At 37.9% G+C, this 72,089-nt stretch overlaps 2 pseudogenes; both read right to left on the bottom strand.

Moving 5' to 3' along the window:
- Nucleotides 1-20,725: 20,725 nt before the first annotated feature.
- LOC103289693 (neurofilament light polypeptide-like) lies at nucleotides 20,726-21,814 on the bottom strand (annotated as a pseudogene).
- Nucleotides 21,815-46,637: 24,823 nt separating this feature from the next.
- LOC129150098 (40S ribosomal protein S8-like) lies at nucleotides 46,638-61,082 on the bottom strand (annotated as a pseudogene).
- Between the last annotated feature and the right edge of the window lie 11,007 nt (nucleotides 61,083-72,089).

Genomic DNA, 72,089 nt, shown 5'->3' with positions numbered 1-72,089 from the left:
ACAATCCTATATAATAGAAGCCTAATATGCTAAGTGTCCAGTCGTCTGTTCAACTAATCAAAGCATAATATGCTAATGATATGCTAAGGCCGTGAAACCACTCACTATGACGTGCACTGACCACCAGGGGGTAGATGCTCTGACTGGTAGGTTAGCTTGCTGCTGGGGTCCGGCCAATCAGGACTGAGCAAAATGGGCCAGACACACCCTGGAGCCCTTCTGCAGTCCCTCCCTGGCTGGCCAACCTCCCACATCCCTCCCTGGCCCCGATCATGCCCTGGTGGGGTCCCTCAGCCTGGCCTGTGCCCTCTCACAATCCCAGAACCCTCAGGATATGTCTGAGAGTGGGTTTTGGCCCGATCTCATAGGCCAGACCGAGAGACTTCACTGGTGCATGAATTTGTGCACCAGGCCTCTAGTCATTAAATATTATACTGACAAGCATGTATTTTTTAAAAAAAAATAATATACTTTTGAGAGAGAGAGAAACATTAATGTAAGAGAAGCCTCTCACACATAGCTGAACCAGGGATCAAACCCACAACCTTTTATTTTGTTGTTGTTGTTTTGCCAATCCTCATCCCAGGATATTTTTTTCATTAATTATTATTATTGTCATTAAAGAGAGTGGAAGGGAGGGAGCAGGGAGAGAAAGAGAGAGAGAAACATGTATGTGAGAGAGACACATAGATTGGTTGCTCCCACATGTGTCCCTGGGGTGGGGGATCGGACCTGCAACCCAGGAAACAAACCCAGGACCCTTTAGTGTGCAGGCCAATGCTCCAACCAAATCAGCCACTCTTCCAGGGCTACTTTTTATTTTTTATTGGTTCCCTCATTCATGTCCTTTAGCAAAGGTCAAGATAAAAAAATTATTAATTATAGAAATAAAGTAACAAAACAAGCACAAATTGTCAATTAGCTGATTATTTTTAATCATTAGCAATAATTTTTACATGGAACAATTTCAAATTGGTTTTATTTATTCTTTTATGGTTCTGAATGAATCAATAATTAAAATATTAGAAAATATGTATTTTGATATTTTTAATAAATTTCCCTCATGATGACTAAGGTAGAGACTGGACCAAAGATATGTAAACCAAGTATTCCTGGCCACCACCAGAAGGTAAGAGAGAAGGTAGGTATCTTCTTCCTTGTAGAGTGAGTTTCAAAGAAATATTATTCTGCTGACACCTTGGTTTCATTTCTAATCTCTAGGACTGTGAAACATAAATTTCTGTTGTGTTTAAGCCATCCAGGTGTGGTACTCTATTATGCAGCCCTAGCAAACTAATACAGATGATGTTTCTTTTTTTCTTTTCTTTTTTTTTTTCTTAGTTCTGGGAACTACATTCTTTTTTTAAATATATTTTATTGATTTTTTACAGAGAGGAAGAGAGAGGGATAGAGAGTTAGAAACATCGATCAGCTGCCTCTTGCACACCCCCTACTGGGGATGTGCCTGCAACCAAGGTACATGCCCTTGACCAGAATCGAACCTGGGACCCTTGAGTCCGCAGGTCGACGCTCTATCCACTGAGCCAAACCGGTTTCGGCCACATTTTTTTTTTAATATTTATTATTGAAAATATTACATAGGTCCTTCTTTTTCCCTCATTAACCTCTTCCAGCCCACACCCATTCCCCACCCAGGCCCTCACCGCTCCATTGTCTGTGTCCATGGGTTATGCACACATGCATACAAGTGCATTGGTTGATCTCTCCCCTCCCACAATTCACTGTCTTCCCTCTGAGGTTCAACAGTCTGTTCGGTGCTTCTCTTCTCTTCTCACTGGATCTATTTTGTTCATCAGTTTAAGTAGTTCATTAAATTTGAAAAATGAGTGAGATCATGTGATATTTATCTTTCTCTGACTGGCTTATTTTGCTTAGAATATTGCTCTCCAGGTCCATCCATGCTATTGCAGATGGTAAGAGTTCTTTTTTTTCACAGCAGTGTAGTATTCCATTGTGTAGATACACCACAGCTTTTTATCCACTCAACTGCTGTTGAGCACTTAGGCTGTTTCCAAATCTTAGCTATTATAAACCGCACTGCTATGAATATAGGGGTACATATATTCTTTCTGATTAGTGTTTTTGTTTTTTTAGGATATATTCCTAGAAGTGGGATCACTGGGTTAAATGGGAGTTCCTATTTTAAATTTTTGAGGAGACTCCATACTGTTTTCCACCATGGCTGCACCAGTCTGCATGTCCCACCAGCAGTGTAATAGGGTTCCCTTTTCTTCACATCCTTTGCTGCACTTGCCATTTGTTGATTTGTTGAGAGCCATTCTGGCAGGTGTGAGGTGATAGATCATTGGCATTTTGATTTGCATCTCTGGGATGAGTGTCTTCCAGTGTTTTTTTGTAAGTCTCTTGGTGAGGGGAGGAGAAAATAGTGGCTGAATAGACAGATGAGGTTTCTTTGGCATCTGTCCTTGTCTTTCTTCTGTTCTGAATCTTTATATTTTTATGTGTCAGCACTTACTGTGGCTACAATTACAATCAACAATAGGAAAAGTCTTTACATGACATTTAAGGCTATTGATGTTATAAGCTTGGTTTTTAAGATTCATTGCTTTACATACACTTCATATATTCCACAGGTACTAAGAGTTTGATATCTTAGATCAGAAACTAGCTCTGAGAGCTAATCTCCTTAAGAAAGCCTCTAAATTTTGTAATTCTCCATTTCCAGACCTGTAAAATGAAGTATTAAAAGTATCCAACATAGCTATTCTGTAACTATTCTATCAGTTTTCTTGTTTATTTATTTCTTTTCTAAAGTATAAGTATGGTTTTTCAAGTCTAGGAATTAGATTATTGAAAAAATGAAGGCAGGTAAAATTTATTATGTGCACTGCCATGCATTTTTCTATTTCTTAAATGCTCCCTCATTTTGTCCATGTAAAGGTCAAGGTAAAAAATTACTGATTTAAGAAATAAAGGACCAAAAATAAAGACAAATTGCCAATTAGCTGATTATTGTTAATAATCAGCAACCATTTTTACATGAAACCATTTAAAATAGGTTCTATGTATGACTTAATGGTTCCCAGTGACTATCAATGAGTGAAAAATTAGTATATAGCTATTGTGATATATTTAAAACATTTCTATCTAGACACTAGTCAATATCTGTGATTAGCTATGATAGTAGTTCCTGATTAAGATTTATCTTTCCTCCTGATTGTTTAAAATCTTCATATTCTCCCTTGATACATTTAAACAGATTTCCTGCTGTCAATGATGACATTCTGTTGTTTTGCCCTAGTGTTTGCCCACAATATTTATTTTTAGATTGGTAATTCTTCAATTTTAGATGCCCATCCACAGAGTTAAGAAATTTATGTGCTGAATTATTTCTAGGATTTTTGGTTGAAGAGTGTTTAAGTATATATAGAGAAAAATGCATTAATAGAAATTACAAAGTTTACTGGTTCCACCTAGTGGCAATGCAAAGCTAGTTTAAAATAAAATTATCACTGAAATGATATTAAAAGGCTTCATAGGAAGATTTTCAAAAATTTACTTATATGCCTTTTGTATATAGGTAGATATTCAATGCTGAAAATCCACTATTTTAAAAACTGATTTAAATGAATTCTGGATATCTATAACAATTCTTTTTTGTGAACATGTTTTTCTTTTTCTTATTTTAGAAGAGATATCTGAACAATAAAGAGCAAATGGAAATGGAATCCCCTACTAACTGTAACGTTTTTTGTTGTTTGTTTGTTTTTTCTACTGATTAAACATATATTTTCCTCCACATATCAATTAAATGTCATTCATTTAGCTGCTGGACCTGAATAAATAACCATAGGATGTTTATAAATGATCAAAAACAAAACATCTAAGTCTATAAGATGATATGATAGTTATTATATAAAAAAATATTCTTTTATGAGCTAATAAAGTATAGGAAGTACTTTTAAAAACTAATCATTTTATTAGCAAAAGCCCTGTATTTTCTACAAAACAACATTCAAGCAGAAGAAATGTTTATAAAAATCATAAAATATAAACTAAATTGTTTCTTTTAATTGCCTACTTAGTTATGATATCCCACCCTAATCATGCTTATCAACATAAAGTGTGTTAAATAATGATATATCAATAAATTCCTATTTCCAGTAAAAATATCATTAGAGCATGTCGTAGAAAATTATTTTTCTTCGTCTGCTTCAATAGCACCTTCAATGTTCTTATAAAAGCTATTTCTGTCTTACAACTAAATTCATTTATATTGTCTCTCTAATGTCTGCAAAAATTCAAACTGCATATAGCGTGTTTTTATCAGAGAAAAATCTTTCCGGTTTAGTTATGACAGACTGAGTTTTATATGATGTGCAAAAATACCTGATCTGTGTACAAAACACATTGCTAGGCTAGAGAACGCTTCCACATAGTGCTGAATATCATTAACTAAACTTTAGATATTTTAAGAGAAGAAAAATTACAACTGAGTATTCTTTTTTCAGATAGAAATAATATGCTACATTAGGCAAAATGAATAAAATCTTCAGTGTGTCAACTTTCAATCTTGCTTGTTTAATTAATTTTACATATAAAAGCAAATGACTGAAAAACCATTTTGTGGTAGCAAATTACTTTACCATCTTTACCTGTGCAGCTTGCTCTAGATAAGCCAACCACATCCTTTTATAGCTGTCACAATGGTGAGGACTTAATTTTACTATTATTGAACCCCAGAAGACAAATAATGAATAAAAATAGCATTATCCTTATATTCTTATCATAATTATACATTAAATTACATTGAAATCATAAAGGATGCAAGCACAGATAGATAATATGCTATTTAGATCAATAAAATACAAATCCAATACACTTAATTAACACATCATGGATTGCTTACATCTCAATATAAACGTACAAATGATGTTCATTTTTAAATCATATTGTACAGTCTTATTACTTGATGATATGGAAAATTACAAATCTAAATAACATGACTGTAAAGTAGGCATACGGTGTAAGGTTTATGCCATAAAGTACTTCTCATTTTTTCTCTCAGAAGAGAGACAGAGAGAGAGAAACTGTGAGAGAACCTATGAAAAAGACCTAGGCTTTCAATAATCATAACCTCTTAGAGAATATGAATATGTGAAAATTAAACATCCCTGAATCATGTAAAATTTTATGAAGTAATTTTCATACTTCTTCATGAAATTGTGTCCACTATAAAAGGTATTTCTGATGAAATATGTGCACCAAACCACAGATTAACCTATATCTACACTAATAAAAGAGAAAGATACAAATTGACCGTACCTTTGCGACACCCACCAGCCAATCAGGAGTGAGTATGCAAATTAACCCAACAAAGATGGTGGGTTAATCTGCATACACAGGCACCCATTGGGCAGGGCAGGATGCTTGCATCACCATCCCAGCTACTCCGGGCCTCTGGGCAGCGTGGGAAGGTGGAAAGGTGGCTCTGGACCAGAGCAAAGGCTGTGCCAGCAGCCAGGGTAAGAAAGGCCTGTTCTGCACGAATCTTCATGCATCAGGCATCTAGTCTATATAATGAAAACCCAGTGGTTGTAACACTGTAACGAACAAAGACCAGTCACCAGGAAGGACTTGACACTGCATCCCTTGGTGCACTGGGTCTGGTTCTCGTGCGATTTTGTGCACTGGGCCTCTAGTATGAATATAATGTATAAGTGGTATTTGGAAGAATGTTTTTCAGATTAATATTAGTTTGTAAAAGGTAGAATCTGTTTTTTAATTCCAAGTTCTTAATATATATTATAGGCATGCTCTGGCCTCAAAGCTTTTATACAACTTTTCCTATGCCTTACTATATATCCTTCCCTCAAAAGCTCACATGTTTCCACCCTCATGATTTATAGGTATTTATTTAAATACTAGGGGCCCAGTGCACGAAACTTGTGCACTGGGGGTCGGGGGTCCCTCAGCCCAACCTGCCCCCTCTCCCATACTGGGAGCCCTCAGGGGATGTCCTACTGACCGCTTAGGCCTGCTCCCCACAGGGAGCGTACCTAAGCTGTAGTCTGGCCTCCCTTTGTGGGAGGCAACCGGGCTGGTCAGGGGAAGGCACCAGCCCCATCACCCCACTGCTGCAGTCACTGTCAGTCACCGCAGCCACCAAGGTGTTTTCATCAACACAGACTCTAGTCCCTTCACCAAGAAAAAATGACAACTTTCTTTAGTCATTTTCAAGATGTGTCTTTCATAGGATATGAATTTCTTTCTTTATTTTTTATCCTCACCTGAGGGTATGTTTCCATTGACTTTTAGAGAATGTGGAAGAGAAAGGGAAAGACAGAGAGAAACACTTTGATTGGTTGCCTCCTGCATGAGCCCTGATCTGTGCCCCAGCCAGGGAGGAGCCTGCAACCTAGGTAATTGCCTTTGATCGGAATCAAACCCAGACCCTGCTGTCTGCAGGCTGAGGCATTATCCACTGAGTCAAACTGGCTAGGGCAGGATATGACATTTCTTAGCCCTTCCAGCAGCAGACCTTCATTTTTTTCTCCAGAAGTGTGGTGAAAAAACCCTAGATCACCTTTTTGGATTCTTATTAGCCAAGTTACTAAGAATATTACCAGTGGCATACAGGAAGCTTAGCCAATGTGCAGTCAGAAAAGGTGTTTCCTCTATAGTTCACACCAATGGAGGGCTGGGCCCTGCCCACACCTAAAGCCTCTGGCCGAAGCTTTAGGCCTGGGCAGGCCTCTCCAGCTCCCTCTGATCACCGGCTCAGCCCCTGCCCAGGCCTGCCCAGACCGAAAGCCTCTTGGGCAGGAGCAGACCCCCAGCTCCCTATAATCAATCGCAGGGGGTCCGCTCCTGCCAAGGCTGATAGCAGACCCCCAGCTCCCTGGCCAGGTGATCAATCGCAGCAGGTCCGCTGGTGTACCAGTCTGAAGAAACCCCCAGCTCCCTGCAATCGCTGGCAGGGGGTCCCCTGGTGCACCAGGCCAAAAGCGGACACCCAGCTCCCTGCAATCGATGGCAGGGGAGCTGGGTGTCCTCTCATGCACCCGGCCAAAAGCCCCCGGCACCTCTCAATGGCCTGATAGGCCCGTCCCCCGCTCCTCTCAACCATCAGATAGGCCACCCCGAGTCCCTCCATCCAGCCTCCCACTGGCCCAATCGTGGACATAGCAGAGTGATGGTTATTTGCATATTACCCTTTTATTAGGTAGGATGTCATTCTTGTTAGGTCTCTCCTAACATCTGTATTTAAAATTATACTTATTTAAAACTACACTTGAAAGAAAATGAAAACCCTACTCTACTTCATGATGCCCCCAATACCCTTCACCATTTCCCTTCTTTTTTCTTTATAGTATTAATTATCATCTTAAACACTGTAGACATTTTTTGTACACAATAAGCCATCAATGTCATAAATAGGTTCTTGAAAGCTTTGACTTTAAGCAATACAATATATTTTAAAAAACAATTTTACCATAAACTAATTGATATAAACCAAAGTTAAGTTCCTATGGTATATTTCTGGTTACAAATCATCACCAAACTTCTAAGTAAAGACCCAAATACTTTTAATATTACAGATTGAAATAAATGTGGGCTATACATGCATTTAAGAAAGACTAACAAAAACAAGTAAGAAAAGTCTTTTCTAACTTGCTTATTCCAGTTCGAGGTCACAGGTAGCCAGAGCCTCTCCCAGCAGCTCAGAGAGCATAGTGGGAAGCACCCTGTCCAGGGCACCTCTCCCACAGCAGTGTGCATTCACACCCCCCCACACTGGGACAAAGCAGACACAATAATTTACCTAACTTGCACATCTTTGGGATCTGGGAGGAAACCAGAGTACCCGAGAAAACCCGCATAGATATCGGAAGAATGTGAAAACACTACACGAACAGTGGCCCCACCTGTCAATTTTTTTTCATCAACATCAAATGAAAGGATGTTATTTGAGGACCAGCTGTATGTTTAATATAAGGCTGTCTACCTCCACTGAAATGCAAGTGCCATGAAGGCCAGATATTATTTTCTTTAAAACTAGAACATAGAACACTGCTTGGGAGAGAAAAGATCTACTATAAATATGTATTAAATTAATGGAATCTTAAATGAATAAATAATTCACCAAATTATGTGTTGTAAACAAGCTCATGATCTAGGAGGAAGACAGAGGTGTACATTTGAATTAGAATATGGACACCTCCCATATTGATTATAGTTCACTGTGATTCATACATGTAGGTGGCTATCATGACACATCCTCTAGGGATTCTCAGTAGCAGTTTCCTTGCTTCCTTTCCTTTATTGTCCTATGAGGTATAGACATTTCTCAAAGCCCATGCCTTCAATCTCTAAAATTTTCTTTATATTTCTCTTTGAAATCTCATTAATTTCCACAGCTTCCACAACACCTCCAAGTAAACTAATTCCATGTGTCAATCAGCAGATTTCAGGTTTTAGTAATACACACAAACACATACACACATGCACATGTACATACAGAAACAAACACATACTGCACTGCAATGTATTTTCCAACATTTTAAAATTGAGATATGAATCGCAAACTATAAAATTCACTTTTTTAAAAGTACATGAGTTAGTGGGCTTCAGTAGTTTTAGAACTTTTAATATATTCACAATATTCGTATGATCAATACCATAATCTGATTCAGAACATTTTAATCACATCAGAAGGACACACTTTACCAATTAACATTCACTTCCAATTATACCTTCTCCCCAACCTTGGCAACCATTAATCTACTTTCTGTCTCTTTGGATTTACCTATTCTGGACATTTCATATGAATGGGATGATACATTGTGTGGGTATTTCTGTCTGGCTTTTTTTCTGTTAGTATATTTTCAAGATTCACCCATGGCATTGAATGTGTCAGCACTTCATTCCTTGTTGTAGCTGAATGTCATTCTATGGATACAACATATTTGGTTTATATATTCATCTGTTGATGGACATTCAGGTTGTCTCCAGTTTCAGTTATAGGACTAATGCTGTTATAAATATCCATATAAAATTGGTGAGAACGTATGTTTTAAATTATCTTGACTATGTACCTACGAGTGGAATTTCAGGGTTATATGTACCCATGTATAATATTTTGAGAAACTGACACACTGCTTTTTCAAAGGAGCTGTACCATTCTACATTGATATTATAGCCATTTAAGAGTAGTAGGCACCCTGTTTAAGTGAGTATGAAGTGATATTTTTATTGCAGTTTGATTTATATTTCCCTAATGAATAATGATTTTGGGTAACGTTTCTGTGTTTGTTAGCCATTTGTATAGCTATCATAACAATGTCTAGTCAAAATCTGCCCAATTTTAAAATTCTATAATTTGTCTTTTTAATGTTGAGTCAAAAGATCATTTCATATATTCTGAATACTTAGACCCTTATCATATGTGATAATTTCAAATATCATCTCTCATTACATGGATTCTCTTTTTACTTTCTTGCCAGTGTCTTTTGACACAGAAAATGTTTTAATTTTAAAGTATAACTTATTTTGTATTTTGTTTCTTGTGCTTCGGGGTCATTCTGATAAAACATTTCTTAATCTAAGGACATATAGATTTATAACTAATTTTCTTCTAAGAGATTTATAGGATTAATCATTTAAACATTTAATCTTGATTGAGTTAATCATGAGATATATGAGTCTAATTTAATTCTTTTTTATTTGTCAGTTTATTTTGTTCATTAGATTCAACATATAAGTGAGATCATATGGTATTTGTCTTTCTCTGACTGGCTTATTTCACTTGGTATAATAATCTCCTGGTCCATCCACACTGTCTCAAAGGGTGAGATTTTCTTCTTTTTTATTGCTGCATGGTGTTCCATTGTGTAAATATGCCACAGCTTTTTTACCAACTCTTCTATTGATGCGCAGTTGGGATTCTTCCAGATCTTGGCTATTGTAAATAATGCTGCTATGAGCATAAGGGTGTATATATTCTTTTGAATTGGTGTTTCATGATTCTTAGGATATATTCCCAGAAGTAGGATCACTGGGTCAAAAGGCAGTTCCATTTTTAAAATTTTCAGGAAACTCCATACTGTTTCCCAGAATGGCTACAAGAGTATGCATTCCCACCAACAGTGCACTGGGATTCCCTTTTCTCCACGTCTTCACCAGCACTTATTTGTTGATTTATTTATGGTAGACTTTCTGGCTGGTGTGAAGTTATATCTCATGTGGTTTTAATTCACATCTTATAGTGAATTAATGAGGTTGAGCATTTTTTCATGTCCATTGGCCATCTATGTTCTCTTTGAAGAAGTGCCTATTCAGGTCCTTTGCCCATTTTTAAATTAGATTATTTGTCTTCCTGTTGTTGAATTATATAAGCTTTTTCTATATTTTGCAAATTAACCATTTATCAGATGTGTCATTGGAAAATATGTTCTCTCATACACTGTGTTCCCTTTTCATTTTGTTGAGGGTTTTTTATGGTGGTCAGAAATTTTAAGTTTAATATAATCCCATTTCTTTATGTTTTCTTTATTTCCTTTGCCCAAGGAGACATATCAGCAAAAATATTGCTATAAGATGCCCTGTCTGGTGTTGCTAAGTGTTTAGAACATTGGCTCTCACACTGAAGGGTCTCAGGTTTGATCCTGGTGAAGGGAATGTACTTGGGTTGTGGAGGGGTGCAGGTGGGAGGCAACCAGTCCATGTGTCTCTCTCTCATTGATATCTCTCTCTCTCTCTCTCTCTCTCTCTCTCTCTCTCTCTCTCTCTCTCTCTCTTTCTCTCCCCCCACCCAACCTCTCTTCTACTCTCTGAAAAGCAATTGAAAAAATATCCTCAGGTGAGGATTAACCAAAAAATATTTATAGATAGCTACAAGAGATATCTAATGCTTTACTACCTATGTTTTCTTCTAGGATTTTTATGGTTTTGCAACTTACATTTAAGTCTTTTCATTTTGAGATTATTCTTGTGTGTTGTGTAAATTGGTGGTCTATAATTTCAAAGATTACTTCACAAATCAGTTAAGGGTTTTCTTTAAACTAAACTACTAAAGTTACAAGGTTTGTGTTTTGTGACCATCTATTATTGACTCTGTTTGGGTTCTCTGAGAAGCTGACTTAAGATGGAGATTGGCATGGAAGATGTTTATGAAGGAGGGGACTTGGGATTCCCCTCCCTATCAAGGCAGTAAGGAAAAGAATCAAGATTGGGCAGAACATAGAGTCTGATAAGGTCTCAAAATTGACTCTATGTTCTCAGCTTAGATGACATCTTAAAACTGTCTTGAGTGGGACAGGGAAGCCAGGCTCTTACACCCTGTATAAAAGTCACTTGTTATAGGTATTTATAGGAAGGGGTTGTCAACAAAACAAAAATTTATCTTCAATTTTGTAACAGCTGAGTGATCTCAAGGTCAATATCTTTCTGTGGGTACATGAGAAATGACAAATTTGAGAAAAGGGGCAATAGCATGAGGGTTTTCTAAAACGACATACAATTCATTAAAATACTTTCTTATCTAATAAAATAGTAATATGCAAATTGACTGTCACTCCAAGACACAAGATGGCTGCCCCCATGTGGACACAAGATGGCCACCACAAGATGGCCTGAAAGGGAGGGCAATTGGGGGGAGACCAGGCCTTCAGGGAAGAGAAGTTGCGGGGGGGGAGAACCAGGCCTGCAGGGGAGGGCAGTTGGGGGAGGACCAGGCCTGCAGGGGAGTTCAGTTGGTGGGGGGACCACACCAGCAGAGGAGGGCAGTTGGGGGAAACCAGGCCAACAGGGGAGGGCATTTGGGGGACCCGGACCTGCAGGGGAGGGCAGTTGTGGGGGGACCAGGCTTGCAGGGGAGGGCAGTTGTGGGGGACCAGACCTGCAGGGGAGGACAGTTGCGGGGAGCCCAGGCCTGCAGGGTAGGGCAGTTGGGGGTGACCAGGCTGGCAGGGGAGGGCAGTTATGGGCAATTGGAATGGCAAGGGAGTGGTTAGGGGCAATTAGGCAGAGGAAGGCGAGCAGTTGGGAGCCAGAAGTCTCAGATTGTGAGAGGGAAGTCTCAGATTGGAGAGGATGCAGACTGGGCTGAGGGACCGCACCCCCCCCCGGTGCACGAATTTCATGCACCAGGCCTCTAGTTTAAAATAATAGCATACCAAGGTATATGGTATAATTTATCATTTTACATGTGTAATAATTTCAGTATCACTTTTAGCTAAAGAAAAAGTATTTAGAAAAATTAATAGATACCAAATGTCACCTCATTCCACCTGGTGTAATCATAAGGACATGGTGAGAAATTTTACTTTTCCTCTTGACTAACTATAAAAAGGTGATTGTTTAAAATTTGAGGAAAGTGCAATTATTTTAGACTGTCATGAATTCAATGTTCAGCACTCTTCAATGAAAGTGAAATTTAACGTCACTGCTTCATTTCAAGTCTCGTGAGAAGACCAAATGGAGACTTTAGATATGGGAATATAATAATTTATAAATATAAGAATAAATGCCATGTTAGGAGGACTGTAGTAGAAAGTTTATGTTTGCTCCATAATCCTGTGCTAGAGCAGATAATTGCATAGACAGTGAATGATACCAAGTAAAGGTAAGACAATATTTCACATTTCCTAGGTATCAGGAGTGAATTCTAATGTAAGGAGTCAACTTATATAGATATATAATATGGATATAGCTATATAGAAAACAAATTCCATTAAAGAGAAGAAGGGAACCAAAAACTATTTTGTGTGGGGAAGATTACTAAAACCAGAGGCTAAGGGGAGAGTTGATCATGTCTCCTCACTTTGAACATCTGTAATTTACTTTCAAATAACATGAACAATTTTAAAAAATATTTTTGTACCTGTATGTCATTAACATAGTTGACCTGCATGAAAACAATTCAATGTTCCTAATGATAATCTTAAGAACACTGCTATTTTTTTCTGAATATAATAAATTAATTTATATTAATACTTACAAATATTCAGCTGTTAAGAGTAGATAGATAGATAAAGTGACCAAATACCCAGCTTATCAAAGGGAACTAAATAATGAAGTATTTCATTAAACAAACATCAGAAAATTTTTCAAAGTTTTAAAAGTGGAATTATCCGACCTTCTAGCCAATAATTTTTAAACAGTAGAGGAATGAGATCCAGGTTTAAGAAAATCATCATCTGGTAAATGTTAGATTTAGCCTGTGGAATAGCTGCTTTGTTTTCTGCTTTCAAGTTCTAGGGGAGGCAGCATTTAAATGGCTCCTAGATATAAATATACTGTAAGTGGTACCAAGATCCTGCCTAAATGTCAAACATTCACTACACCTTCCAAACCAAAAATCAACACACTTTCATTCTCTCTCTCTCTCTGACACACACACACACACACACATACACTTTCTCACTCTCAATCTGAGGAAATTTAGAAAATTTTGGTTTTTCTCCTAGTCACAAACATGCTTTAAATATATAACAAAAATGTTTAAAAATGTATTTTAACTAGAGGCCCGGTGCATGAAAATTCATGCACTGGAGGGGGTAGTCCCTCAGCCTGGCCTGCCCCCTCTCACAGTCCAAGAGCCCTCAGGGGTGGGAGGCGACCCGGCAATCAGGGGAAGATGATGCTCCCATCACACCTCTGCTGCTGCCACTGCTGGCAGTACAAGCCTTGGCCGGCCCTAGTTACCTGAGCCTTGGGCGGCCCTGGGCAGCTGGGCAGCCGCCAATCCAAGGATTGCCTGCACCTGGGGCTGGCCCTGGGCAGCTGGGGGGCTGAGGGGACTGAGTGCTGCCATCTTGTGATTGTGGGCACTGCCATCTTTGAGGGTGTGGCAGTCAATTAGCATATTCCCTCCTTATTGGCTGTGGATGCCACCATCTTTGAAGGTGGGGGCAGTCAATTAGCATATTCCTCCTTATTGGCTGTGGACGCCGCCATCTTTGTGACAGTGTGAAGGATCAATTAGCATATTCCCTCTTTATTAGATAGGATAATAAGTCAACAAAAAGAGGAAAAATGAAAACTGATGACAGGAAGAACTGGTAAGAATTTAAGGGTTTCCACATATCAAACTATGTTTGTTGATAGTTTATCTTATATATCATGTTGATTGTGACAGCATTTCTTTTTCACCAAACATTTTTATTTTAGTATATCATCATATCCATAACTCCTAGAGGACACTTCTCAAAATGTATTACTTGTTCAATTACATTTTTTTATCCATCTCAGCTCAGAACGTTAAAGTGACTCAGCTTGCCCATGAAAACAATGAGCTAAGAGCAAATAAATATCCAAACTAAGTTACTGACTGTTAATAATTCACTCTGATTTTCTTGGCTCTAAAATTCCTTTCTGACAAGCCACATTTATACTGCATAACTTTTGTCAACTGCAAATAACTTTAAAATTGTTTTATCTCTAACTCAATTAGAAATTAATTGTTTTATCTTCAAATAAGTCCCTTTCCCCCTTACCCTCCTTCCCTCTCTTTCCCCCTGTCCTTTCCCCCTCCCTCTTTCCCACTTCCTCTGTTTTAGTAATTTATTAACATTTGCAAAATAATTATATATAGATTCTCTAATCCTCAGTCATCTCTTTATTTCATGGAAATTACAATTAGAGTTCTTCAGGGCTATCAATGAACTATATGGTATTCACCAATTCCAAGACTGCTATGATAACTTTTATTAATTTGTCATTTTTATGGATGAAAAAAATTGAAGCCTGTTTAATTAAATAGCAGGAACCTAAACGTGATTATAAAACTACTTTATTCCTCATATTCTTTCCATTATACCAAATGATAGTATAAGAGATAGCATAAATTTGGGGAAGCACAATAAAGTTGAAAGAGGTAATAAAATGACTTGAAAAATAAGTATAAAAAGTAGGTTACCAAGTGCCCATCAGTAGATAATGTTGTGCTAAAAAAAAAAAAAAAAAAAAGGAGGTTAATAAGTAGTGAATACTTATTTCAGCTGGGTCCTGGGACAACTTGTTTTATTTTGGAAAGAACACACAACTTAGATACATACATAGGTTTATATTTTTATTGTTGAGAGTATTACAGATGTCCCCTGCATCTTTTTACTCCTTATTGCCCTTTAGGATCTCAACCAGCCCCAGGCCTTCATCACCCTATTGTCTGTGTCCACAGGTAGTTCATATATGCATATAAGTTATTGGTTAATCTCTTTCCTCTGGATTCATCAATCTGTTCCATGTTCCATGCCTCTGGTTCTATTTTATTCATCAGTTTATTTTGTTCATTAGATTCCTTGTTTGTTTATTTTTACTATCAATTGTTGACAGATATGTATTTATTGCCATTTTATTGTTCATGTTTTTTATCTTTATCTTGTTCTTCTTTTTAAAGAAGACCCTTCCACATTTCATGTAATACTTACTGGTTTGGTGGTGATGAACTCCTTTAGCTTTTTCTTGTCTGTGAAGCTCTTTATCTGATCTTCTATTCTAAATGATAGCTTTGCTGGGTAGAATAATCTTGGTTATAAGTATTTGCTATTCATCACTCTGAATATTTCTTGCCACTCTCTTCTGGCCTGCAAAGTTTTTGTTGAGAAATCAGCTGACAGTTACATGGTGCTCCCTTATAGGTAACTAAATAATTTTCTCTTGCTGCTTTTAAGATTCTCTCTTTGTCTTTAACCCTTGGCATTTTTATTATGATGTGTCTTGGTGTGGGCCTCTTTGGGTTCATCTTGTTTGGGACTCTCTGCGCTTCCTGGAAGTGCATGCCTATCTCTTTAGGGAGGGGAAGTTTCCTGTCATTATTTCTTCAAATGAGTTTTCAATTTCTTGCTCCCTGTCTTCCCCTTCTGGCACCCCCATGATGCAAATGTTGGTTTGCTTGAAGTTCTCCCAGAGGATCTTACACTCTCTTCAGATTTTTTATTCATTTTTACTCATTAATCAGTGTTTTTTGCTTTCTCATATTCAAATTGTTGATTTGATTCTCAGCATCTTCTACTCTACTGTTGAGTCCCTGAAAATTATACTTCATTTCAGTTATTGAATCCTTCATTTCTGACTTGTCCTTTTTCATGTCTTTGATGTTCACACTAATTTCCTTGAAATTCTCACTAAGTTCCTTAAAGCTTTTATTAAGTTCCTTGATTATCTTTATACCCATTGTTTTAAACTCTGTGTCTGGTAGTTTTCTTGCTTCTATTTCATTTAGTTTTTTTGTTTGTTTGTTTTTTTCTGGACATTTCTCCTATTCTTTCATTTGTGAAATGTTCGATTTTTTTGGTTTTGTCTCCACATTTTGGCTGCTTCCCTATGTTTGTTTCCACTAGTATGTATTAGGTAGAGCTTCTATGTCTCCTGGAATTGGTAGAGTAGCATTATTTAGTATGTGTCCTGTAGGGCACAATGGTTCAGCCTCCTTAGTAACCTAAGCTGGTCACTCTAGGTGTGCCCTGATGTGGGCTGTGATCACTGTGCTGTTGAGCCTTGATTGCTGTTGGTGTGTCTGAGAGGAATTGACCCCCAGTCCAATTGGTCTTGAGGACTAGGTGCAACTACAGTGGAAGAGCTGCTGTGCAGGAGCCACTCCTATTGAGCAGGACTTGCCTATTGGAGTTTTGGTGCTCACTGAGTTTGCCCCTTGAGTGGTATTGGTTTTAAATGTTTGTTCTTTCATTCCATATATCTTGAGCCTTTAAATGTTTACTTATTTGCCTAAATTAGCTGGTATATACATTGCAGCCTTAATTCACATATTGCAAGGTCATGAGGTGCTAATGAAATAATATGTAAAATACTATAGTTCATAAGTCATAGTAGAAGCCCCCTATTATTAGTAATTGTGTGTATATTAATACAAAATATATTAAAATTGTAATTATTAAACTTTAGCATGCAATGTAGAATTCTACTGATTCTATTTAATAGAAAAAATAAAACATTATTAAAATACTACAAATGATTTGAATTACTTTTTGTTTTATAGAAATAAAATATTTTTATGAAACAAAAGAAACACCTTTAAACAGAAAGCATTGTGGATAAATATACATTCTATTTAACTATGATAAATAAAAAAAGTAATAAAATAAATATAACAAAAAGTCATAAAATTGTCATAAATATAAGGCACTAAAATCCAAAGGATTTACATGCCACATTTATATGATACCACTATTTATATGATACCGCAATTGCAATACTTCTTGATTTATAGTCTAATATTGATGAAAATTGTTTTATTGCTTTATAGTCATATTCCATTTTGATTATACCTATATAATCCAGCTGTTTACTAAATGTTTAGACATTGTCAGGAAATAGGTTTGGTTTTTGGTGATAGCCGGACCATCCTCAATGAAAAGAAGCTACAATATTTATACTAATCTAAGCAATGTGGCTATGTCTATATAGAGTTACATCAGCCCTAACTGGTTTGGCTCAGTGGATAGAGTGTTGGCCTGTGGACTGAAAGGTCCCAGGTTCGATTCCAGTCAAGGGCATGTACCTTGGTTGCGGACACATCCCCAATGGGAGGTGTGCAGGAGGCAGCTGATCGATGATTCTCTCACATTGATGTTTCTAACTCTCTTCCTTCCTCTCTGTAAAAACAATCAATAACATGTATTTTAAAAAAAGAGTTTCATCATTCTTATATGTGACAGAAAGTTTTTAATTTCAACCATCATAAAATTAGAAAAAAAATAGCATTATTAGGAATACTCTAAATACAAACAAATAAGCAATCTAAGAAAATTCATTTACTAGTAAAATGTAAATATTATAAGAGAAAAACATGCAGATAAATTTTGAAATTTAAAAAGAAATTATTTGGTTTTAGGTTAGAGAACATAAAACTAAAGTTCAAGCAATACTTTCCCCCAAGTGATTTGAGTATAAAAAGGCATTTATATATAGTTGTTGTTGTTCAAAGATTTTTTTCTATGACATTTGTAAAAAAAAAAAAAAATGGTGTTGATACTTGGATTTAAAGTGAAAAGCTCAATTTTCAAAAGTGAAATGGTATGCCCCTGAACTAATGGCATCAAGCTACATAATTAGTTATATATACCAAGTTTCTTTACATCAAAATACCTTATTAGAACCAAACACATACAGTCTAAATGTTCCCTCTATTACTTTCTGAATTATAAAACAATCAAGAAATCGAAATGAAGTAACCTTAATTTTAATCACCTAGACATGCAGGTATCTTAGATATTTTCTTACAAGGAAATCACAGCTGAAAGTCGTATTTGGGAGATTATATTGCTAAAAAATAGGTAAAAATTGATGAAGTCATTAAATTTTCAAAAGTTATAAATTATCCTGCAAAGCATCACCGGCTGCAAATTAGCCTGTGCTGTAGCCCTCTGCTAACAATCTATAGATCATTTTATTATTCATGAATTTTAGTAATTTCAGGACACCACAGGTCATCTTATGCTCATTTATTTGCTAAACACCTTGTGCTAGTATGCCTATGCTGAAAAATTGCTACTATTTACTCCCTGTGAGACAAGCAAGCAACAAAGTGCCGATTTTGGCCCCAGACATCCTGTATGCCAGGCTGTACATATATCTTGCTGTCAGTGAAATAAATGAGCCCTTAAATTGGCTGCAAAGCTTTAAGAACTGAAATTTATATGTCTAGTTATCAAACAGAAAGTTCAGAACACCTGCCAATATGAAACATAATTGTGACAAACTGTTACATTTTACCTTTAACTTCTCAGTTTTAATATGGCAAGTTCTACAAAACCTCCCAAGTCAGCAAAGATAAAACAATTGTGACGTTTGTGTATGTGTGTGTATACATGTGTGTGTGCATGCACGTGTGTATGTGTGTGTGTGAAAGCATGAAGGCATTACCATTTAACAGTGGTCATCCATCAGCAGATGTACAACATGATACAAATAGCCAGAGCGTCAGAATTTATTTTGAACAGAAAGTCCAGTCCAAATGGATTTGCCAGCTTCAGTGAACATTTAGATGTCTTCCCAGATTTACGGCTTCTTTACAAATTCCTCTCAAAATATCAACAATGATGAGGATAAAGAGTCTCCCTTTCATTTTAGTTTTTAACCATTAGAGAGCTTGACAGTTTGAAGGATACTAAAGTTATCAATCCCTTACTGATGAAGACACATTCTTTAAGGATTATGTGACTTGCCTATGTAAACTAAACCAGTGAGTGATAGAGGGTGGGATAGTATGTAAAATGGTGTGAGGGTCTCCATAATCTTTGATATCTAAGTAGGATAGTATACTATTTACATCAATAATAGCAATAATAAGATCAACCATGGTTTTAAATTAAATATTTAAAAACACTCATATGTATTTTATATTATATCTTGACTGTGACTCCAATTTTAGTGATGGAAAAGCTGAGGTTCAGCCAAGTTGAGTGACTGGCTCCAGGTGGTCATGCATAGGCTGCATGTAGTCTAGCCATGACTCAAATCCCACAATCTGGCTTGAGGATCCATGTATTTAAACCACCATACTAAAGCACTGAAGCACCAGCAATAAACAAAACCCTTGATTATATCAAGCTACCTCTTCACTTTCACTATTCCACACTACATAATACTAATTTATGCTATATCATCTAATCAGTATTTCCCTTTAATGACATTGTAACATTTCACAAATCACTACATGTAAATTCCAAATAAAATTATTTACAGTACTAGTGGCCCGGTGCACAAAATTTGTGCACGGGTGGGGGGGGTTGTCCCTCGGCCTGGCCTACATCTTCTCCAATCTGGGAGCCCTGTGGGATCAGGCCTAAACCGGCAGTCAGACAACCCCTTCGCAATCTAGGACTGCTGGCTCCTAACCGTTCACCTGCCTGCCTGCTTGATCTCCCCTAACCACTCTGCCTACTGGCCTGCTTGCCTCCCACTGCACCCCCCCGCCAGCCTGATCACCCCCAACTGCCCACCCCCTTTTGGCCTGATCACCCCTAACCGCCTCTGCCTCGGCCCCGCCACCATGGCTTTGTACGGAAGGACGTACGGAAGGTCTCATGGTTTAATTAGCATATTACCCTTTTATTAATATAGATAGGATATGACATACTGCCATAACTATAACATATATACCAGTATTACTCTATGAGAATACATACTTCATGCGATAGGAAGGCATCTAATACATTACATTGTATATGTTGTAATTAGTAGGAAATACTGTATTCGTAGCAATAATATACACCTTGTGACTTCCCTTCCTGATTTCGGTATGGTTCCCCAGTTCTTTGAACGTTTCCTGGCCCCTAATGTATTTTTTTTTTTTTGTCATTCAGTGTAATTTTATTTACTGTTTATTGCACATGATTTGAGGTCTTTAATTTCTAACCACCAAAGATTCAAAGGAGTATTTTTTCCATGAAATTTAACATTAACATTAGTGAATTCGTGTATTCATGTGTTTTTATTGTAAACATCTGAATTATTCACATTGTCATAGATCCTGAACTCATAAGCGTGGACCATGCACAGGCTGGGAGCAAGCCAGGAAGCCACTCTGCAAGCAAACAGATACTTTGCATAAGGAGAAAAGTCATAGCACAACATTTAATGTCCAACCTGAGTCACCTCAGAATGTTACATATATTGACTTCTTAATTCATATAGTATTGGGAACTCAGCTGCTTGGTTGGTGATGGGGATGACCTGGTTTCGGGAGGATTATTCCTGAAATAATTAAGGAAAGGGGGGCTCAATCTTTCCTTTTGGTTGCTTGCTCCTCCCCAGCATCTTCATCTTTCTCTCGTCCTCAGTTTCTTGGGCATCTTCTCCTTCACCTTCACCTCCTTCTTCCTCCTTTGTGTCCTCAAATTCTTCCTTGGCACCTTCTTCCTCTTCCTCAGCCTCTTCCTTCTCCTTTTCCTCCTCTTCAGCTTCTCCTTCAGAAGGGGGTTTATCCTTAGCTTCCTCGGCTTTTGCAGCCTCAATGATCTCCTCCACCTCAATCTGCTCTTCCTGGATGTGGCTGGTGTATTAAGAAGGGAAGGAGCGAGCGGACATCAAGTAGGAGCTAGTTTGTAAACCACCTTAGGCAGATCGACCAAAGACCTGGGAACTCTGGTAGTAGCTGCTGGCTATGCTTTCCATGCTGGCGAAACTGAGCCAGGTCTCCTCACCTTCCAAGAGTTTCCTTTAAGCTGCAATGTCAATGTCCAAAGCCATCTTCACATTGAGGAGGTCCTGGTATTCTTTTAAATATTTTGCCATTTCACTCTTTGTAGTTCTCAACTCATTTTCTAATTTGTTGATTGTGTCCTGCATAGCATTAACGTCAGAGTTCTGCTTATCCTCCAGCTCTTGCAGTTGCTTTCCCAGTGCTTCATTCATGCCCCGGCTTGCTTCCATCTCCAGGGTCTTGGCCTTGAGCAGGCGGCGGCTCTCAGACACCTCGTCCTTGGCAGTGCACATCGTGCAGGTGTTCTTGGCAGTGCTCTCGGTCAGCACAGTGAAGCAGCTCTTGTACCATTCTTTGGCATTCTGCATGTTCTTGGCAGCCAGCTTCTCCTACTGGGCACAAATGTCCTTGAGTGTAGTGGAGAGGTCAGACTTGGAGAACACGTCCATCTCCATGGAGATCTGAGCATACTGGTTCTGCTCCTGCAGCTCGGCAATCTCCTCTTCGAGCACCTTCTTCAGAAAGGTGATTTAGTCCATCAGGCTGTTGATGCACTTTTCCAGCTCAGCTCCAGCGAGAGCCACCTCATCTGCACCTTTGCACACCTCCATCAGCCAGCCCTCTGCATCCTCCATGGTTCAGCACCTCTTCCTGGTAGCATGCCTGCAGGTTGCTCCCAGCCCCTTCCAAGCCCCGGTGCCTCCTAACTGCCCACTGCCCTCTCCTCGCCAGGGATGGGGTGCAGTGGGGCGGGGCACAGGCATCGCATTTTCATTAAAATGTTCAACCCGGGCCTGCTCCACTGGTGTCCTCAGGCTGCCCAGGGGCAGACAGTGATCCCAGAGACCTTGGCCACCCCCGCCTACCCAGGTCCCCAATTGCCGCCTGGACCCCACGGGCGACATCAGGTGCTTCCGGTGCCACCTGCCCTGTCCCGATCGCCACCTGGACCCTGGAGGCGACATCAGGCACTGTCAATGTTGCCTGCCCGGGCCCCCAATCACCGCCTGGGCCCCGCGGGGTCAGGTGCTGCCCACCATGCCTGCCTGGTCCCAATCACTTCCTGGACTCCACGGGGGGCATCAGGTGCTGCCCGCCCCAGCCTGCATATGCAAATTTACCCACCATATTTGTTGGTTTTATTTGCATATCACTCCTGATTGGCTGTGGACATAGCAGAGGTAAGGTCAATTAGCATCTTTTTCTTTCATTAGTGTAGATATCTCTTTTATAAATCCTATATTACATAAATGTGTAAAATGTTCAAATGAGAGATTTGTAAAACAATGCAATATCAATATAACTGTATCTTCCCCATCATTCCTACTCACAAAAGAAACCAAGGATTATATCTTACTTTTCATAAGAATTCATTTTGTGTGAAAATCTCAAGGCGATAGAACAGCTTTAAAAATTCACAAGGAAAAACTACACTTCAAAAATATATGACACTATCGCTTTGATTAATTTTTTTCTGTGCTTTCTTTCAGATGTTGGCTCTCAGATTGGGGATAGCCAATGATTTGCCCTCTTGTTAGAGAGGAATGTGACTTGATTGTCGTATATTTTGCTAACTGATTTTTCCAAGCCACTCCTTTCCCATTATATTCATCATATAAGCTTCTTCTGCAGCTCTCTTAGAAAAATAGGAAATTGATTCTTTTACATTCCAGTTTAACTGCCTTTGTTCAAAATTTGATTCTGCCGTACACCATCTGGAACTTTAATTTAAGGTGCACCCACTGCCACAGACCATGTGCAATGTCTAGGAAAGTCTCCAACATGTGTTAACTCCTCAATGCTGAACAAACTAATGTATTTATAAATATTTAGCACTTCTTTTTAAATCTTTGCCCTACCACGCCAATTTTACTTTTCTTCTGAATTAATTCCACATAACCAGCAAGCATGTGATCATAACACTAATGAAAACTGTGATCAATACTTATTAAAGGCCAAACGTAGTGTTAATGATTTGCAGATATTTAAATCTAACTCACAATAAACTGATAAAGAACTAAGGCCTTTCCCTAATCGGTTTGGCTCAGTGGATAGAGTGTTGGCCTGCAGACTGAAGGTTCCCAGGTTCAATTCCGGTCAAGGGCATGTACCTTGATTGTGGGCACATCCCCAGTAGGAAGTGTGCAGGAGGCAGCTGAATCGATGTTTCTCTCTCATCGATGTTTCTAACTCTCTATCCCTCTCCCTTCCTCTCTGTAAAAAATCAATAAAATATATTTTTTTAATAAAGAAGAACTAAGGCCTCAAAGAGGTTAAGTAAATTGCCCAGATCACATCCTATGAAGCGTTGAAGTTAGCAAGCATCTGCAGGCAGTCAGAGAGGTGAGGAGTGAAGTGGGGCTGCATATCTGTCTGGGTCTCCATCTACTGTGACTATGGACTCAATGGCATATTCCTGATTTCTATCAGGTAGTCCTCTAGTCATCTCCACCCAAGATCTCTTAGTTTCCAAATTGCTGTGTCATCTAGTCTCTTTAGGCCTAACTGTAAGAATAAGAATTCTCTATTTCCTCACCCCCCTTTATTACTTGTCATGGGATACTTTGGGTATCCATCTACTCTACTGACAACTTGACAACTATTCAAAGAATTAAACTCTTTTGAATTACCAAATTTGAGTGTGTTCTGTGGTTCTTGCTATAACTTCATTGATTCAATAATAACTTACCGGTACTTCCATGTTAAAAAACGTAATAGCAGAAACCTGAAGAAAGTAAGTGATTTATTTAAGTGCTGTAATTTGGGGAAAGTCAGTTTTGAGCATATAATTTGAATGTCATTTCTTCTGCCTGAATATACAAATAGCAGTTTAGAAAGCACATTTCTTTTTTTCTGCTTTTATGAAATCTGAAAAGGAAGAGAGAAAGAAGTTATCAAATGAGAGTCAGAATGCCAATAGCATGCAAATATAAGAATGTTATAAAGGAAAATGTAATTGAATAAATGTGATAATTTTGAAATTAATAAAAAGAGGGTAATCTGAAATAAATCTATTGGGTCATCTCTGTTCTTATAGTAATAGTTACTCCTAAACCATCATGAAAAGGTAATTACATGAATATAGTTATAAACATTAAATATTTATAAATATTCAAAGGATATACTGTAATATAATTTGAACTGTTTTCAGTCTATCATAATACCTTGAGTGAAAAGTATTTCCCTTATGTGTTTTATGTTCCTCCAGAGATTCAAATTCTCTATTTCTCTTCAATTTATAATATTCTTTTAGTGCTCTTATCTTGCTGCTTTTAGCTTTCAGTTAGCTCTTTTATATTATGTCCATGACTAGAGGCCTGGTACACGAATTCGTGCATGGGTGGGGTCCCTCTGGGTGGCCTGCAGGGATCGGCCGAAACCCACAGTCCAACACAGCCTGCAGCTCCTACCTGCTCATCCCGGCCCCACTGTGCCTGCTGTGGGCTTGTGCCCAGTCAGTCCTGATCAGGAGAGGCTCGTGCTACCACAGCAGTGCTCACCAGCCATGAGCCCTGCATCTGGTGCCCTTCCAAGGGGAGTGGCCTGTGGGATCGGGCTGAAACCAGCTCTCCAAGATCCTCCGAGGGGTCCCGGATTGCAAGAGTATGCATGCCAGGTTGAGGGACCCCAACAGTGCACGATTGGTCTGGGGAGGTACCGTGGGAGGGCTCTAGGGCGTGTCCAGCCCATCTCGCTCAGTCCCGATTGGCTGGACCCCAGGAGCAAGCTAACCTACTGCTTGGAGCATCTGCCCCTGGTGGTCAGTGCACGTCATAGCAACTGGTTGACCAGTTTACTGTCTGCACTCTGGTGGTCAGTGCATGTCATAGCGGTTTAGCAGCCTTAACATATCATTAGCATATTACAGTTTGATTGGTGGTTCTGTTGTTCTGCCATTTAGTCTATTTGCATATTACCCTTTTATTATATAGGATAACCACATATTTTAATTATTCTTGCTTTCCTGTTGAAAGGTTATGGTAGAAAACAGCAGACCCCAAATGGTCTAAATCTTAATGCCTAAAACCTATGAATATTTCAGTTTACATGGCTATACATATATAACTGTCTATAGTTAAACATCATAACGAGTCTAGAAAATTATAAAAAATACACAAAGAGCCACTAACAATAAGTAAGCTTAGCAAGTTTGAAAACCAATCCAATAAAGACAATGTGAAATTGGTATATGGATAAACTAATAGATCAATAAAACAAAATATATAGCTTAGAGCAAACTTAAAAAAATTTACACTGGGTCACCTGGATAAGCCTGAGAAAAAGATAAAAATCAACCCCCACTTTAATCCCTATAGATCTAAATTTAACATCTGAAAAAATAAGATTTAAAAAAATATGATAAAATCTTTGGGCTGGGTTAAAGATTTTGTAGGTAGGACAAAATATATAAACTGTAAAATAAAATAATAACTTAGACTTCATGAATAACAAAAACTTTTGTTCTTCAAATACCTTATTAAGAAAATGATTAAACAGACAACAGACTGGAGAAAAATTCAAAACTGTATTCTCAGAAAGGACATATGCTTATAATATATAAAGAAAGCACACATGAAGCTAAGGAGAAAAAAATAAAGAATTTTTTAAATGAGAAAAAATGTATAACAAAATTTTAAATGGCTTAAAATTTTGAATAAATAGCAATAGCAACTAAACACATGAAAAGATGCTCAATATTATTGGTCATTTGGGAAATGCAAATTATATAGCTTATTAGACTATTACATAGCTAATAGAATAGGGAAAATAAAAAGCAAAACCAAAGATAAACAGAAACAAAATCAAACCTTACAATAAAAAGGATGCCAAAAATAGTTTGCAAAGGGAATGCTCATATATTGTGGGTGAGAATGCAAAGTGAATAATCCACTTTAGAAAATAATTTGATAATTTCTTAAAGTTTAATATATGTTAAGGTTGCTTGATAGAAACTAGTTTATTATATGATCCAGCAATACTACTCTTAGATGTATGTCCAAGAGAAACACACATATGTTCACAATAAGATCTCTACACATCAATATTTGTGACAGTTTAATTCACATGGCCATGTATTTGAAAGAATCCAAATATTCATCAACTGATGAATGAACAAATTGTATATGAATTCAATCTATATATATATAAGCCTAAGCAACCAGCCAACTCGGAGGCAGATGCTCAATGCAGGAGCAGAAACCACAGGCATGGAAACATAAAACAGACTGATGAATCTCAGAGGGAATGGCGGAGGGGAAAGGGCGGGAAGAGATAAACCAACATCTTATATGCATACTAGAGGACAAGTGCACGGATTTGTGCACTGGTGGGGCCCCTCAGCCTGGCCTGCGGGGTTTGGACTGAAACTGACTCTCTGACATCCCTCAAAGGGTCTCAAATTGCAAGAAGGTGCAGAAATGAAGTTTACATAAGTCAAAAACATTACTCTTCTATACTTAAGTATTATATATACTAGAGGCCTGGTGTATGAAAATTCATGCACTGGAGGGGGGTCCGTCAGCCTGGCCTGCCCCCTCTCACAGTCTGGGAGCCCTCAGGGGTGGGAGGCAACCCAGCAATCAGGGGAAGGTGACACCCCATCACACCTCTGCTGCTGCCACTGCCAGCAGCACAAGCCTTGGCCGGCCCTGGTTACCCGAGCCTTGGGCAGTCCTGGGTGGCTGGGCAGCCTCCACTTAAAGCTTGCCTGCATCGCGGGCCAGCACTGGGTGACTGGGGTGCTGAGGAGACTGGGGGACTCCGGAGGCAGGCACGCAGGGTAGGTCCAGCCTTGCCGCACGCCTGCAGCCCCAGGGGGGCTGAGGGGACTGGGCACCACCATCTTGTGGCTATGGGCACCACCATCTTTGAGGGTGGAGCAGCCAATTAGCATATTCCCTCCTTATTGGCTATGGGTGCTGCCATCTTTGCGACAGCATGAGGGTCAATTAGGATATTCCCTCTTTATTAGATAAGATAGTACATATATTTTATATTATTATATATGCACAGCCATTTGTATAATAATCACATAAATTATGTTTAATGATATATGAAAATAATTGCATCTCTAGCTGTTCTCAAATTAACTGAATTTATTGAAATTCCCATATCTTCTATTCTCTAACCTACAATAGAAATAATATACAATATTGAACCATCTCATGATAATGACTTTCACCCAATATTAAGGTTATGGTAGTTATAACATCCATGAAAATTCTTGTAAATTTTCATTAAAACATCAAGAAATTAGCTTAAAAACATGTGGATACAATACAAAATGTATACTTTCATATGGTGGTTCTCATAGACTTTACTATGCCTAAGAATCTCAGGGAGAACCAGCTAAAATAATTTCCCAACTAACCTCTAGATATTCAGGTTCTGTATAGGTCAAGGTGGGGTCCATGAATCTACATTTCTAATATAAATTAGTGTTTTATTTTTTTAAATATATTTTTATTGCTTTCAGAGAGAAAGAGAGAGAGATAGACACATCCATGATGAGAATCATTGATTGGTTGCCTCCTGCACACCCCCTATTGTGGATTGAGCCTGCAACCTGGACATGTGCCCTAACCTGGACTTGAACCATGACTTCCTGGTTCGTAGGTCAATGCTCAACCACTGAGCTATGCCAGTGAGATGAATGTAGTGTTTTAAAACTCTAAGCATTGCCGAGACCGGTTTGGCTCAGTGGATGGAGTATCGATCTGTGGACTGGAGGGTCCCAGGTTCGATTCTGGTCAGGGGCATGTACATTGGTTGCGGGCACATCCCCCGGTGGGGGGTGTGCAGGAGGCAGCTGGTCGATGTCTCTCTCTCATCATTGTTTCTGGCTCTCTATCCTTCTCCCTTACTCTCTGTGAAAAATCAATAAAATATATTAAAAAATAAATAAATAAATAAATAAATAAATAAATAAATAAATAAATAAAAATAAATAAAACTCCAAGCATTATTTGAAGATTTTCAACAAATGTTAGGGAGGAAATGGTAATTGAAAAGATAAAACAATAGATATTCTTATATTATTTGGCTATTTTCCTTTCCAATTAATAGCAAAACCAAAAAGTTTTATTATACTGGTGAAAAAAAGATTCTAATACAAAACTAAAAATGAATGGATCATGCCTAGATTTTTATATCAGCTCTACCTGTGATATAGTTTGTGACTTTGTTAAAGTACTATAATTTCTCTATCTTAGTCTCTTTCTTCAATGTCTTTATCAAAATATACAATACTAGAGGCCCAGTACATGAAATTCATGCACAGAGGGGGGTGTCCCTCAGCCCAGCCTGCACCCTGTCTAATCTGGGAACCCTCGAGGAATGTCCGACTGCCCGTTTAGGCCCGATCAACGGGCAGTCGGACATCCCTCTCACAATCCAGCACTGCTGGCTCCCAACTGCCCACCTGCCTGCCTTCCTGATTGCCCCTAACCGCTTCTGCCAGCCAGCCTGATCACCCCCTAACCACTCCCCTGCCAGCCTGATTGATGCCTAACTGCTCCCCTGCCAGCCTGTTTGCCCCCAACTTTCCTCCTCTGCCGGCCTGGTCACCCCTACCTCCCCTCCCCTGCAAGGTTGATCACCTCCAACTGCCTTCCCTTGCAGGCCTGGTCTCTCTCAACTGCCTTCCCTTGCAGGCCTGGTCCCTCCCAACTGCCTTCCCCTGCTGGCCATCTTGTGGTGGCCATCTTGTGTCCACATGGGGGCAGGATCTTTGACCACAGGGGGGCGGCCATATTGTGTGTTGGAGTGATGATCAATCTGTATATTACTCTTTTATTAGATAGGATAGAGGCCTGGTGCATGGGTGGTGGCCAGCTGGTTTGCCCTGAAGAGTGTCCCGGATCAGGGTGGGGGTTCCCTTGGGTGTGGGGCGGCCTGGGTGAAGGGCCTGTGGTGGTTTGCAGGCTGGCCACACCCCCTGGTGATCCAAGCAGAGGCCCTGGTATCTGGGATTTATGTATCTTCTACAATTGAAACTTTGTAGCTTGCAGTGGAGGCCTAGGCCAGCCAGGGCTGCAGAAGCTTTGCTTCCTCCATTGCTGGGGGCAACCCTTGCCTCCTGGTCTTTCCAGCTCCATAGCTGCTCCCATTTCTGTTTGGATTTGTTTACCTTCTATAATTGAAACTTTGTAGCTTTGAGTGGAGGCTTAGGCCAGTAAGGGCAGGCAGAAAGCTTAGCTTCCTCTGTTGCCGGGGAAACCTAAGCCTCCCTCCTGCTCTCTGTGGCTGTAGCCATCTTGGTTGGGTTTATTTGCATATTTGCTCCTGATTGGCTGGTGGGCGTGGCTTGTGAGTGTGGTGGAGTTAGGGTCAATTTGCATATTACTCTTTTATTAGGTGGTATTGTAAAGAAATGCCAACAACTCTTTGGAAAATGGCTTTAACTAAACTTAATTCCTGATATCTGCCTTGGAAGAAATATTATTTTTCAAAATAATATTTTAATTAACAATTGCCTGCCTCTAAAAACCAATGTTAAGCTTTACTCATGAATTATATAATATTATGTTAAAGAATTAGATCCATGCTTTATCCTCTAATTTTCAGTAATGTTTAAGTTGGAAGACTCTGTAGTTTACAATTCAATATGTTGCCACTTGGAAATAAAATTATATCAAAATCCTTTATACTTACAAATTGTGATACTAAATAGAAATATGTCTAAAAGTTTTAAATGTCTAATTAACTATTTATATTTACCTGCCACCAAGATTAAAGTCTTTGGGCTCATGTAGGTGAGAAGAATGATTGTCTCTGGATTCATAATTTATTAACTATAAAATGACTTTCAATTTTACTCTATTCCCTTCATTTTCAACCCAATATTTTAAATAACATGTTAACCTTTTCTTCAAAATGAGAAACATTACTAGTCTCAACTCATTAGCCCATTATCTTTTGATATATTTTAGTCACAAATGGCACGGTATTTGTGACCAAGTTGAATGAGTCCTAAGAAATGCTGCAAAAGATTTTATTCAAGATAAAAACACATGGGGAAAAAAGGAGAGTCTTATATAAAAAATAAAAATTCATTTTTATCTATATCCCCCTTTTGAATAGAATACTATGATATAATGTTAGGAGCTCCAATCTTATAACTAGTATTAATTTAGTAATAAATTAAAATATTAAGTTATTTTAGCAGCTATATTCAACAGTTCTTAAAAGAAGAAAATATTGGTTTACTGAGCTAAAACAGTCTCACAAATATACATGTACATATAGGGTACACAACATATTCAAAATATTCACTGAATTGGTCTAGCAGAAATTTATGGAAGAAGTAGTAACAATGTCATTACATATTTCAGTCTATTTTTCCTTTAAAGAGTAACTATCATCTCATTACATGAATTGATATTACAGGACAATAGCACATACACACATTTTAAAGATATAAATCCAGGGCAAGCAAAAGACTAATTTTGTGCTTATTTGGATATATGGCTATTCACATAGAAAAAATGATTATTTGGATGATAAAATAAGAGATTTGCAAATCAAATGCATATAGAAAAAATATTCTCCATTTCAGTTAAAAGTGTTGTCTCTTTATCATTATTGAAAACTATGGTCACAAAGTGTCTATATGTATGTAGGAATACATCCATGTGAACAAACATATATACTGAGTGGCCAGATTATTATGATCTCTGAATGCATAATAATCTGGCCACTCAGTGTACTTCTCTTGAATACCTCATTTATTTGATATCAAAGATACTATAAATCGTGCACCTGATCAGTTTTCCCCTTTGAACTGGCTGATAGAAAGCTCAGGGCAAATAGGTGGTTGATCTCCAGCAAAAGTCTAGAATACTTTTGGTACCCATTTGAGATACAAACACACTGAGTGGCCAGATTATTATGCATTCAGAGATCATAATAATCAGGCCACTCAATATATATATAATATTGAGAGATAAATACCATTCTTTTTCAATTAAGTTAACATAAAAAAGAATATTATTTCACTTTATCACAATTGCCAATATTTTTCACAAAGAGAAATTATATATGTGCTATTAATAAAAGCATGTAAACTTGCAACTAATAGATTCAATAGTTCTGGGTATGAAATGCACAGCATAGTGATTATAGTAAATAATAATATATTATAAATTTCAAAGTTAATAGTGAAAGGATTTTAGAGACAGGAGAGGGATTTTAGGGAAGGGGGAGGAATGCATACCTGAAGGGCAGGGACAGCCACAAGCCGCCAGATTGTTTTCAAGAATGTTACAAGATAAGGGGAAGAAGAAGCGGGGGGGGGGGAGGGAGGGAGGGGTGTAAAGCACCGGGTGAGCTTTGAAACTGATACCATACAGGGAAAAAGGGGAGAGTGGCCAATTAGGAAAACATGGCAGACATAAAATAGGGAAGTGTCTAATTAGAAAGTGGGATGAACAGACGAGTTGCTAGTATTTATAAACCTGTAGACAAAAAGACTTGAGGGACTAAGTTTTTCCCATTTTAGAGAGAGAGCAGGTTTTTCCCATTTGGGGATCCCTTCCCAGGGGGAGTTTGTATATGTTTTCAAAAAACTTCCACAGTTTTGCTTAAAATCTTTTAGTCCGCAAATATTATTCTTCAAACTTCGTAGGACAAGAACCTGCAAGGAGAATCTGAGCTTGTCATTTAGTGTATCAGTAGGGTGGATCTTAAATGTCCTCATCACCAAAATAATCCTATCTAATAAAAGAGTAATATGCAAATTGACCATTACTCCAAGACACAAGATGGCCGCCTCCATGTGGTCAAAGATGGCTACCCCCATGTGGACACAAGATGTTCACCACAAGATGGCTGGCAGGGGAGGGCAATTGTGGGCAGTTGGGGGGCACCAGGCCTGCGGGGAGGGCAGTTGGGGGAGGCAGACCTGCAGGGGAGAGCAGTTGGGGGGGGGGACCAGGCCTGCAGGGGAGGGAACTTGTGGGCGATCAGGCCACCAGGCAGGGCAGTTAGGGGGGAACCAGGTCTGCAGAGGAGGGCAGTTGGGGGGACCAGGCCAGCAGGGGAGGGCAGTTGTGGGGGGACCAGGCCTGCAGGGGAGGGCAGTTGTGGGCAATCAGGCCAGCAGGGAGGGCAGTTAGGGGTGACCGGGCCAGCAGAGGAGGCCAGGAGGGAGAACAGTTGTGGGGGGCCCTCAAGCCTGCAGGGGAGGGCAGTTAGGGGTGACAAGGCCTGCAGGGGAGGGCAGTTGGGGGGGGCAGGCCTGTATGGGAGAGCAGTTAGGGTTGACCAGGCCAGCAGCAGAGGCAGTTAGGGGCAATCGGGCCGGCTGGGGAGCAGTTAGGTGTCAATCAGGCTGGCAGTGGAGTGGTCAGGGGGTGATCAGGCTGGCAGGCAGAAGCTGTTAGGGGCAATCAGGCAGAGGCAGGCGAGCGGTTGGGAGCTAGCAGTCCTGGATTGTGAGAGGGATGTCCGACTGCCCAATAAGGCCCAATCCTACCTGGATCGGGCCTAAATGGGCAGTCGGACATCCCTAAAGGGGTCCCAGATTGGAGAGGGTGCAGGCTGGGCTGAGCCCCCCCCCCCCCGCCCCCATGCACAAATTTCGTGCACTGGGCCTCTAGTAATAATAATAATTAATAATAAAAATAATAATAATAATTCTGTGATATGCTAGATGTGTTAGCTAACACTAAGATAATAATAATATTGCAATATATAAATATATCAAGTCAACATGTTGCACACCTTAAGAATGGTTTTAAGTGGCTAAAATAAAGCAACATAAAAATAATATTTTCTGGCAGGTAGAAATTATATGATATTCAAATTTCAGTAGCCATAAATAAAATTTTATTGGAACACAACCAAGTTCTTTTTTTCTTTTTTAAATTGTGGTAAGCACACTTAATATAGGATCTATGCTCTTAACAAATTAGAAGTGTGCCATAAAGTATATGCACACAACGTGGAACACAGATCTCTAGACCTTATTCATCTTGATTACATAAAATGTTGTACCAGCTGAATAGTAACTCCACACTTCCTCTTACCATCCAGCCACCATTCTACTTTCTGTTTGTATGATATCTTGGCTATTGTGGAATATGGTGCAATGAACATGGGAATACACATATCTCTTCTAGATCCTGATTTCAATTCTCTTGGATATATAGCACAAAATAAAATTATTTGGTCATGTGAATTCTATTTTTAAATTTTCTATAACCAATGCATACTGTTTTCCATAGTAACTGCACCATTTTATATTTTCACTAACAGTATACAAGGGTTCCAATTTCTTCACATACTTATCAACACTTATCTTTGTTGTTTGGATAGCAGTTATTCTAATAGATAATAGAGATAATATATCATTATGGTTTGGAATAACATTGTTCATATACCTGTTGGCCATGCATATCAATGGACACTTGGATTGCTTTCACATTTTAGCAAAAGTTAATAACCCTGCGATGAACATGGGGGTGCAAATATCTCTCAAGGCCTTGCTTCTAGAGAGGTGGGAGAAAGCAAAATGGGGAAACCCCTGGGATTGGATAAAAAGTAAAATGATAGACACATATTTAGGTGAGTGTAGGAACAATTAACATAACAATGAAGGGATTTGTGGTATCTTCCTGGCCCCTAGCACATTAGGTTGTGCCCCAAGGGGTCCAGAAAAAGGGAAGTTACAAGTTACCCAAACATTTCAAGGGTATGTTATTATAGATGCAAAAAGACAGCTAGGCTCAGTTAAGGTAAGGGTTTACCTTGTCAGTGAAGATACCAGCCTAGAATGTAACTACCCACTGTAAGAAATAAGGTGAGCCTCCCAAGTCAGGGGTTCTGGTAGAACACAAAACATACTTCAGAGACAGGCATCAAGGCAAATATCTTTACTTCTACATAGATGGGTACACACACGTGGTCTGGAAGCACGTGCACACTGAGCAGGTAGTCTGCTCAGCTTTATAATCGCTGATGCATGTGACCTGTCCCTTGCTCTTGATTAGAGCTCAGGCACACAGTCTTTTGCAATTGGCTAATTCAAAGGGAGGGTTTGGCCTTTGCTGTTTCAAGATGGCAGCCCCCAGGGGACCTGCAAGCCATGTGGCCAACATGGCGGCTGCCAAGTTATACAGTCCAAAATGGCAGCTGTCTAAACTGTTCTTTGACAGAAAAGATGATTTGTTTATTCTTACACCACCATAACTGCTTTTAATTAAAGTTTAATTTCAGACCATCCTTTGTGGTTACTTTAGGTTTCTGAGTTTTCAAGACTGCCATGGAGGCCTACCCTGAGCTTGTCAGGTCAGCATGTGGCCCCTTTTGTCCACAACGGGCACATGAAAGACATGGCCCTACTGGCAGCCATAAAGGTAATGCCAGGGCCCAACAGCATTGGCTTATGCTACCAATGCTAGCCTAGCTACCGTTAACCGAACAGAAAACAGTAGCAGGCTATGGCACCACCCCTTGAGGAAACCAACAGCAGCTTGGTGATAATGAACCCATGTTTGTTTTGTTTTGTTTTTCTCAAGGAATAGGTATGTATTAGGTATCTGTATATTTTTACTACCTGCACAAAATCAGTATACCCAAGAACTTAGTGGCCTAATAGCATCAGATTATACTTAAACTTGCATAAGTGCAAGGAATATTCTTCACATGAAAAATGAACAGAAATAGGTTCATGATCATGAATTCACTGATCTTTACTTCCAGGTTTGACAGCTATTTAAAGAGGAGTTCTGTGCACCAACAAAACCCACAGCCGTATCATCTGAAAGGAAAATTGTGACTAAGAAGGGCTATGAAGGTCACAGGATCAAGTTTTCATTGATTGTAAATTCAAGGTGTTCCCCCCAAAAATGTATACAGACTTGAACAGCAAATAGCTGTTAAATTAAAATGAAATGTATTTAAATAAACACTGCCTTTATAATTATTCAAATGTATGCATGTACATTTTTTGGGATTCCCAATTGCTGTGATACTTTTTTACATGAACATTTGTTGAGTGGAAGAACTATAAGGAAATATAAGCCTTTTCTAACACTATGATTTATATCCCTCATTAGACCTTTTGTTTTTTTAGACTGGGGAATGACATTCATTTCATAATCAGCAACAGTATATTGCATGCCTACTATGAATTTGGGCAATGTGATAGTGTCTGATCTGTGATTTCTCAGAAACTAGTGGGCTCACCCATTCATTTGCCAATACCTGTAGCCTATAACCTTCTATGTACTATTCAATGACCAGATCATTTGCTTACTTTTGTAGAGTGTCTTATCTAAAGTTCTAATCCTCTGGGTGTTAATCTGTCACTGGGAACAGTTTCAACCATAATTTTCTTGCTCTTGATCATGACTCACCCATATGACACAGTGAAACAAATTAGTGTTCTTATTTCATTGATTTGACCTCTGGGCCTTTGTAGATCTTACTTCTCTAATTAGTCTTCAAAGAGAAATAGCAATATATAGATTCAAGGAATAAATCAAGACAGAGGAAACACTTTTACCAATTTGGAACCCAAGGGGATTTAAGATCTGTTGTGTGATGAGATGGGTTTAAAGTTAGCTCATCTATATTATAATAAATAGTATTATGACAACACAGTCTTCTCTAGGCATTTAAAAATCACTATAGTTTTGCTCTTCAGAAATGCTGAAATATACAGGAAATGAAAATTTATATTATATTTTAATATTATAATATTTAACATTCTAATATTTTCATTCTTAAAATTAATATCCTATTTAAAGTAAGTACTAAGCATTGCTTGTCTGTACAAGTTCAACTACTTGTCACATGGTCTTTGTTACTGGGGATCTGTCCTATCTCAGATGAGCTTCCTATGAAATGATATGTACTTTACACGGCTTTATACGTCCACTTCTCACTATGATGGAATAATTGGTACTGGAATAACCTTCCATATGTAAACCAATATAAACTGGACAAAATATATGAAATAACTGCTTTTAAGCATTGAACAGTAGGCAACGTAATACTGAAGTCTCAGAGAAAAAAGTTTAAGTTTGTGAATAGGCACTAGAATATCTGCAAAGACCTAAACACATTATATTGTTTTACTGTAACAAAATGTTCATATACATTTAATATTTTACATTAAATTCATTTATTAATAGTGTATTTCTTTAGGTGCATGTAAATGAAGTGTTAGCCATTTCTACTTTGAAAAAATATAACAATTGATTATTCCTGCTTTATTTTATATTTCATTGTAATAAACTTTCCATTCATTTGTAAATAATTTTATTTTAATACTTCCAATTAAAAGTTTCATGCAGAACCCAATCTTTCTTGTCTTGTATTCTTCTATATCCTTATACAATAGTCCAATGTCTGCTACTTTGTAGGTACTCAATACACTTATATTGAGTTTATGAACGGAAGCATACTTGCAGATTTCTTCTCAACTAGATACCCAGCATAATACTACAGATAAAATGGTTTTCCTATGAAGATACTTTAATAAATATGTTAATATCACCAATATATGTACATGCTTATGCAGTATAATAATATATTAATAATACTTGCATTACATATAAGTGTGTAAAGTACCTTAGACTTCTCAACCCTAACATCTGTAAATGAGCTCACAATCTTAGAATATGTAGCCCTATAATTTTTAAGAGCATGAGAAGTTGTAATAGAAATTGTAGGTGACTTCAACATATATAATATTATTTATACTTTAGAAAGCTATGTTACTCCTTTTTTTTTTTCCTTGAAAAGTTTGTAGAAAAACAAGTAACAAAAATTAAATCAGGTAAAAGAAAAAGAAAGCATGAAACATTATTATTTTACAGAACAAGACATTATGACATGATGGATGCAAGTTATGCAAAATAAGAAGTGGGAGTCTAAATGAAACCTTTTCTGATAGTACATACAAATAAATGTATTATTGTTTATAGCAGCATTAATTCAAACAATATTTTGTGAGTACCCACTGTATGCCTGGAACTATGGAAGGAACTCAGCCTATACTATTATGTGTGAACAAAGCAAACATGCCTGCCTTCATGGAATTTATCTTCCAGTAGTGGGAAATATGTAATAAGTAGTAACTGGACATAATCAATTGAATATAATTTGAAGATACTATTTTGTAAGAACAGATATAAAGAGAGTTCAGGAATATTAGACACAGGATTAAATTGCAGTTATAAATAGAGTATTGGAGGTAGAGTGCTATTTGAGCCCTAAAAAATAATTGAAAAAATATTTAAGTAAGTGAGAGTGTTGGCCACATGACAATCTTGGTACGAATGATTTTAAGTGAAGAGAAAAAAGCTGTGCAAAATCCCTAAAATACAAGTAAATTTGGTGTGTTCAAAGATCATCAGGGTGGTTAGAGAGGATGCAAGACAGTGAAGGTGAGGTCGAGAAAAATGTTGATATTTTACATATATATTTCACATTTAGTAATGTTTATTGTGTATTAAAGGGACCATATATAAATTATCTACTTTAAGGTTTGAAAATTTAAACCTAAGAGAAGAAATTGTTACAGATATTATGTAAAAGAACTTCATCTTGTAGTCTTTGGTGGCAAAATGGGATGTGACAATAATGTGGCAACTTCAGGTGCCTTTTAGAAGAAGTATTTTCTATGTAGGGCACTAACATCCTGCAATCAATCCATAGTTGGTGGCAGAAGTTAAGATGTTGCTTTTAAAAAAATCTAAATCTTTAATCCCTCATAGTACTTATAAAAGGAAGAGCAATTGGATTCTTTGATTTGTGAAAGTGAAAGCCCCATATCCTTTTATTTAGTAATAAGTGCCTCATCACATTTGATCTGTGATGAGGCACAAAAGAATAGAACTTCAATATGAACATCACACAGAACCCTCACTATTCATTTCTTTGTTCCATGTGGCCAATGCTTTCAGCTGTTAAAAGTACTTCTTTTATATCATTTTCTGAAGTTGTTACCTTTACTGAAAAGCTTTCCAACTGTCCATGAATTTTGCAACTACTATAAATCAGGTAACAGCTTAATCCTAGAAAATGTTGTTTTGCTCTTATTATTCTTAAGAACATCAAGTACCAAGGATTAAATAACAATATCATCACATAGTGACCCTACCAGGAAAATTATATAAGTGTACAATTATTCAGAATTTAAACATTAATCATATTTAAACTTCATAATTCTCTATGTTAAATAGTATAAAACTAGTATAAAATTGTTTCCTATATTTGCAGGTCTATCATTTGATGCATACACATTTAGGATAACTATACCTTATTGAAAGATTGTTCTTTGTATCATCCTATATAATAAAGAGGTAATATGCAAATTAGCCATCACTCCAACACACAAGATGGCCACCCCCATGTGGTCAAAGATGGCTGCCCCCATGTGGACACAAGATGGCTGCCACAAGGTGGCCAGCAGGGGAGGGCAGTTGTGGGTGATCAGTCTTTCAGGTGAGGGCAGATGGGGGCGACCAGGCCTGCTGGGGTGGACAGTTAGGGGCAAACAGGCTGGCAGTGGAGCAGTTAGACATCAATCAGGCTGGCAGGGGAGTGGTTAGGGGGTGATCAGTCTGGCAGGCAGAAGCAGGTTAGGGGCAATCAGGCAGGCAGGCAGGTGAGCTGTTGGGAGCCAGCAGTCCTGGATTGTGAGAGGGATGTCTGACTGCCCATTTAGGCCCAATCCTGGTGGGCAGTCGGACATCCCTCAAGGGGTCCCAGATTGGAGATGGTGCAGGCTGGACTGAGGGACACACACCCCACCCCCATGCACGAATTTTGTGCACCGGGCCTCTAATAATATTATAATCCTTAATGCCTATGGCAATCTTATTTGCTCTGAATACTACTTAATTTGGACCACCACCTATTCTTTTTTTAAATTAATATTTTCATGATATACCATTTCCATTATTTTACTTATAATCTGATTATGTCCTTATATTTGAAGTTAATTTATTTAGTTTGGTTATGTGTTTAAATGGACTCTGCTGATTTCTGTCTTTTAATTGGTGTATTTAAATATTTACATTTAATGATTTACATTAATAAATAATTATATCTAGGGTTTAATTTGCCATTTTATTTTTGTTTTTCTGTTGTAGTTTTTGTTCCTATTTTATTTTACCTACTTTCTTGTGAGCTACCTAAACATTTGTTAAAGTTTAATTTTTAAATTAAATTATATTTTATTTGTTTACAATGCTTATTAAAATTATATTTGTGTAGTATTTATGTTGTGTTAAAATTTATTCTGAGTATTACCACCTAATATATTTTTCTTTAATAAATTAGAGGTTTGGAGTAGAAAATAAATACAAATGTAAGCTGTTTTACAAATTATATAATAACCGAAACAAATTAGAACAGAGAACGCTCCATACAAAATAACACACACACAATTTAGAGATACAGGTGTTCCCTTAGGCAATGCTGAAGATTTCAGTCTCTGGTATTTGGAATTTAGACTTCAGTCTTTATCTATTGGGTGGAATAAAGAGTGTGTGGCACTATATAGTATGGTATAAGTGGGCCCACACAGTTCAAACTAGCATTCTTCAAGGACCGAATACATTGTATGTTACATAAAATTATACATTTACACTTTTGATGTTATCTTCTTCCTATAATTAAGTCTTTGAAAAATTACCTTATTTGATAGTAAAAAGTGAATTTAAACTATTTGTTCTCCTTCCCATTTATAGTAAAATCTGGGAAACTGTAAAAATTTAAACCAAGTACCATCCAAAATATTTAGGATAAAAACTTTTGCTTTGTTATGTTAATTGCAAAGAGAACACTTTGATAATTAGTTAATTTATATTGGGTGCCCATAATTGTACAATGTGGAAAAAGTGCAGCAAAAAGGTAAAAAGATTCTCAGATGAAGTTACAAATTAACATTCTCAAATCAGATATTCATTTATCTCTTACTCAATAGCAAAGGTTAAATTAATAGAATAAATGGGATATTATTAAAATGTTATATTATAATTTGTGAAAATGTTACATAAAAAGAATAACTATATAATGAATAAATAATGCAGGGTATGGCTATAAAACAATTATTTTGTAATAATGTATTTGATAAACTTTTGCTTATTATTTTTCATGGAAAAACTTTTTTACTTTCCTGATAGTTTTATAATGATAACTAGTCTTTTTTTTCTTCTGTGTATTTTATTAAGGATTTAGTTTTACTCATGCTTAACCATATATTATTTTAACCAGTAGCCTGAATATATGTGTATACATAATTTTTTTAGAATTTAAAAAAATGCTTAATCATGCATTTATGTTTTCTAAAATGCTCGGTACATATGCCTATGCATAGATTTATACACATGCATATATGAATGAATACATTTATGTTTATGCGTATTTATAATTCTGCTCATTTAGTAAAAATGTCACCATACAATGTGTAGTCACTGCAACTTTTGTTTTATTATCACTATATTTTATTTTTAGATGCATTTTAAATCTGTATTTTATCTGCTCTATGATATTTCATATGGAAATATACTACCAAGTATACAGCTAGTCAGTGCTTGGAACACTTTTTATTCTACCAATGTAAAAACATTAGCATCCCTATGAGGAACCATTGGTAATGAAGTGCAAAAGTTTCATAAGTTATAAGACTCTAACAGTGGAATTACTGCTTCGTGGGATATACAGGGTGGGACAAAAGTAAGTTTACAGTTGTTCATATGGAAAATAATACAATAATTAATGGAGCCATCAAAAGTCCAAAGCATACATTGATGGACATAATATCCACATTTGCAAAAAAGCATTTCTTTCTACTTATTTCATTTTCAAATTTTCAAGTAGATTAAAAATTATAAAATCAGCCACAAGTGTTAATTTGTATTTTATATTTTTATAATTTTTATATTTTTATAATATTATGATTTTTCAAATCCTAGTAATTACTAATAAATAGAAGTAGAAATGCATTTTGAAGTGGTCCTTCTCAAATCTGTACCTCTAAATTCTAAATGAATTCTAACATTAAAACTGTAAATTAAAAAGTGTAAGTTAAAGTAATAGTCTATATTGCAGTTCATAGCTATTTTTATTTATTGTGACATACAAATAAAAATATGGAACTATGACTTTTAACCATGTGGCAAGGTAAAACTTTGGTACTGCTCAATCAATCTAGATGACTTTTGGTAATTTGAGAATGGGGGCGGGGGAAGGAGGAGGGAGATAGAGAGAATATTAATGTATTTAATATTTTGGGGAAAAGATTTTCTTAAATGAATCATTCATCTGCAAGAAACAGAACATAATCAATGGAGCTGAAATAAAAATGTAGTTTTACATAAGGATAAAATGTGAAACCTTTAGAGATAGAAGGAAATAGATTTGAATCCATTCTGAGCTGGAGAGTCACTGTGAAGCTTTTCTCTGGTTTTCTCTCCATTACCTTCTTCCCTTAATCTCTTCCCTAGTTCAAAGTGCCAATATTTAACCTTCTTTCTCTGGAGACTGCTTTAACTGCTCATTTAATGGTTTAAACAAAGTCTATTATGATCACACCAAAGAGAAAACCTCAGCCATTTGAAGTTAGTTATCTTTTTGCTCAGTGCTGCACAGTTACCTGTCTTTGTGTACATGTTCAAAACATTAATGATACAGACTGCAATTGTTCTGCATTGAGCCAATTACACACCAGATTTCCATGAGTTGTAGAAGTCAAAGCTATTTCAGCTCTCCAATTCTACAACTGAGAGTATAGCTTGTTCTTTAAGAAAAAATAATGTACACGAGTGAACAAAATTTTTAACATCTGTTAAAAACTCTTAGATAGGCCTGGCCGGCATGGCTCAGTGGTTGAGCGTTGTCCTATGAACCAGGAGGTCACGGTTCATTTCCTACTCAGGGCACATACCTGGGTTGTGTGCTCCATCTCCAGTAGAGGGCATGCAAGAGGCAGCTGATCAATGATTCTTTCTCATCATTGATGTTTCTATCTCTCCCTCTTCCTTCCTCTCTGAAATCAATAAAAAGATATATTTTCAAAAAATCTCTTAGGTGGTTAGATGTCATAAATTACTTTCATTTCACATAAAAACTAATACATAAAAACTATGTTTATTTCTCAACTTGCTAACCACATTGAAAATAGAAAATGTATTTTGAAAATGCCAGTTTGTCTGCTAATATATACTCTCATATGCTTTTAATCCTTTTATGTCATATTATAAATTGCTATACATTAATTTTATTTTAACTACTTAACCTATATTTTTATTTATTTATCTTTATTGATTATATATCTTTATTGATTTCAGAGAAGAAAGGAGAGGGAAAGAGATAGAAACATCAAGGATGAGAGAGAATCATTGATTGGCTGCCTCATGAACAACCCTTATTGGAGATCAAGCCCACAATCCTGACTAGGAATTGAACTGTGACCTCCTGGTTCATAGGTCAACACTAAACCACTAAGCAATGCTCAATGCTGCCAGGTTACTTACCTATATTTTGTTTCTCTAGCCTTCTCTAGTTCTAAGTGAGAGAGTGAAATTAACTCTTTGTGTCAAAATCTCACTAAAAGAATTGTAGGAATTATTATATTATATAGTTTTCAAATAAAGACCTGGAAAATAATGATATATAAACAACTTATTGAGCACATATATCCCACTTTGACAAAGTTTATTATTTAACAAGTTTTTTATATGAGTTATTGAACAAATTGACCCAAAATAACTAGTATGGCATTAAATCATCAGACTTTTCAAATGCATAAGTTAAATTAATAACTGTATCAAGGAATTGCCACTTTATTAAATGTTTGATATTTTAAATAAGAGGATATATAATTAATAGTATAATCTACATGTTAGGGATACAAACTCCCTGTTTCTTCATGATATCAAGAACTGCAATTCAAACATCTTCTACACTAATAAAAGAGAAAGATGCAAATTGACCATACCTTTGCAACACCCACCAGCCAATCAGGAGTGGGTATGCAAATTAACCCAACAAATATGGCGGGTTAATTTGAATATGCAGGCCCTGAGCAGCCTGAGGTGGGGCGGGATGCTTGTGTCATCGCCATGGTGACAACACAGGTGTTCTGCACCGCCCCAGCAGCTCTGGGTCTCTGGGCATTGTGGGAAGGTGGAAAGGTGACTCCAGGCCCGAGCAAAGGCAGTGCTGGCAGCCAGGGGAAGGAAGGCCCATTCTTGCATGAATCTTCGTGCATCGGGCCTCTAGTATTTATTATAGTTGAATAAAAGGTTTAAAAATTATCTTGTCTAAATGGGAAATGTTGGCTTGTGAAAATAAAAGCAAATTAAATATATAGCAGGATAGAGTTTACTAGCATAAAATAAGTGACATTTAAAATTGCATCAAATTTAGATCTGTTTTGACATTCTGTTCAGCTTGGTTTTCAGCCTGGCTATGTATTCAATTAAATATGTTAAATGTACTGTATTACAGCGAATATTTATTCATGATTAATAAAAATCACAAATGAGAATTTACAGAACAATAGTGCTTAGAAATGGGATTGTGTCAATACAAGTAATTCACAATAGCAGCGAGTCTCCCAAGAGATTACTGCTTATTCTCCTCAGAGAATGTATTGAAGAGATTCAACAGGAAGCTATAAGCTCAATAGAATAATTTTCACTATGAGAAAATGTTTGAAAATGTGTTATTCATTACCAAAGCTTAAACACTAAATAGGTTCATTAAAGATATTAATTACATGGACAATCAGGTGTTCTTTTGGAATTGCTTAATAGTATAATTTGCATGTTAGGGATACAAACTTCCTGTAAAATAATTTTTATGAACATGAGGACTCTGTTGCCATTTCCATACATTAAATGCTGCAATGATCATTGAACATTTATTGAATATTAGAGGAATATACAAAACTATAAGAAACCAATTTATATAGGAATTATTTATGTTAATAAGTTATTTGTAATCTAAATGTGGATGTTATTATTTGAAAAACATGATGCTGACATGGTCATTAATACTGACGACAGTTTATGATATTAAAAGAAAATATTCATTGGAATATTTAGAATGCTCTGGAATGATAATTTCAAATATTTGTATAATCATGGAGGTCAATTTCTAATCTAAATTTTAAATGAATTCAGAAATGTGCTTGTTGACAAATGGATTATATCACTGAAGTAATTGACATATATTTTAAAAGAAATATCTTCCACTTGCCTAGGAGATATCAAACTTGACTTGTACATTTCATCACAATCGATTTTATTTAATAAGCTGAAGCTGATAAAGAACATCTCAGTTCAGGAAGCAATAAGAAAGGTTTAATCTTTGGTGTATGAATCTCTATGTTAAACGCATAAAGTTTTAATGTTTGGTGCAGGAATCTTTATGGTAAATGCATAAATAGCATAACCACCAACTCCACCTTAAATCCCCTGATCATTCCCCTCAGTGAGCAACACAGCAAATTTCTCCTACAGCATGCTTTAGCTTTCTTGGGTTTTTATTAGACTAAGCGTTGGAGGCATTATCTATAGCAGATTTTATCTTATTCTTTGACAGTATGTCCATTTTTTCATATTTTATTATTTTCATATTTCTGTGTGTAAGACTGTGATTAAGTTATTTTCCTATTCTGAAATGTAGGCATCATCAAAACAAAAGAGCAACATAGACAAACTTAGTATGCTCCGGTATATTAGCAGTGCGGTTCTTCAAACTCATAGATACAGAGAACAAAATGCCAAATGGGAGGGGTTTGGGGGTATAGCTGGAAAAGGTGAAGGGATTAAGTAACAAAGTTCCAGTTATAAGAATAGTCATGGGGATGTAAAGTACAACATAGGGAATATAGTCAATAATACTGTAATATATATTGTATGTGATGGGTACTAGACTTATCAGGGTGATCACTTCATAAGGTATATACATTTCTGATTGCTATGTTGTATTCCTGAAATTAACATGTCAACTGTAATTTAAAATTCTAAAAAAAAAAATTAAAGGCTTCTTTTGCTTGAGTAGGAAGGTTATGATATAGATCATGCTTCTTTTTTTACAAATATCCTTTAAGCCTACATCTGAAGCTCTATCCTTAAGATCTTAGCATTTCATGTTGAGAAAAGATAAAACAAAACAAAAAGTACAACATTTAGAAAAAATAGATTTATGTACTCTCAAAAGTCTAGAACAAACTTTACTCAAGTGAAAACATATTTTTTAAAAATTTCCTTAACATCATTCAAAGTCAGAATTTATGGAGATCTACCTCCATCATGCCACACAAACTGCCTGCCCTGATGAAAAGGCATTATCATTTACAGTGTGTTTTCAAACTCCCCTTTTCAAATAAAACTTTAAGTTTGATATAATAATATATTGATATTCAGTTGTAAAAAAAACACAGAAATTTCCATATCCGTTTAACCCAGTTTCTCCCAATGGTAACGTCTTGCAAAATGATGGTACAATATCACATCAAAGGGATTGGCATTGAAACAGAAAAGATACAAAAATGTTCCATCACTGCAATAATTATTTACCAGATATTGTCACTTTTTAAAATCAAATTTATCAGGGTGACATTGGTTGATAAAATTATATAGGTTTCAAGTGTATAATTCTGACAAATCATCAGTATATTACATTGTGTGACCACCACCCAAATTCACTGCTGGTGGAAATATAAACTGGTACAGCCACTATGGAAACAGTATAAGGGCTCTTCAAAAAATTAAGAATTAAGTTACCATATGGCCCACAACTCCTCTTTTGGGTATATACCAGAAAAACTCGATAGTATTTCTTGACAAAAATATATGCACCCCTATGTTCATTGCAGCATTTTTCACGGTGGCCAAGACATGGAAACAATCAGCATCCTTCGGTAGATGATTGAATAAAGATGATATTATATTCATACAATGGAATACTGCTCAGCCCCAAGAAAAGAAAAATACTGCCATTAGCGAAAACATGGATACTGGCACTTTTACGGACAATCCCATTCTCTTTTGCAAATGTTTCAGTAATTGGTTCTCCAATAGACATTTTTTTTCTTCCTTTTGTAGTTCTAGCTGCTTCAGAATTATTGAGTAGATTACAAAATGTGAGTCTTTCCTCTTGAAAAATGATTTCATAGCTTTGATAATTACATTATAAACTAAATTTATTAATCAGAAGCTCTATTTTGGTGATGCAAAAATATGAGGTGTTGGCAGAAGTATGAGGCAGGAAAGTAAACCCAGATTCAAACTATGTGTTATTTTTTTAGTCAGCGCTATCCTATCCTCCACATGACTAAAGGAGCCAGGATTAAAAGTAAATCTGAATGAAACATAGTTTAAATAATTAAGTTAATTTATTTTTTCTTAGGTGAAAGCAGGCCAAGGTATTTATTTATTTATTTATTTATTTATTTATTTATTTATTTATTTATTTATAATAAACACCTTTATTACATGAGCTAAGATAGGAGGGAAGAGCATTATTTGCCTTCCCTGGCCTTGATTTTCCTCAGACAGAACTCCAGCTCCTTGCCCTGGAGCACATAGCCATCTGCTCAGCCACACTGGCCTGGTTGAAGCGATGCATGCAAGAAGCTTGCCCAGCTGGAGCTGTTTAAACAATAAAAATAAAATAAAGTAAAAAAATAAAATACATTACAATAAAAATATAAATAGGCATTTTCTCTTTATCGAGAAGACTGCTGATTTTGGCATTCTTTTTCCTTCCATCAGATTTCTTCTGAATTTCTTTGATCGTTTTTTGTTTAAAATCTCTTTCTCAAGAGCTTCAGAGATAAGAAAAAGCTAAAGGAGTTCATCACTGCCAAACCAGTATTATATGAAATGCTGAAAGGTATTCTTTAAGAAGAGGAAGAAGGAGAAAAAGGTAAAGATAAAAATTATGAACAACAAATACATATCTATCAACAAGTGAATCTAAAAATCAAGTGAATAAAAAATCTGATGAACAGAATAATCTGATGAATATGATAGAATCAGGGGCATAGAAAGGGAGTAGACTGACAATCCCCGGGGGTAAGGGGTGTGGGAGGTGCGGGAAGAGATTGGACAAAAATCATACACCTGTGGATGAGGACAGTAGGGGGGGGTAAGGGCATGGGGTGGGGTGGGAACCGGGTGGAGGAGAGCTATGGGGGGGAAGAGGAACAACTGTAATAATCTGAACAATAAAGATTTATTTTAAAAAATTAAATAAATAATAAAAATAAATAAATAAATAAATAAAAGACTCCCTCACAAAAAAATAAATAAATAAAATCTCTTTCTCTTCAGGAGTCAGCTTGGCCCCCTTCTTTCGGCCCAGGGGCAGTGCGTTGTGGGACTCATACCTCTCAGTATGGAGTGCTGTCAATGAGCACCATGCAGTTCTTTACAGGGGTCTTGGTGCGGGCCAGTTCGTTGTTGGATGCATTGTAGACATCAGTAATCCTTGTTTTGCGTGTACAACACTCTGAGCCTCAGGAGAAGTTGCCCATGTCCAGCCTCAAGGCTCGTACTTCTTGTTGCCTCTGCGCACTCGGACTGTGTGTATGCGGCAGTGTCCAATCTTAGGGTTGGCAGCAGGGCGTCCCAGCTCATATTTTCGCTTCTTGTGGTAGAGCTTTCTCGTGCCCCTGCTCTTGCAGCGCTTGTGCCAGTTTGTCCCAAGAGATAACCATAGCTCGGCGCTGGCTGGAAAGAGAAAATGCCTATTTATTTTTTTATTGTAATGTATTTTATTTTTTTACTTTATTTTATTTTTATTGTTGAGAGTATTACAGATGTCCCACATTTCCCCCCATTACTCCCCTCCACCCGGCTCTCATCCCACTCTAGGTCTTCACTGCTCCATTGCCTATGTCTATGGGTTATGTATATACAAGAATAAATTAAAAATGGATAAAACACTTAAATGTAAGTAGTGAAACCATAAATATCCTCGAAGAAAACACAGGAAGCAAAAATCTCAGACATCCCACATAGCAGAATTTTTACCAATATATCTCCTAGGGCAAGAGAAACAAAGGGAAAAAAATAAATAAATGGAACTACATCAAACTAAAAAGCTTCTGCACAGCAAAAGAAACAATCATCAAAATGAAAAGGGACCCCACTATATGGGAGAACAAATTTTATTTCTTTTAATTCTCACCTGAAGATATGCTTAATGATTTGAGAGAGAGAGAGAGAGAGAGAGAGAGAGAGAGAGAGAGAGAGAAACATCAATTGGTTACCTCCTGTACACTCCCCTACCAGGGATCAAACCCACAACCTAGATATGTGCCCTGACTGGGAATCAAACCCTCAGCCTTTTAGTTGTACAGGGGTTGACTCTCCAACCAACTGAGCCACCCAACTAGAAGCCAAGGTACTTAGAGAAGCCCTTTACTACAAAAATCTCAGACTTCTTTAAAATTATATGAAGCCATCCTTTGCCTGAAGTTTGTTGCCCCAGAGGCTTAGCAAGGCTCTTCCACTTCAACATATATCTTCCAGACCCGGAAAAGTTCCAAATGGCACATGCCAGTCAATTGTTTGCTATTTAAGAAAGGATTCACAAGTCTCTCCCAATGAGTTCATTTATATTTTATTATATAACTGTGTCACCTTAGCTGCAAATAAGCAGAGAAATATGGTTTATTTATTTTTAAGTTGGATATTATTGTCTTTTTAAAAATTAAGGGTCTTTTCTAGTGAAGGAGAATCATCTTATGGCATTATGACATTATCTGCAAATGCCATATAGGTCTAGTGAACTCATTGGCCATGCCATGTATATATTCCTATAGATCCTTATTTTGTGTCATCACTTCTAGGCAAAGTGAGCAATGACGATGTTCTCCTCAAAGTCTCTCCACTCGAAAAAATTTATTTCCTCATGATGCTTCAGAAACATCCCTTTGTGGAACAAGTTTATTCTGAAAACCAATATATAAACCATGCCAGATCTTCTTCCTTTTCATTCAAGCAAACATGGTGAAGTGGCTTAGAGAAAGTAAAACAGAATTTTCTAAAGGGAATTGATGATGGAGGGCTGCTTGAAATGTTTGTCTTTATACTATATGGAACAGCTAATGTCTTATTTACCAGGGGATGTATTTCTATCAAGACCACAGATTGTTTATAAAAATATAATGGTTATGTCTAAAAGAGAATAAATATTTTCTCAAAAATCAAATGTATATAGTTGATAGTCACTCTAATAAAATTAAAAGCATTCCTAATACAAAGTCCCATATGAAAGCATTAAATGGTCAAATTTATGCCCTAGATTTTTTTAAAAGTGAAAGGAAATATTGGGATTTCTTGACTATCAATGTATAAGAAATAGTTACACTATTCCTCAAAAAGACTTGCTCAATATTTCCCAGATATCAGTGTCATTTCAATATTGAGAAATAAAGAGCAGTAAATGTCTTGCATAGAAGGATAGCTCTCAAATTTTTAAGATAAATTTTAGGCTGCCATATTATAAAATTACTAGTGGCCCGGTGCACGAAATTCGTGCAGGGGGTGGGACAGTGTTCCTCAGCCCGGCCTGCACCCTTTCCAATCTTGGACCCCTCGAAGGATGTCCTACTGCCAGTTTACAGGGATCAGGCCTAAAGCGGCAGTCGAACATCCCTCTCACAATCCGGGATTGCTGGCTCCAGCCACTCACCTACCTGCCTGTCTCCCTGATTGCCCCTAACCACCCTGCCTGCTGGCCTGCTTGCCCCAACTGTTCCCCACGGCTGGCCTCTCACCCCCAAATGTCCTCCTGCCAGCCAGATCACCCCCAGCTGTCCCCCGTACCAGTCTGCTCACCCCCAACTGCCCCCCCTGCTGGCCTGCTTGTCCCCACCTTCCCTCCCCACTGGCCTGCTCACCCACAACTGTGCCCCTGCTGGTCTGCTTACCCCCAACAGCCCCTGACATCCCATCCTGGCCTGATCACCCCCGGTGACCCAAAGTCCAAGCACCTCCTTTTTTTCTTTTTCTTTTTTTTTTTTTCAATGCCTCCTTGAGCAGAGGCCAGGGCCAGCTGGAAGCAAGTCTCTAGGATTTATTTATCTTCTATAATTGAAATTTTGTAGCTTTGCGCGGAGGCCAGGGCAGGCCAGGGCTGGAAGCTTGGCTTCCTCCATTTCCGGGGGCAACGAAGCCTCCTGCTTAGCTCCAGCTCCGTGGCCAGCCGCCATCCTGGTTGGGTTAATTTGCATACTCACTCCTGATTGGCTGATGGGTGTGGCTTGAGGGTGTAGCAGAGTGGTGGTTAATTTGCATGTTTCTCTTTTATTAGTGTAGATTTGAAATGAAAGTAAAACAAAACAACATGGTAATCGATGAGTTGAGAGATGTTACTAATACTGCTCACTTATGTTTGATTTTCCAGTAATTCAATGATCAGTTTGAAGTGTCAGAAGAATTAGCTGTCTTGTGTAATCTGTAGGAAAAACTACAATTGAGAATATTTTCAAATAATTGAAAAAAAATCCCACTCATTCAGTACATCTAGAATTGTAATATACTACATTATAAATGATGGCAGTAAAACATGTGTAGTAGAATAGGGATTAATTGGACACATTCATACATTTTGTGAAAATGCAAGGTATTTAAAGTCTATTGTTATTAACTGTGCTATTTATCAGCATATATTTGCAGAAAATATTTGAACCCATCCTGTGTTTTGAACCAGTAATGTGAATGGTGAATTTCATTCACTCTCATGAACTTTTGAGTGAACTGTTGTCAGAAACAGAAGCTGAACATCCTGCTGTGAGGATTTAGCCATAAAAGAGGCAGTTAGGGTAGGAATGCATTCATGATGTGCTGAGCCAACTCCAAACCACTAAAATGTTTATCTTATAAGCACAGAGGATGATGACTGTTACAAGAGGAGGGGTTGGCACCTGATGAGCTTTGACATTTTGAAACTGATACTTAACAGGGATGGGAAAATCAGCCAATTGGGGAAAAACATAAGGGGACATAAAATAAAATAAAAAAAAGTCCAATTAGAAAATAACATAAAACAGACAAAGAAACTGCCAGCATTTTTAAACCCTTAGACCAGTGGTTCTCAACCTTTCTAATGCTGAGACCCTTTAATACAGTTCCTCACATTGTGGTGACCCCCAACCATAAAATTATTTTCATTGCTACTTCATAACTGTAATTTTGCTACTGTTATGAATTGTAATGTAAATATCTGTGTTTTCCAATGGTCTTAGGCGACCCTGCTAGCGGTTCATGACCCACAGGTTGAGAACCACTAGCAGGGTCACCTGAGACCATCGGAAAACACAGATATTTACATTATGATTCATAACAGTAGCAAAATTACAGTTATGAAGTAGCAACGAAAATAATTTTATGGTTGGGGGTCACCACAACGTGAGGAACTGTATTAAAGGGTCTCGGCATTAGAAAGGTTGAGAACCACTGCTTTAAACAAAGGAACTCACTGGTTACCTATTCGGGGACCCTTCTCCAGGCAGGAGTTTATATATGCTTGCAATAAATTTCCACACTTTTGCATAAAACCTTCTAGTCTGTGAATTTTATTCTTCAAACTTCATAGAACAAAAACACCGAAACTCCAACTTGCCATTCAGATAACATGCACAATGATTAATTTAATTACTAGTAGTAAGAAATTAGGGCCTTTTAGAACAATTGTCACATTTGCCATTTATGGTGTGTTTACCTTTTGAACATAGCATCAGACTCAGGATGAAATCTAAACACTTTCCCATTGTTTATATGACTCTTGATTATCTGTTTTTTGCTTACTTTTCTGAATCCCACTTTGTACCATTAGACAGACAACTTGACACTACCTACTTCCACACTGCATCTTTGTCTTGAGTAATTCATCCTTCTCTTAGAGCCTTTTGCCTTAATGTTTCTGTCTCCTCAGAAAATCCTTATCCAAGAACCATCCCAATGCTGCCCATTCCACCAATCTCTGTAAAATAGTATCACCATATTTAATTTTTTTCAAAAGGCTTATTATATTAAGTAAATGTAGAGATTTATTGTATATTTATTAACAATTGGTCCCCATTTTTCTCTTGTGAAGAAACTTTTAAAATAATATTTTTCAATTAATGGATGAATTAATATATTTGACAGTTATATTTTATGAATGTAGAGACAATTATGAATCCAGTGGGTTTTTTTCTGAGCAGGATGCAAGGGTGGTTTCTTTCCCAGGTTCTTGTCCAGGTGGATTCAAAGAATGAAGCTATGGACAAAAGGTGGTAGATGAAAAGGGTGGAATTTATTGGAAACAAGTACAGATTCCCAGGTAAGGAGGGGGACGAAGGAGGTGACCCACAAAACTCCTTTTTCCTAAGGTTTATAAAGGCTGCAGTTCTTTGTTTCTTGATGTTCCCTTATGATTGGTCACTATATCAGCTTCAAAGTTCAAACCCTACATGGTGCCCCCATTTTTTCTCCCCCCTCAGTGGTGGAATTCTCTCTCCTGTGAAAATCTGTGTTCCTCTTTCTCCCACTTGTCAGCATTTCTGTCCTCTGTGAAAGTTTGTTTCCTCTTCCTCCCCATGCCCTGTGGCTCTTTCCTATCTTCTGTGAATGGATGTCTTCCTCCCCCCTTATCCTGTGACACCTTTTGTTCTCTGTGAGTGTAGGCCTTTTGGCAGCTCCAAACCCCCACTTTTGGGCTCCAAGCCTTCCTCCCCATGGACCCTCTTTATTTCAAAAACTCCCTAAACCTGCCTGTTTTACCTGCTAAAACTTCTTTCCATTGCATGCTCTTAAAAGACTGATTAATATATATTTAACAATCTAATAATAGGGTAATATGCAAATTGGTTGGGACACTGTCACAGTAACGACCAATCAGCAGCCTGCTTGTACAGCGGGTGGGCGGGGACTTGCCGTGTTGGGGACGCTATGGCGGCTGCTGCTTGCCCAGAGATGGGCCAGGGCTCTGGCAAATGGCAGCAGGGACAGGGGTGGGGGAGGCGGGGCCTGGTGGAGGGCAGACTATACTCCCCACTAGGCGGTGGCAGCTGTCAGCACTCCCGATGGCCACTGCGACTTGCCCAGGGCCGGCCCGGGGCTCCAGCAAGCCACCGATGGCTGCTGCTGCTGCGAGGGCCTGAAGCTCAGGCAATGAGGGCCAGGTGAGACTCAGGCAAGCTGCAGTGGCTGTTAGGACAGAGGCTCAGGCAGGCTCACGGCCGTCAGTGGCAGCAACAGAGGCGTGATGGGGTGTCGCCTTCTCCTGATTGCAGGGTGCCTCCCACAGAGGGAAACAAGAGGCAGCAGCAGCAGCAAGGGAGTGATGGGGGGCGGTGCCTTCCCCTGATCAGCCAGTCACCTCCCAAAGAGGGAGGCCAGACTGCGGCTTAGGCCTGCTTACTGAGCTGGCCTAAGCCATCAGCAGGACATCCCCTGAGGGCTCCCAGATTGTGAGAAGGGGCAGACCAGGCTGAGGGACCCTCCTAAGTGCACGAATTTCATGCACCAGACCTCTAGTATAAAATAAAGGATAAGTTACATTCTACTTGCTAAAACTTGCAAGTCAGAAATAAACTAACACTTCCATGCTTAAAACATAAAAAAGTCACCTTGATTTAACTCATAGCATTTATTTATTACATATTCAATTATCTTTGTACTTTGTGTGTTTTGTTTCCTTTTTAATTCCTTTGATTTATTAATCCTGTTAAACCTACCATAAATATGATGTGAGGATGCCAACAGGTCTTGAAACAAACAAACCTGTACAAAAATAAAATTTTGGGTTTAATTGCCTCTTACTGTGCAGTCAAAAGTTACTTTTGTAAATCTATGCCTTGTCATTAGTGATTCTGCTCTATTTGAATTTAGTTACACTTTCCATAACAAGTAGAGTTATAATTGGTATTTTGCTTTTAATTTAGCTGCCTAGGACTTTTCCTTATTGACCTTCACCCATGGTTTTAACTCACCATTTATCTAACTTGTCAGGATCATGACAAATGCCCCCAGAGTATGCTATGACTGAATGTAAAATGTCTGCAGTAACAGTAATCCCTTAGGCAAGAGTTAAGAAAGATACTAGAAAACTCTGACCCTTAAACTCAAGTTTACTTGGTTTTCTCATTAATCTAAAAAGCCTAGAGTAAAGAAACAATGTGCCACCTTTATAGCATAGACACACAGACACAATGTGCTGATAAATGAAGCATCTAGAAATGTGTATCAGCCAAAAAATAACCAGAGAAAGAAACGGCAACTTATGAGCTTTTAGAAATAAATAAAATCTTTTACAATATGTAGAATTTTACATTAATATATATAAATATATAAATATATATATATATGTATATATATAGGCTTTGATCAAATAAAAATAAAATTAGAAAAACTAAGTAAATGTTAGGCACTTAAAATGTAGTTTTCCTATTGATATTCAAATTATTATGAAAAATAGTGCTCAGTCTTTTAATATGCTCTTTCTTTTACTTTGGGTATATTTTAAAAAAATAAAATACTGAGATATTCAAATATGCATTTAGGGTATCCACTAATAATAAGAAGTTCAGTTTTACTGTTAGTAAAACATTGGTTTCCCTCAAAATTAAAATAGGTAAGAGAAAATATATAAATTTAAAATGAATATTTAAATTTTATAGTTTTGTATAATTGCATTTGAAACAAAACACTCTTACTAATTGCATTTTACAAGGTATTAACATGTTAAATGGTAAAATACTTGGATTATTATTAACTACAGAAAATCTGTGTTATCTCATAGTCTCTTTCACTATCTGTGACCTAAAAGGAAATTGTTATTTAATAGAATCAAAACCTATTGAATTTGATATTAAATATTGGATATGACTTAGACCAGTGGTCGGCAAACTCATTAGTCAACAGAGCCAAATATCAACAGTACAATGATTGAAATTTATTTTGAGAGCCAAATTTTTTAAACTTAAACTTCTTCTAACACCACTTCTTCAAAATAGACTCACTCAGGCCATGGTATTTTGTGGAAGAGCCACACTCAAGGGGCCAAAGAGCCGCATGTGGCTCGCAAGCCACGGTTTGCTGACCACTGACTTAGACACTCAGGAAAATGACATAGCCCAAATCATATTCACAATGCAACTTCACGTACAGTATTCTTTGAAGTTATGTTTTAGATGAAGAACAAGCTATTGATACTTGGAGTTGGGGCACAGTCTCTTCCTGTAGGTTCTTGTCTCACAAAGTTTGAAGAAAAAATTCGCAGACCAAAAGATTTTTAAACAACCATGTGGAAGTTTATTGCCAGCATATACAGACTTCTCCTGGGGAGAGGTTCCCAAATGGAAAAACCCTGCTCTCTCTCTCTCTAAAAGGGGAAAACAATCTAAATCCTGTTCTGAGTCTCTCTGTCTCCAGGTTTATAAAGTCTGCAGCTCTTTGTCTCTTCATGACTCTTTCTAATTGGACACTTTCTTAATTTATGAGCCCCATGCTCTCCTAATTGGTCATTCTTCTGCAGAGTATCAGTTTCAAAGTCCAAAGCCCACCTGGTGCCCCCCGCCCCCCCCCCCCAGCCTTTTCTCTTCCCCTTATCTTGCAACATTCCTCTATCCTCTGTGAATGTATGCCTTCTTCTGGCAATATTTCTTTATCCTCTGTAAAAGTAAGATAAACATTCTGGCATCTTGGAGCTATCTCCTTCCCATCACATATGCTTTCCTCTTCCATGGACCCCCTTTTTCCCTAAAACTGACTGTCCTGTCTCTAAAATTTTTTTCACTAAGAACTTTGGTTATAAAAATCAAAATCAACTTAATATCAAAACTCAAATTTGTTAAATACTCAGTGTATTATTTTACTTAACATATTGATCTTATTTTCCTCATTTAAAAAGTAATAATTATGCTGTTTTTAGTATTAGTATGAGTAATAAATTAATTAATTAATGCCAAGTATGAAATAGTTATTATTTCTAGGTATTAGTTTAAGTAATTTCCTTTTTTTTTCCTTATTTACAGTGCTAAGAAAAGCAACATGATTTTCAAATGACATCTTCTAACCTGATTAGAAAATTTTTTTCTTATTCACCTATGATAAATAAATGGTGCAAATATATGAAAAATTCAGATGGGGATTGGAATTATTGTTGGTTCCAACAGTGAGACTCAGAGCCACATTGTTGAATTCTGGGCCATGAATTAAAGAAATCTGTCCAGATGGGTTCAATCTAATAAGATGTAAAACCACCACAGACAATTACTAGAACTGTATTACAAATATTCTTTTGATGATAGCCCCTCTAACAAGGACTATGCTTAGTGTAAAGAAAAAATACTAAGGTCAAATATATTTCTCTTCTCTATATTTTTGCATTGCCCTCCCACCCCACCTCCCATTAATGAAGAAGGAGTTAATAGTTCAGAATCAACATTACAATCAGTAATTCATTTTTTTATTTCATAGAGTTACAAAAAGCATAAAATACAAAAACAAAAATGAATGAAGGAAACTGTTTCCAGTGTTCAAAATCTAAAAGTTGTCATACTGAGAACTCACTGTTGTGAAAGAATAAAATATTTATAGCATATGGTTCTTGGTCAATTACAAGCCACAAGATCATAAAGGCATGTCAGTTTGCTGGGCTGGTAGCATTGCTCTGCCTTTAGGGATGATATAATGCTTCCTCTACATTAGAATGCTCATGGAAACAGTATTAATGTTCCCCTCAGCTTGACTAAGCTTATATTTTTATTGAATACTAGAGGCCCGGTGCACGAAATTCGTGCACTGGGGGGGTGAGGGGGTGTGCCCCTCAGCCCAATCTTCACCCTCTTCAATCTGGGACCCCTCAGGGGATGTCCAACTTCCAGCAGTTGGACATCCCTCTCACAATCCGGAACCACTGGCTCCTAACCACTCACCTGCCTGCCTGCCTGATTGTCCCTAACCCCACTGCCTGCCTGCCTGCTCACCCCTACCTTGATCTCCTGCCAGCCTGATTGCCCCTACCTTGCACTCCCCTATCAGCCTGATCACCCCAAACTGCCTGTGCCTTGGCCCCCCGTCTGGCCTCCCTCTGGAGGCACCACCCCCATAACCCCAATGCTGCTGCCACTGCAGCTGGTTATGGCTGCCTGAGCCTTGGCCTTCGTAGCCACTGCGGCTTTGTCTGGAAAGATGTCCAGAAGACAACCACTCTAATTAGCATATTACCCTTTTATTAGTATAGATTTGGGGACCATTACAACCACGCAGAACTTGAAGAAAACACATGGCCCTGGTCAGTTTGGCTTAATGGAGAGAGCATCGGCCTGTGGACTGAAGAGTCCAGGTTTGATTCTGATCAGGGGCACACATGCCTGGGTTTCGGGCTCAATCCCCAGTAGGGGGCCTGGGGCGGCAGCTGATCAGTGATTCTTTTTTTTTTAAAATATATTTTATTGATTTTTCACGGAGAGGAAGGGAGAGGGATAGAGAGCTAGAAACATCGATGAGAGAGAAACATCGACCAGCTGCTTCCTGCACACCCCCCACCGGGATATGTGCCAGCAACCAATGTACATGCCCTTAACCGGAATCGAACCTGGGACCTTCCAGTCCGCAGACCGACGCTCTATCCACTGAGCCAAACCGGTTTCGGCTGATCAGTGATTCTTATCATTGATGTTTCTATCTCTCTCTACAACTTTCCTTTACCCACCTTTAAAGTGCAATCTATTTTGGGGAAGATGATCAGGAAAGTGATTCCAATGGGTAGAAGTTTTTTTTGGAGGGGATGGGTCATGAAGATATTTAAAAATTGAGCATGGTGATGGTTGTACCACTCTGAATTTACTTTAAAAAACCAGTTCATTGTACACTTTAGGTGACATGTACAGTATATGGGTTATATCTCAACAAAGCTGTTCTTTTATTTCTTTTTAAATAAAGACCAGTCTTATAATCAGTTGCAGATGTTTTCAGAGGCCCCTCAAGATTTGCTCACCATGTCCCAAATCACGGCTGTGATTCCCAGTTGCCTCCAGTCCTGGTGGATCTGGATGGTGTGGTTTGCAAAGGAGAAGGTGGCAAGAGGCTTATGGAATTTCGGCAACCCCATTCCCCCGGTCTCCTCATAGGGCACCAGGGCCATTCCCACTGTGCCAGCTCTGCTCCCTTTAACCTGTTGGGCAAAAGAATCCTGCGTGCTCTGGCCAGAAAGTGCATTCTTTCTTAGGTGGCCCGGATGCTTTTTTTAAGGTCATTTTATGGATTCAAAAGAATAAACAGAGATGTGGAAAGCTTTTGTCAAAATCCTTTCACATGGTTCTTCCAGTCTCATGGGAAATGAGATGTGGCTCTGAATTCATCCCAAAGTGTGTCTTTGGGCAAAAGCACCCAGAACGGCACAACTCCTGCAGAATGCCCCACACACTTTGCTGTCAGGACTCAGGGGGGCTTGAGGGTGAGCGAGGCGGCAGTGCCAGCACAGGACCTGGAAGAAGGTAGCGCTTTCTACACTGCCCAGGCCACGTGGACTACAGCAGTACCTGCCCAGGTGGGCAGGGTGTTTCTGCTGTTTTGTTTTGGTCTGGCCTCCACCCCGTCAGCCACGGACCTGTGCCTGCACTGAGACTGAATGCTTTGATGGCCCTACTTTTTGGTGGACAGTGGATGCACTCCCAGAGACTGGCAGTTAGACTCTGGTGGCTTCTGAGTCCCTTGCGGGGAGAGCCCGGCCCTAGGTCAAGAACAGACTCAGGCGTCCTCGGCCAGGAGGCCTCCTTGGGCTAGGGGCCGCCACAGTTTGAAGGCTGGCCATGACCCCAATCCTGGCAGGGGTCTCCTCTGGGGTGCTGGCAGGCCTGGTCTAGGGCTGAGGGCGGTTTAGAGGCTGGTCACGACCCCGATCCTGGTGGGGATCTCCTCTGGGGGGCTGGCAGGCCTGGGTTAGGGTCACTGGCGGTTTGGAGGCCGGTCATGCCCCCAATCCTGTTGGGGGTCTCCTCTGGGGTGCTGGCAGGCCTGGGCTAATGGCCACCCTGGTTTAGAGACTGGTCAAGCCCCCGATCCTGGTGGGGGTCTCCTCTGGGGTGCTGGCAGGCCTGGGCTCTGGCGCCACAAAGGGAGAGGTTCCTGAACCTGCTTCCCACACACCTAGGCTAGGATCCATCTTGTAGGAGGCGGCTTCAATGCCCGGGGTCGGTGACCAGGTCCTCCTGAGCCTCGCTTTCTGGGCTGCAGTCCCACGTCTCCCAGTGCCCCAGCCTCGGATGAGCCCACGCAGTTGCCCCCACCACCAGCCACCTCAGCGCAGGCCACAGCAGCTGAAGCCAGCCTCTTGGAAGCCAGGCCACCACACCCACCACCCCTAGTAGCTCTCTGCTGCTTGCTCTGTGCCCTGTCCACTGGGGTCGGGGAGTGCTCCCAGCCCAGAGGCCCTCCCTCCCTCCGCAGCCTGGCTTGGGAAGCTGGCCTCATGCTGGGGCTACTATGCCAGCATGCCCACTCGGCTACAATGGGTGTGACACGGGCCCCATGGAGGCCAACCTGGAGAACGTGGACCCCAACTCTGCATCCGGCTGCTGCAGATGGCCTCCGTGGTCAACTACCACCTGCTCCTTCCATTGGCCCCATTGATCCCTCTCAGCACCAGCCATTTAGGCGAGGGTGGCGATCGCCGGGGACCCCGCCCCGGGAGGCTGCTGGCCAGTGCCCTGCCACGCACGCCCGGGTCGCGATGCAGCCCGGGACCCCAGGGAGGCTGCTGGCCGTGCCCGGCCACGCCCCCCGGGTCACGATGCAGCCATGGACCCCCGGGAGGCTGCTGGCCGTGCCCGGCCACGACCCCCGGGTCGCGATGGGTCCCGGGACCCCAGGGAGGCTGCTGGCCGTGCCCGGCCACGCCCCCCCGGGTCACGATGCAGCCCTGGACCCCCGGGAGGCTGCTGGCCGTGCCCGGCCACGCCCCCCCGGGTCGCGATGGGTCCCGGGACCCCCGGGAGGCTGCTGGCCGTGCCCGGCCACGCCCCCCCGGGTCGCGATGGGTCCCGGGACCCCAGGGAGGCTGCTGGCCGTTCCCGGCCACGCCCCCCCGGGTCTCATTGCAGCCCTGGACCCAGGGGAGGCTGCTGGCCGTGCCCGGCCACGCCCCCCCGGGTCGCGATGGGTCCCGGGACCCCGGGGAGGCTGCTGGCCGTTCCCGGCCACGCCCCCCCGGGTCTCGATGCAGCCCTGGACCCAGGGGAGGCTGCTGGCCGTGCCCGGCCACGCCCCCCCGGGTCGCGATGCAGCCCTGGACCCCCGGGAGGCTGCTGGCCGTGCCCGGCCACGCCCCCCCGGGTCGCGATGGGTCCCGGGACCCCAGGGAGGCTGCTGGCCGGGCCCGGCCACGCCCCCCAGCCGGGGACCCAGGGAGGCTTCTGGCTTTTCCCTACCACGCCCCTCTAGGGTTGTCATTGCTCCCCAGGACCCAGGGAACTAAGAGGATTTGGCGGCCGCCATCTTGGTTTTCTCAACGGCCAGATAGGCACCCGGAGTCCCGCCCCCTGCCTCTCGCAGGCCCAATCATGGGCATAGCGGAGGTGCGGTCAATTTGCATGTTACTCTATTATAAAGTAAGATGTTTGATATATAACATTGTGTAAATAAAGGTGTACATGTATATTTTTTATTTTGTGGTATGATTGCTGTTAGTTATATTTAGCACTTTTATCACATTACATAATTATAATGCAAAATTATTGTCTATATTTTTTATACTATGCATTAGATCTCTATAACTTATTTACCTCTCATTGCAAATCTGTCCCTTAAACTACATAATCTCACTAACACCGTCCATTACCTTGCAACCACCATTTTACTCTGCTTTCTATGAGTTTGACATTTTAGACTCCACATATTAAGTAATCCACATATAATAATTTCTCTAAGTTATCCCACTTACCATAATGTGACCAAAGTCCATCCATGTTGACTAAACTTTGGACAGGGTTTTTTCTCATTATAAGTCCACTATTTCTCTTCTTAAAAATTAAATTTATTGGGGTGATATTGCTTAATAAAATTATATAGGTTACAAGTGGAAAATTCTATGATACATCATCTATATATTGCATTGTATGCCCTCCAGCCAAAATCAAATCTTCCTCTGTTACCATATATTTGACCCCCTGTACCCTTTACTCTCCTTCCAACCCCTTCCCTCATGCTGTTGTCATGTCTATAAGTTTTGTTTGTTTGATTGTCTTGTTTGTACATGTATTGCTTTCAGTTTTATATCCCACATATAAGTGAAGTCATATGGCTCTTGCCTTTTCTGTCTATTTTGCTTAGCATAATATTATCAAGATCCATCCATGTTGTGGCAAATGTCAGCACTTCATCTTTTCTTATGACTGTGTGGTATTCCATTGTAGTATTCCTCCCTTTTCTGAGATCATTTACTTTATAATACTTAAAATGGTTTATTGTTTATTGGTCCTTTGATATGTAAATCTTTTCTCATCTTACTGCCAGGTTTATAGCCAAGGCCTCATCTTCCTGAAGAAACAGGGTTTCCATCCCTTTTGAATGTAAGGGTTAGTGCTCCTATCTCCCAGTTTTAGGGAGGATAGGCTGCCTTGAGTTGAGGTGTAAAATCATCTGCTGTAATGAAGATATAAAAAAGTTTATTTTTCTTTAGAGTAAAGCCAATTAACAAGCATAGGTGGCTTAGGATCACCCTATCCTACTTTTAAAAATGTCCCAGTTCTAAACAGCCCAAGTGCCCATCAGTAGATGAGTGGATAACAAATCTGTGGTACATTACACCATGGCATACTATGCAGCAGTACAAAAGAAGGATCTCTTACCCTTTGAGACAGCATGGAGGAACCTGGAGAATATACTAATGCTAAGCAAAATAAGCCAGTCAGAGAAAGATAAGAATCACATGATCTCACTCATATGTGGGATATAATGAATGAAATAAACCGTTGAACAAAATAAATCCAGAGACATTAAGCATGGAACAGACTGTCAAATCTCAGAGGGAAGCTGGGGGTGGGTGGGGAGAGATGAACTGAAAAACTTGTATGCATGTATGCATAACCTGTGGACACAGACAATACAGTGGTGAAGGCCAGGGGAGGTGGGCAGAGAGCAGGGGAGTTAGAATCGGTCAATGGGGGAAACAGGAGCACATATGTAATACTTTGACCAATAAAGATTTAAATAAATAAATAAATAAATAAATAAATAAATAAAGTCCTTCTTTCTGTGGAGTTGAGTTCACACTTAATTCTTGCCTCTCTCCCCTTTGCAACAGCCTTGAATAAAGTTAGTCCAGCTTTGTCTATTGCCATGATTGCTTTGACATTGTTTACTAAGAATAGAATTTAAGTATCAAATTTTGACTTTTAATAACTACAAATGTGCCTCTTTCATAGGTTTTTATGTGCCTAATTTTATTGAGACTTAAAAATTTAGGCTAATCAATACATTCTAAAACAGTATATTATTTTCCTTTTGCAGCCTATCTTGACAGAAAAATTTAAAGCAGTCTAGTGTCACTAGAATTTTAGAGTCATTGTTATAAGAATTTATTCTCCTAAAATGTACAGTAAATTCTGAGTCAGACATTTCTCTGCACAGCAATACCACCAAGTAGTCTCAATTCTAGCATGCATTCAGAGCAAATATATATATATATATATATATATTCTTGATGAATGACAATTGTTTATATTTAAGGTATAGCATTTTATATTTAGAGATATCTATGCATTGTGTAAATATCACTCCAATCAAGCTAAATACTAGTAACTTATCACTTTTACATAGTTACCGATGTGTGTGTGCGTGTGTGTGTGTGTGTGTGATGGCCATTCTCTTAATAACTCTTTAGTTTTAGCCCTGGGTTTTTAAATTTATTCATGTAACCGAAATAAGCTAGCCAGAGAAAGACAAGTATCACATGTCTCACCAAATTGTCTTAGAATTTTTGAAAGCAGAAACGAGTCCAATATACAACAAATACGATGTATTAAAATTACAGAGCTCAGATGTCCTACTTTCCTTATTTTCCATTATAAAACTTAGTTTCTGTCTCTAGCCCACATTTTTTCAAGTGACAAGAATTTACTCTATCCTATTGTAAATATTCTCTAGCACATCAAATTTCTTCTCAGGAATGTCAAATTTAGCCTCTGACAGTTCAAATGTTTCACCTTCTCTTTATTTTATGGCTAATTCTGCACAGGGGAGACGTGAGGAGGGGTTTAGCTAGTGCAGGGATGTGGCAACATTGGGCACTATTCTTCTCTGTCGCATGCTGTTCATTTCTCCGTATCGATCCACCTGGTCTTGGTGGCCACCGATAGTTAAATTAGTTAATTATGTATTTGTGTGTGTGTGTGTGTATATGTGTAATATATATACATATATACATACACACACATACATGCATACATATATACACACACATATATTATCCATTCAGCAAATATTTACTTATTCTCTCGTGTTTGGGATGATACCATCTACAGATAACATATCTCTGACCTCATGGTACTTCTCACTTGCTCATTTCTGCACCTTTATTTTTCCTCCAAAACCATAGTCTTTCATGCAAATCTCAAAAAGAAAAAGTAGTTCCTCCATTATTATACATTCCTTTGAATATATTTTTAAACCATAAACACTGATTTCTTTAGAATATCTTATTAAATAAAATTCACTATAATTATTTTATTAAAGAAAAAAGTCCATTTCAAAATACTTTGAACAGTAAACAATACACTTAGAGTTTAACTGTGACAACTACCCTATTAAATTTTAGGGAAATATAAGAATGTTATTATTATTATTTTTAGTATAATCCAAGAAAAATAGAGAGGTTTAAATAATGTCAAAGGAGTGAGAAATACACATTAGATTAAACAGAACAAGTAATCACAATTAGACTTCATGAAGGTTACAAATAAATATATAGGCCATCAATAAATTCTCTGTAAATAATTAATAACAGGTTATAAAATATAATTAAAAATCAAAATAACAGCCAGAGAAAAGAATATAGCAAGTGCATATCAGATTTTCAGCATGTAAATTCCAATATTTTTTAAAAAGAAGAGACAAAGCATTTGTATCAATAGAGGTATATTATGTTATTTAACATGAGCTGTTACCATATGAAATTACAAGTAATTTCTAAAGGAGCTAAAGCATAAAACAATTGATATAAAATTTTCTAAAATTGGTGACAGTAGTAAAACTTTTTCTAGGTATAATATGACAGAGTGATAATACTAGAAAGTAACATTTTGCCAAGTAAAATAATAAGAATTATTTGAATTCTATTGAAGTATTTAAAAAAAACATGTAAAGATGGAGAAATAGTCAAAACTGTAAAGAATTTTAATTAAAGGTTAACTATGATTCTGGTAGGAATATCTCTTGACTGCAATGCCAAACTAGGTCAAAGTTAAAGAAAAAACTTATTTTAGAAGTAAAATGTCTATTCGACATAGCTTATTCATATATCTACACATAAAGTAAAAGTAGTCTCAAATAGTGTAAGTAACCGGAGCAAACTGTGCTCACTGAGTGGAGGTGGGCAAAGGGGGAGAACATAGGGGACATCTATAATAGTGTCAATGATAAAAAAAATAAAATTAAGTTTGTGGCAATAGTTTTTGGGACTAATATCTAAGTATTAAAATTACTGTGGACCATATCATTGTTCAAAGAACAGTTTAGTTTGAAGATGAATACCTACGTCTAGCCCCTATCACCTGGGTATTTCAGCCTTGCTTATACTAACAATCTTAAGCTTCAAGGAATTATCCTAATGAGGGAGCATGCTGTGACAGTCTGCCAGCTAAGCTACTGCCTGCAGACCAATCCCGTTATTTTTAAGACATGTACCTTGCCTCTGAATGCGTGATTTCCATTTTACTCCTGTCTCATCAAGGTTAGGTAAAGACTCATAAAAAAGCAGCCCAGATTCCTCAGAATCATCTAAACCTGATTTGAGCTTTGCGTTTATAAACTTCTTGGCTTTGCATTTGTAATTGAATTTGCTGATAAGCACCTGGGACATCGTTTTTTATCCTAAGATTAGTAAAGCTTCTTTTAACAATGTGCACCAGTGATAGCTGTTATCTGTTTGTTCTCCTTTACTTTGCTCATGAAATAATTTATGAGAAGCTCATTTTCTTATATCTCTCTGCTTTAATACAAACAGATTAGCAAGGGAAAGAAAACATTGCATTCACACTAACCTAATTTTAGCAAATAACTCCACAAAAACTGTCAGTAGCTTTGTTCTTTTTATCTTGGAAAAAAAACTGTGATTTTAAAATAGTGAACTTTCTCGGCATTTGGGTTCTAGAAAAGAGTCAATGTATACGTGACAAATCATTTTGCCAATATCTAAATCAGAGGTGCTCAATTTTTTTTAGAGAGATGCATACTAAGAAATCCATTTCATATATACATATATATCACTTCCCTAAAATATAACAAAACTGACTGTTGGATTTCATTATAACTGGCTGTAAACAGCTGAAACTGAGAAAATGCCATGGATATGAATGGTGTGAATGAACAAACATTCACTTACTAAACCAAACTAAAGATACCTTCATGACTAAAGGACAGTACAGCCATATGAAGTCATTTCATTTTATTCAATGTGCTAGTTTCCACACTTACCTAGAACAATCACCTTTGTAAATTACTTAAAAAAAAAACACACCAAAAACCCTTTTTATCCACCTCAGCAACTTACTCAGTACATTTCTTAACTGGTGTGTGTTCCCTTGTTTGAAAAATTAATAGATTCAGCTATGTAATTATTATGATTGTGGTGGTAGTGGTCATGATACTGTAGTAATTAACCTAGTTTTTAATAACAGGAAAGGAACAAAGGGAAGGCCAAATACTATAGGCGTGTCATTTGGGCAGCTTCACCAGGAAGCTAAAGCTTTGCACTCTCCAGGTAGTGTATTCCCTGCAGGTGGCTGGTGGAAGGGGCTGGTCAAGGAGGAGAATAGACTCATGCCCAGTAAAGTTGGGGTGATGTTGGGAAGGTACATGCCTATCAGTCACACCTGGGAACAGGTCATTGGCCTGAATGGGCATGGCCCCGGCACGGGCTCTAAATTTGGAATATTTGCTCCCCTAAACAAAGGAGTTCACTCTGATGGTTGCTTTTGGTTGCCCTTGACATGTTGCACTTGACTCCTGGCTTTCAGGCTCTCTCACTTCAGCTTCCTGGCATTCTCCTGTGTGGTCCATGGCCACCTGGGCCCCTCGTGCCCCCCCCCCCCACACACACACACAATGGACTAATGGACTGTTGCTAGCCTAATGATAACCTGGACCAAGCTCCAACATGGAAAGAAAATTATGGACACTGGCTTTGCTTCTAGCTCTACTGAACCCCCAGCAACACTTCTATGACTGGACCAAGGGAAATGGGACTTTGGAAACTCAGGGATGTAATTCCAGGAATATAAAAATCACTCATCCTACCGTGTGAGTCTCAGAAAAAAAAAAATTTTTTTTGAGATATTTTAAGGACCCCACCCACAGCAGAGTGAGGAAGAGGTTACCCCAATTTCTCTGAAAGCAGTCATAGAAGTAGTACTTTAGCTTGGTGTTTTATTCTCAGACTAGAGGCCCAATGCACAAATTTCTTGCAAGAGTAGGCCTTCACAGCCCCTGCTGCCTCAGCCGCCCTCGCAGCCCCGGCTTCGTCAGGAAGGTTGTCTGGAGGGTCGTTCTGCTGTTCGGCCATTCGGTTGATTTGCATATGACGCTTTGATTATTATAGATATTCTAGAAGCCCCACCAAAATTACCTTGTTAGCCTCATTTACTGGTGCTAGTGTTGTTGGACTTCTACACAGAAACAACAGGCTTACATGTGCCTTACAGTTTGCATCTTCAGTGATCTTGTGCTCTGGGTGAAAATTACAGTGGTGACTGACTGAGATCTATTTATTCTTGAACACTCATAGTTTATTTCATTTACTGAGATTGTTTGAGGCATTCTAACTTTGAGTTATTGTAGCTCATGACTTATTTTATAATTTTGACCATCAGTCATCTGCCACTAAGCTTTCAGTCTTATTTTCCTTCCCTTTTTCCCTGTACTTGTTTTGGAAAGATACTCTTATTTTCTTTTGGGGGGCATAATTTCTTGACCTGTTGTGTGGCAAACATAGGCACTGAAATGGTGAAACATTTACCGCAGCTTTGACCCTTTCCATAAGGAATTCCATATCTGGGAATATCTAGTCCAGGTCTACATAATACTAAGTAGAAAAAGAAACAACTAAGCTGCTGATAAGAACTCTTAAATTTCATGGTAGCTCTGATGCTAATTATAAATTTATAGAAAGTTGCAAATACTCATATACTTTTATAATACAACATAAAGATTTCTAAATGTTTTTTAAATGAATTACTAATTTTAATGCATTTGCCTTCTAAGGAAAACTCTGGTTGTCTTCAATTATGGGAAAAATCTAAAACAAAAACAAAAAATCTGCTATAGTTAAGGCTTTGGTTACTTATCTCTTGACTAAGAGATAGTAAGAGATGAAACTCTCTCAATGATTAAATTGTCATATTATGTAAAAAGAAATAAAATGTATACAAAGTGTATCCAATCAAGGTGAATTTTTAAAAATTAATATTCTGACTTCTCCAAGATTCTATCATAGTATTAAAATGTCATTTTCATATTCTAGTTTATCAGAGTCTTGTTTCAATTTCTCACAGAAAACATAAATAAAATTAAAATCCTAAATGTTTTATCCTGAAAAAAATGTTGTTTTAATAAATGTTTAAAATTTTAAAAACTATAACATATATGTTCAACTAAACTCAACTATAATAATGAATGATAAAATGTCAATTATTATATTGTTATTTAAGGGTAACTTTAATTTCTAAACTTTATAATTTATTTTGAAATCCTAAAAGTTTTAACAAAAGTTTTATTTCCAAAATAAGGACATCAGAAATTTGAAAGTTTTTCTTTTAATTCTCACCTGAGGATACGATTTTATTGCTTTTTTTTTTCTTTTTTAGAGAGGAAAGGAGAGAGAAAGAGAGAGAGAGAGAGAAAGAGAGAGAGAGAGAGAGAGAGAGAGAGAGAGAGAGAGAGAGAGAGACTTCTATGTTAAAGAGAAATATCAATTGGTTGCCTCTCTTACACACCACGACCTGGGACCGAACCTGAAATCTTTTGGTTTACAGGACAACGCTTCAAACAACAGCCACCTGGCCAGGGCTGAAAGATTTTAAAGCATTATTATTTCTAAAGATTATTGTAAGGACATCAGAATTTCTCTAAGATTGCCAACAAATATAAAACAATTATTTTTTACTTATTTTATTTTTATACATTCATATATAATATTTTACATATACTTTTACTTCTCTGATAATATTCTTAAATCCTACATGGGCATATTTGTTGTATATAAAGCTTAAATCAAAATGGAAGAATTAACTTTTGTATATTAGTTTAATAAGGTTAATTCTATTTAAGATTAAAATAGAAAACTTTCAAGATATTTTATTCTAAAATTGTCCAGGATGACTCTCTGTATATGTTTAAATAGATATAATATTTTAACAGATATTGGAGGGCTGATAGTTAAATGGAAATTATGAACTTGGGATATATAGTGTGTTCTCCATGTATACTTCTTCTTCCTGTGCTTCTAGATAATAGAAAGAGTAACTGAAAGGATTTTTCACTGAAGGAAGTTCTAATACTCATAATTAGTATAAATATTTTTCTAAAATATTACTACAACTCTATGTTCACTCTGATTAATGAGTCACCCAAGACAATACAACTCTTCCTTGATTTTTTTTAATCAATGTGAACTGATAACTCATTTTGTTTTTGCTTTCAGGCCCCATACTGAAACTATTAAAATGCCTTTTCACCATATTACTTTTGATATTTTCAGGACAGTTCCCTGACAAATCAGAAGTTTTAATCTTTTACTTTTACCAAAGGAAAAAAATATTAAATTTATCTAAGTTTGGCTAGCATTTTCTAATACTTTACTTAATTTAAAATTATTGTTAGAAGTCTTTTTTTTTTTTTTTTTTGGAGGCAGAGAGTAAACTAAGAATAGTAATAAGCCTGACAAATCTAAAGGGAAATTTTGACCTTCTAGCTTAATTAGATAGAGGTGACTTCTTTGTCATGTAACTATGTTTCAGTGAATGCATTCTTTTCACCTTTAGAAAAGCATATTCATATTGATGTAAAAACACTGATATAATTAATGTCTACAAATTGATTTGTTTAGGACAGATTTGTTTTCTAAATTTAAATATCCTTATTGTCTGAAACAAACAATAATTTTTTTGGCAGTCATGTGTCACTTAATGACACATTTATGTTCTGAGAAATGTGTCATTAGGTGATTTTCTTGTTGTGTGAACGTTATAGAGTGCACTTTCACAAACCTAGATGGCATAGCCTCTTCTACTCACTTATAAAACTATATAGCATGTTACTGTACTAACTATTGCAGGCAATTGTAATACAATAGTGTTTGTGTATCTAAACATAGAAAAGGCACAGTAAAAATATGGTATAAAAGATTTAAAAGATGGTACTTACCTTGAATGGATCTTGAAGAACTGGAAGTTGCTGAGTAAGTCAGTTGAGTGAACAGTGAGTGAATGTGAAGGCCTAGGACATTACCACTGTATCTTAATGCATTATGCTGCAATGTTATGACCACTATGACATTAAGAATTTTTCAGCTACATTATAATCTTATGAGACCACTGTCATATATGTGATTAGTTGTTAAAAACAAACAAAAAACACATTGTGCCCAGCCAGCGTGGTTCAGTGGTTGAGCATCAGACCTATGAACCAGGAGGTCATGGTTCGATTCCCAGTCAGGGCACCTTGCCGGCTTTCGGGCTGGATCCCCAGTGTGGGACATGCAGGAGGCAGCCGATCAATGAATCTCTCTCATCATTGATGATTCTATCTCTCTCTCCCTCTCCCTTCCTCTCTGAAATCAATAATAATATATTTCAAAAACAAACACATCATCATTCAGCTCATGATTATAAACTTAAAAAGCAGTAAAGATTTGTCAATGCTTCCATTGTACAGTTATTACTCTAAGATGATTATGAACCAAATCCTTATAAATTGATTTATAAAAACAATTCTAATTTCCTCCACTCAGTCATTACTTACTACTATAACAACTTCATTAGATCACTTTTGGTTTAACAACTATAGGTATTTTCCAGTTTTTAAATGTTGTTTATTTCCTCCATCTTGGCTGATTGTCTCTGCTGTAAGCTTCTCATTACTAAATTTGCTGTAATATATATAAATAAGCCTCAAAGACTCAGGAAAGATCTTATGTATAATAATTACTAAATGAAAGGACTTTAGTAATCATTGTTGTTTATCAAGTATATTGTTACCACAGTCTTATATGTTGTAGTCATTATCTTGTAAATTGATACATCAGATGACTGCATAAGAGAATTTACTAGATAAATACAACATTACCTATTAAAAAACTAAAACCAAGATAAAGGTGTGCATTAAGGAAATCAAATTCTCTATCATTCTTTTGTGACAGTCTATTGTCTCAGTCCAAGAGAGCTTCAGGAGAGTACTGTAAGGAAAATTTTGCTTATGTTGAACAAACAACAAACAGCAGCACTTGCCTAGGAGATACCAAAACTATTTTGTTTTAATGGAATTAATCAGCTGAAACCTGTGAAGAACCATGCCTGTGGAACAACTCTGAGATTAGGAACCCTTACTTGATAGAAAGTGAATCCTGTTTCCTGAACAGTGAATAATGGAACTCATTTTGTTCAAGTAAGCACAGATCAATGGACTTATTCTATCCTCTCCAGAATACCAACTTTTAATACTTAGTTAGCCCCAACCTTCATGAACTCTCACTTTCTAGTACTTAAAAAAAAAAAAAAAAAAAACATGACTTTTTGCCCTCTATAGATCGTTCAGTAATTTTTTTGATGGTGTATGTACTGTTTTCTGTAGTTAATAGACTCAATATTCTAAACACTTTTATCTCTGGTAGAGTGTTTAATTAACAAACAGTGTATAACTAAAAATAAATACACAAGACAATTATATTACTCTAATATGTTCTGATATTTATAATTATTAATCTTTTATTTTTTTAAACAATTTTGGTGATGAAGCATAATTAATAGCTTATGGCCTGCATTTTGTAAAACATATTGATATAAATTTTCTATTACTTGTATTTATACAAGACCTTGGGTCAGGCTGATACTTGGATTTGGCTCCCACACCTCATACCTTTGTTACTTAAAAAAAAAAAAAAGCATAATTCAGGGACACAGACAATAGTGTGGTAAGGCCTGGGGGTGGGGCAGAGGCAGGATGAAGGGGTATAATCGGGAAAAAAGGAGCATCTGTAATACTCTCAACAATAAAGGTAAATTTTAAAAACATATTTAACAATAAGTCTATGTCATCATATGCAAAATTTGTTCTTAATAATAGCCACACCATGAGAAACTTTGCAAAGCATGTAACATGGTACCTAGACCTTATAATTCTCTAAATATATTATCATAATTACTACTATAGAATCACCATCAGTCTGGTTAATATAATTGTTAAAATTAATTATAATAATCATTTTGTGAAATTCTTATATTAAATAATATTATTAATTAGAAAGGATATTCTTTGTATGTAAAGTCATACATACATACCAAAAAAAATCATTTAAGATTTAAGTGAATTATATAAGGGATTAACTCATTATTGATAATTTTTTGAGGATGCAATAATTTTACCTGAATCTGAAAGGTTTGGCTGAGTACATATTTAAACCTATTACATTCTCTCTGGGACTATACAAAAGTTCTCTTATTAATGTTGAATTATTAAACAACAAAATGTAAATAAATAAATCT

This window comes from Eptesicus fuscus, chromosome 8, assembly GCF_027574615.1.
Source record: "Eptesicus fuscus isolate TK198812 chromosome 8, DD_ASM_mEF_20220401, whole genome shotgun sequence".
In the NCBI taxonomy this organism is placed as follows: domain Eukaryota; kingdom Metazoa; phylum Chordata; class Mammalia; order Chiroptera; family Vespertilionidae; genus Eptesicus; species Eptesicus fuscus.
The sequence above is the reverse complement of the archived record's forward strand: the minus strand, read 5'-3'. Positions and strand labels throughout refer to the sequence as shown.